Below are 57,541 nucleotides of genomic sequence, written 5' to 3' on the forward strand. Positions count from 1 at the left end.
GACACAGTAATTTACAGAAACAACAAAACCATGCTACTAACACAGCAAATACTGCTTCAGTGAAATATTTGAATTATTTTTTTTTTTTTGCCAGGAGAATGCCTGGAAAACCTGGAGAATATCTGCATGGTGGATTCCTTTCAAGTTTGAGGCTGCATTTTAGTTGGAGATTTGTGAAGATTACTGGTTTCCTCAATGCTATGAAATATAGATACTTATTTGGAAGCAGCATCAACAACGTTATGCCACATTTGAGCAAACGTAACGTGAAATTCTGTGCACAGAACGTCAACTTCACCTGCGTGCTCACTCAACTCTTCGCACAGAGTTACAAATCTGCCACAAACCAATCACAGAGCAGAACAACAAAAAAACAGCCAATCATAAATAACTTCTTCTGCTTTGTGGTTGGTTGGTTTTGTGGCACAATTTCAACAAGAGTTGTGCGAGTGTGCTTGTCAAGCTGAATGAACACAGAAGCGAGACAGTGAGCAAGGGCATGAGAGAGATCGAGATTGGAAAAAGCTGTTCTGTGTTTGTTCAACTTGTTGGAGCACCTTCAAAAAGTGTGTAGAAAGCAAATGGTGGTCACATAGCAAATACTAATCTGATTTAACTTTCTCTTCTATTCTGGTTACGGAAGCGAACTTGTAACTGAAGGGTTGTGGGCACCTCCCCGGGCACCTTTCATGGCTCCCCACTGCTCACCAAGGGTGATGGGCTAAATGCAGTAGACACATTTTGTTGTGTGCACCGTGTGCTCTGCTGTGTATTACAAATCATACCTTCACTTCACTTAACTGTGTTAATTGATGAAAATTAAATTTGAAAGTATTCTTAGCATTTTTCCACGCCTACCTAATCCACAGTGTACAACACTGGATGTCGAGCTCTCAGCGGCTTCTGTTACATGTCACGACAGTCACGACCCCTTCCTCAGCCCCTGTCCTCCCACCTCTCAGTGCCTTGTCACCCTTATTTTACATTGTTTACAATTGGACAGTGGGTGTTAATACTGTCAGCAGATGACAAATACTGCAATATATGTGTTACATGCAGAGCAAGTGGAAGTCCTGCAGTGGTGAGTGCTGCTGCCTTGAAACACAGAGACCTTGTTTTTAGTTTAATTGCTATGCCATCATTCATGTCTTTAAGTGGCATAGTCCACTCAATTCACACATGCAGGAAATTACCATTTAAGTTTAATAGCAATTTGCTACAGAGCAGTCAAACTTGGGTTGAAGCATTTGTTCCATGTGATTAATCGCACTGGTCATTTTAATTTGCTCCCAAACCTCTGTGGACGGCCACGATTTGTGCATGTTTGCAAAAGAACTAACATCAATTTAATTGGGTTTCTTACTACCTCATGAGACAATTGTCTTATTAAATCGCACACAGACATTTTGTGAAAGGAAAAAGTGTATAAAACTTTCATACGACCCCCAAAGGAATGAGATCAACATTTGTGGAGATGTCAAATCATCTTGCTTTTATAATATTTAAAAAAAGGCATTTCATTCTGTGTTTGCTGATGGACGCTGGCTACTGGCAAGTTGGTGAAATCATTTAATACTAATTAGCTATAATCCTAAGATCTCGGTCTTCACCCCACCTTAGTCTTAGCCTCCTCTGAAAAGTCTGAAATCGGCCAACATTTTCAGCTAGATGAACACAGAGCCATATACAGGAATCTGTCACCACCTGTTAGCCTTCAGCCCACACTTGTGTTTAATCTCTGTTTTTTCTCCCAATTCCATCCAAGGAGAGCTGAGACAGAGTTGTTGGTATCAGGCTATTAGCTTTGAGCGAGCATGTGTACCTCAGTATCATTAGTGTTCTGTGTTAAAGAACTGAGTTATCACCCACCTGGGACCAAATGACACCAAAATCCAACATTAGTGACTCAATCGTGGTGTCTGACCTTTCATCAATGGTAAAATGCTGGTTGGAGGGAGGAATCAGTTTTTAACCTCATCAGATTGTCTGTTTGTCCAAAAATGGTTTGTAATCGAGAGTCCAAACTGGACCAAATAAGCTTTTGTGTTTTTTGAGGACACAGAATGTAACACTGCCATCTGTGGGATGCCACCGTAACGTGAGCTAGAGAACGTCGGGGGGTTGGGGGGTGTTGGGGGCTTAGCAGGGGATTCCAGCAAAATCCTTCAGTACACTGATTATGGAAGCTTTAGCAAACAATATAGTTCCGTTTAATGGATATTTCATATCCACGTGTATTACGCATACATTTGATGATCAAGCCTTTCTCTGAATGAAATCTGTGATGAATATATAGATGCGTGAGGCCCGCTGTATATAGACCACTGCCAATTTATGAGGTTTCTTTGCTGATGGATGTAGGCGTAGTTCCTGTCAGAGGAGAAGGTCACACCAGCTCTATAAATGTATGAAAGAGCTATAGATCTGCCAGCAAAATGAATTATTTATGCTAACCTCTGGATTTTCTATAAATAGTTCAAATACGCTGACAATTACAGTAAAATATTCGGAAGCAGGTAACAAACTATCCCTTCCAGCCGGCTGCTGGTTCTTCAAACACGGGTCAGTAGTGGCCTAGCGGGGTAAGGAATTGTACCCGTAACCGGAAGGAGCACACTGCTCATGGCTGCACCAGGAGTGATTGGCTAAAAGCAGAGGACATTTCGTCGCGTCACCGTGTGCTGTGCTGCACTGTTTCACTTTCTAGTTGACAAGTGACAATCACTTCACTGTCCCCGGGGCCCTGCCATCAATGACAACAAAATGGAAGAATGTACAGAAATGGCGGCAGAAATGGCTCGCGAAGGCTCCGGGTTGCGCGTCTGCTGCAAATGACGCCAAGCCGCTCCGTAGTTTCTAAAAGAGGATCGACCAACGCCTCCTGATGATTCACGCAGCACATATCAGGCGGAGAAATCTCTGCAAAGAGATGCGGCGTATAAGCATGAGCTTATGGCTGTAAAAAGCCACACGCGTGTTCAACAGAAAATGGAGGGGGGGGGTGTGGTGGGATCTTATTAATCCAATTCCAGAAATTGTCTATTACGGAGTCGATAAGCAGCACGCCAGACAGAGGCGAGGGATTCTGTTGTCGAAATGAATCTCAAGGTTTCCCCCATGTGTTCAGTGAGAGTCATGCAGCCGCCTAACGGTCTTTTGGGCTCAGAGATCACAAAACTCATCAAATGTCTACTTATGTGTCATGTGGAGACACATTTTTCTTCTAAATAAGTGTTTGATTCCTTATTACAAGACAGTTTATACTTTTATCAAATTTGAATATGTACTTCCTCTTTTTTTGTAAACGGATGTGCATGTGCGCATGCACACACACACACACACACATACACAAATACACACACACACACACACACTAATCAGTGGGGCAGAAATGAGAGTGAGAATTGATGGAGCCCAAACAGAGCCCATCAGTGCTGCCTGATTAAAACTATCAGTCCTGACCTGATGCCGCCCGGCTCTGTCACACTTACTTACACCGACTTACTCCTGCTGAAAACAAAAATGACCACCAGCTACCTCCAGCTCACTGTACCCCACCACCCCACACACACACACACACACACACACACACATTACTGCCCCTTCAGAAAGACACACATGCTCATTATCCAACCCATACTCTTTTAGATATATGGAGAAGGGGCAGTGGCCCCGTAATCAGAAGGTTGCCGGTTCGAATCCGGTTCCGCCAAGGTGCCACTGAGGTGCCAGTGAGCAAAGCACCGTCCCCACACACTGCTCCCCGGGCGCCTGTCATGGCTGCCCACTGCTCACTCAGGGTGATGGGATAAATGCAGAGGACAAATTTCACCATGTGCTGTGCATCACATGTGACAATCACTTCACTTTATAATTTTTTTTAGCTAAAAGAACAAATACAAAACTGACAAAACAAATACAAAAATAATATAACTGTGATCAACACCACACTTCTTTTCACCCCATATGTTGAGACTCTTTCCCACAAGGTTATTTTCACCCCCCCAACCTCAAGCTGTTTTCTTGTTTGCACGATTCTCCAGGAAATCTAATCCTGGATCCAATGCTAATGCAGCTTGTTGAGGGAAATTAGCATCTGACGTTCACATCGAAAACAATATATACACACACACACACACACACACACACACACACACACACACACATACACAATATATAAATACAATTTATTTCTTCTGGTACACATTCTTCAGATAAAATTCCAAAGTAAGACATACCATACTGTGTCCCCCTACCACAGAACAGGATGTATCAGAATTACACATAAACAGCAAGAGAAATCATGGCTGGATAATTGTCAGTAATGGCCAGAATTGCTCCGCCAATGTCAGAAAACGTCGAGGGGCGTGCAGGCATGAGCTGTCACATTCCGCCTGAATTAGCACCAGCAGAGAAGTCAGTCTATTAAATTTGACGCTAATCTGGCACAGCGCTGCCGGTGTAGCGCCCTGCTGGCCTCGGTGTCAGGTGGTTGGAGAGGGGGCATGGAGGGGGCTGTAACGGATTCCTCCGGCTGCAATCTTGGCCACAGACAGCGTTTACTTACCAGCCATAAAAGTCCCACGCCCCATAAAGCCAGCCATAGGCCTTGCTTGAACCTGCTGTTCTTAGTGAGGCTTCGCTGAAGCTGACAGGCCATCTCCATACCCATTAACGCTCCTGCAAAAGGAGAACGACTTTCTGGAATTTGAGGAATTGCACAGGGTCAAGTATAAAACTTTATATCACAGGCGTATTTAATTGCACGCATTAAAAGTGCAACTTTATTCCTAACATGACCACTAACTAACATGACTACTATTAACGATTGCCCATGAAACATTTACGTTTCTTGTATTTATATTACGCAGTTTATCAGACGCCCTTATCCACGGCAACTGTCAGTAGTGACAGGAACAGTCCCCCCGGACACAACGGTAGGAAGTGGGGTTCATAGTTCCTGGATCATAGGCTAAATAAATAGACAGAGGGCCTAACGGGTAAGGAAGCAGACCTGTAATTGGAAGGTTGCCCATTCAGATCCCAAACGCCACTGAGCAAAGCACTGCTCCCCAGGAGTCTGTCATGGCTGCCCACTGCTCACCATGGGTGGTGGGTTAAATGCAAATGCATTTCAATGTGTGCACTGCGTGCTGTGCTACAGCCTTTCACAATAACATTAAATTTCTCTTTCACTTCACTTTCAGATAGATGTATTTGTGTCTTGTTTCATCACTCAAACACTTAACATATATTTGAAATGTTTTAATACAAATTGTGCATCTAAGTGAACCTGACAGCAGTGAAGGGCAGAGCATTTGTCACTTTTCCTCCAAGCTTCATGCTGCCCCTCCTTTTTTGTCAGAGTTAGAAAACTGTGGTTGAACTTGTCCAGCTAAGTGGAAAGTTATGTTTTATTGTTTTGTAAAGAAAGTGTGTCACCATGGCGACAGTGTTTTTGCCACCTCTCACTGACAGCCCTCACAACTTGTCAGCAAGGCACACGCAGCACCCAGCCACGGAAGTCGAGGCTATTTCTCTGTAGCTCACAATCGTTCCTCAGCTGTTAGGCGCTGCCTCAATGTCCTCTGGTACCCATTAACGGAACCTCCACCTTAGGACACATGGCCTCATGGTGGACTGGGAGGAAAAACGGCTGAGTGAGAAATCCAGAGAGGACTACTAAAGTGCTTTGAAGGCGCTGCCGCCCACCAAGCCTGTGCTAAACATGTTGGGGGTTCCACGATGTCCAGGAGGTTTCAGTAGGTCTTCACCGCAAGACATCAGTGCAGCAGAGTACAGTGCAATATCAATGTATATAGAGAGCAACTTACTTTGACAATTGGAGGGCTCGTTATTTCACAGCAGATGAGCAACATGGAGTAAAATCAGTAGTTACAGGGACAGTCCCCCCCTGGAGCAGCTTAGTGTTAAATGTCTTGCTCAGGGACACAATGGTAGTAAGTGGGGCTTGAACCTGTCACTCGGTGGTCTTCCCTCTATTAATAGGCGAGTGTGTTTCAGGCTAGGCTCCCATGTCCAGGACCATAGCTGGAATCCAGATACAAATACAAATACATTTACAGCATTTATCAGACGCCCTTTTCCAAAGCAACTTACAGTCAGTAGTTACAGGGACTGTCCCCCTGGGGAAATTTATGGTTAAGTGTCTTGCTCAGGGACACAATGGTAGTAAGTGGGATTTGAACCTGGGTCTTCTGGTTTATAGGCGAGTGTGTTACCCACTAGGCTACTACCACCATTCAGATGGGCAAACTACTAAACGTAGCACCAGGTAAATATGAAATTAATATTAAAAACCAAAATGTTGGTCATTTAAATAGCATATGGTAACATTTCAGCTCTCTCTGCAGAGCCTGCTTAGTCACTGTGATAAGAATAATCGGCATGTGTGACTCATTTCACAGTCGCACGCTCTCTCACACTCACACACACACACACACACACACACACACACACACACACACACACAGAAGTTAAGACCAATGTGTTTGTACTCAGACACTGCCTCTCACCCTTTTACCAAATCCGGCTTGACAGCTGACCGCTACATCAAACCACAGTTTTGCCATGCCTTCCAAATGACTTTACTGCAAAGAAAGTTCAGATTATGAATCTTTTTCAAACATTTTGAACAAAAATAGACTTACTTCAAGACTAGATCTGGACTAACTGAAGTTCTAACATGGCAAGTAGAAAAGTTTCATGAAGGGCTAGGTCCAACAGGAACTTTTCATTTAGGAGAAGATCATTGTTTTACATTTACATTTACATTTACAGCATTTATCAGACGCTCTTATCCAGAGCGACTTACAATCAGTAGTTACAGGGACAGTCCCCCTGGAGCAACTTAGGGTTAAGTGTCTTGCTCAGGGACACAATGGTAGTAAGTGGGGTTTGAACCTGTGACTCTGTAGTCTTCTGGTTCATAGGCAAGTGTGTTACCCACTAGGCTACTACCATCCCATTTTTTACCCTCGCATTGGTATAGAGTGGGTGCAAGCAGTACAAAAATGATAAGAAATTAGACTGAAAATCAATCTGAAAACCCCCTATCAACAGAAAGCAATAATGACAGCAACAGAGTTGAAAGAAACATTGCAGGAGATGAGTTCATTTGGTCACATGGTAATAAAAGGTCAATTTGTTATACCATTTTGAGATTACATACTTAAAGCATTTCAGGGTGTGTTCAAAAGTTAATTAGGGGAGCAGGATCCAACAACGACTTCAAATTAACAAATGCCGTGGTGTTAAAAAAAAAACGCAACTTCATTTACTGATCGGGGAATAATAGTGAAAAAATAACTGGCCTCACCGTGCCTCAGTTCACACGCATGGCTGTGTACAGAGAGGAAGAAACTGGCCAGGAATGTCGGAGGGACCACACAACAGAAAGTTCTGGAAATAAATAAGACCATTTTAAAAAACAGCAGCCATTATTTAAAAGAATTGACCATCATTTGGTTGAATTGACTGTTGATTTTTACTGCATCAAATATATTTCACACATTAAGTAATGTGACTTTTTTTTTTTTGCTCCGTATTCGGAGTGTTGACTGACAACTGCACCAGAGCGGTGGCATAATCCATTGTTTTTACATGGTGTGTGTTCTGCTAGGGGGGTGTTGCGGGATGGTGGTGGGATAAATACCGAAATCCACGGTGACGCGCGCACGATGTGAGCGGCCAGTGATTATTCTTTTATGGCTAACTGCGCGTGAGATGAAGAATGACGCTGAAAGATTGCTGAGGGATTACTGCAGGAAGTCTCTTCAGCCATCTGTAAGGTTTCTTTTCTTATTTTTTTAAATTAAAAGTTAATGATGCCGGTTTGAAGTTTGTTTAGTTTGTATTGAAGTTTTAATATGTCTACTTCCTATATCTTTCCTGTTTAAACTGTTTAAATTGAAGGCCCATCTGCCACATTTCTGCACCACTGTGGAAGATGAGTTTGGCTCGGATTTGCGATACGTGCAAGTTACAGAAATTTTGGGAGCAGAAGATTGAGCAGCACAGTCAAATGATGGGAAACGAAGAAGTTAGGATGAAGAATAGCGCTTTAACAAAGTGAGTACTTGTGTAATGAATAGGGTAAGGCTTGATATAAAACCTGTTTTTCCCCTCTGTTGCGAAGAAAAGCTCCTTTTCAATAGTTTTGTTTCTTGTGAAGGAGGAATTAACTGTTCACACTTATTAGAACCCACAGTGGGAGTGTAATTACGAAAGGCGGCCTTTTTTCTGCTATTAAAGCCAATATGGATTGAAAGCAGCTTTTGTTATGTTTGATCGATGTAGGCACCAGACCCAGGTTCTTCAGTGTGATGCCGAGCCTCACATCTCAGTACGAACGGAACTCTCCGAACTGCAGCCGAGGCAAACACCGCCGAGCGCAAGCGAGCAGTGAGAGGGGTTTTAATTGACGGCGGGCGACGGCACCCAGACCTCCTCTCTCACACGCCGAACGGCAGCCATCATCTAGTACCGGAGGCGCTGAGAAGGTTGCTGGGATTTTCAGGCTTATGACTTTTTTTTTTTTTTTTTGGTTTGTTTCTGAAAGCCTCCCGGAGGTCGGGTCGAGGTCAGCGGGAATGAGCACGTGCGCTTCAGATGCTCCCTCTTTGGTCCTCTTGACTAATCGGTGGCAACACGTTGCTGCGGAACAGCTGAAGATCCGTATTCCCCGAGCGTGTAATGAATATATAGATTGCTCAGACACAACACAATGCAGAGCAGCAAAGTCCTGCAGACAATGGGGATGAGGGGGGAGCTCTGCTGCCGCCTGGATCGTCTGCACATGTAAGTCTCCTGGAATGCGTTGATAGACGAGAGCGCCGAGTCCCGATCCTTGTTTTACGTTTACTTGATGTAAGAATGTGTGAAACATCGCTGGGGCTTTAGGTGTCAGGGAGCACGTTCGCCCCTGACCCCTCATTAAAATTCTCTGTGAGGCGCTGACTGATTGCGACATAAGAGGTGCGGCGTGAACGACAAGGGAGCTTGTTCACATCACAGAATATTAGGCCGAAGGCTAAAAATACAGAAGGTGATAATATTCAGTCACATTTTAGTGCTGACAGACAAGGGTTCATACTGAAACGGAGCCTTGCTGTGAAACAACTTGGTCTCTAAACAGCAAATGTATAATTTCATTACAACAAAAAATTAAAAAGGGAAATGTATAATGAGGTAACCACAACATAAAGCTGTAAAATGCATACAGTTGGATTTTGATCTAGCTATTTATTGTCTCCACAGGCTAAGGCAAGAGTGGGTCCAAATGCTGGAGAACCGGAACAGTCACCTGGAGAACAGCAGTGGCAGGCAGATGAGGGGTACACACCGGGGACAACAGACCTTGGGCACGTAGGGCCCAGTGACCTCCACCCTCACTGCTAGATTTATAAGTATAAGGAAAAGACGAAGACATTTATAGTTTTAATAGCACGTTGGCGAGTTTTAAATGTTGTGCTAGGTGGAATGCTCAGTAGGAATTACTAGGGTAAATTGCAATGAGCTTAATTGGGATTAATTCTGAAAAGTATAGGTTAATAAAAAAAAAAGTGATGGCACTTTTTGTTTTTGAATAAAATACCCTGCAGATTCTGACATTGAACTGGAACAAAATTGAATGGAAATTAGTTTGGTTCTTAATAATTCAGTCAGCAAAGCTTTAATTAATGCTAATGCCATTAGTAATTGCAGCAAGAAATACATCTGGCAGCCCGACTGTCAGATACTATTAATACACAGCTTTATTTTTAGACAGTCTTAACTTAATAAATTGGCTAGTTGTGCTCTAAATATCCACCAGTAGGTGGCGAATGAGACGCGTGGACGTTGTCTATGGCATTTGTACGTGATGCGTGTTGTAACGAAGAGAAACCATACTTTCTGTGTCCATGTAAAAGCCAACGTCAGTATTCTGCTTGATTATTTGATTCCTCATAAATAGGCTACAGTAGGAGCACTGCACTGAAATAACATCATCTTAAAACTCTCAGACGCTCAGTGGCTGGTCAGTAGCCATCTGCACCGCTCCCACCCACAAGTGAACCCAAAGGGGCAATCATGCGCAAATGTAAATGTCACTTAAACACTTATTTATCCCTATCGCCCCGGTATGGGGTAGTGTGGGAATTCCCTGGCAGACGAGTAACATTCATGGCTATTTTCTGACACAGCACCACTGGGAATTGGAGGCACCGGATTAATGAGTGGCGATTTGTCCTCATGCTGCTGGCCGTAACATTAACAAATCAGGCTGTCATGTTGGCACAACGCAGGGGAAAGCTTACAGAAAGCGAAGGCCGAATCACATTACTTGTGCGGTTAGTGTACTACAAGTGATTGGGAATTTCATCTGAATGCTTGACTGAATAGATCTTCTAAAATGTAGCTCTGAATGTAGTGCAGGGCAGTACTCTACCATTAGGGTGCATGAATAGTTCGGGGCATATGCTTCGACAGTCACTCGTAGGTTAACAGCAATTAAAAAAAAAAAAAAAAATCAATATTTCACAGGTAACAGTGTTCTAGTCCCCGGTGGTTCTCTGGCAGCTGCGAGTTGTAAATGTTGCAAGTTGCCTAGCATCCAATCTGCAGTGGAGATGGCCGGTGCATGTGCCAGTTTCTCCAGCATCACGCATGGTGATTGTCAATTTTACATGAGCAGAACGCACCGTTACAGACTTTACTTCTACGACACTGACAGTGAGATCAAACAGACTCACAGATTCAGCTTTGGGGTTCAGTAGTAATGCCTCCGTTTGCAGTTTAACAGGAGATACTCTGCCCATTTGGCTGATATACATGTATACAAACACCTCGTGGGCAACCATCAGTACTAAAGTGTGAATGCAATCTGGAGTTTCATCATCCTTGTACATGCTAATTTTATGCCATTAGTCATATGTTACAGGGTGCTTGTAAATGATGGCATGATTGATGGGTCCAACAGACCCCTTAACTAAAGCCAGTTCAATAATTTGTTTAAATGATTATTTCGGTATATAAACGACTCATAAGCTTCATGTAGAACATACTTCATATCTGGTCTTGCTGCAATTGGCCAGTCAGTTTTTTGGGAAATCTTAATGTGAGCCTATGATAAAGGCATTAAGAGCAAGGTGATATGACCACTGAGTCAATCAGTCCCTTTAATTGGAATCACAGTCACCCTGCAAAGAAACCAATGCTTTACAGTGCACACTTAGTAGATTTACTGAAAGGTGTCATTTTTAATTATGGAAACCTGGGACAACTCTAGTCCAGTAAAAGCAAAAGAATATGTATTTACACGTCATCTATTCCTGTAAAGGGATAATGAAAGTGTCTTCCAAAAGAAGGCTTGAGATGTATTTGTCTTTGCAAGAGTCATTAAATCAGGCAAAAAAGAGGAACAAACATCAGGAAACATCTTTTTTTTGAAAAGCTAAATAGCAGCCTTTATTCGGGAAAGAGGAACACACTCATGCTAATGTATGCTGTGAATTCTCATATGCCCAGACATGACCCGTGTTCCAGTTAAGTTCAAAATTAGTTCTCGGTTTCAGCGTTTGAGTTGGTAGCCATTTAAGAATAAGTAATATAATATAATTTGGTGATTGTACTAGGGGAGAAATGTATAGGAGTGTACTGCACATTAAAGTCTCATTAACAAATTATTGATTTTCACTTTCTTAGAATAAATATAAACCTGTTCCTTTATTTACTGAAACATAGGATGGTTGGTATTTATTTTGTGGAATCTCAGTGCAGATTCAAAAGAGATCATAATGCCTGGATGAATGCACTGGGCCTTTTTCCAAGATTGAAGTCTTTTAATTCTGTTTTAAGACCTGTCAAATACATTTCTTTATCATTTAAAATACGGCATGAAGTGATGCCAAATTAATGAATCAAATCTGATTCATTAATGGTTTTCAAACCTGGAAACCATGCATAACTTTGAAGAAAATAATGATATGGAACAGTATGTAAAATAAGCCACATAGGGATGGCTACACCTCTACCCCTACCAGTCCTCACAGCCCTGTGGTTATCGTGATGCCTGCAGCTCAGCACAGACTTACCGAGAAGTGCTGGGCAGATTCTCAGACTGAAGTGAAGGATTTAGCCCCCTCCACCATCAGGCAGGGCTCAGAAGCAGCATACAGAAAATGTTTTGCTGCTGTTGAGAACTCTGGTCTGGATCATGCACATTTTATGTAATTTACTGGTGTACAGTGAGTTCAGAATGTCACCATGACAATGCTTACACAATTTGTTTTAATTGTTGATATCCTTCCTCAATGTGGTTAATGCTTGAAACTGGTATATTTTTTTTTTTTTTACCAACATACTATTTTTACCATATGGATGATGCTGCTTTTATGATCTGGTAGCAACACTCTTCCGTTTCTCACTTTCACAAACTCATTTGTTTCCAAGAGGTCAGCTTTTATTCATTTTTTTTTTTTTTATTTAGCACATTATCAAATCCCATGTAGCCTGTTCGCAAAAGCAACTTATCGCAATTAGCAGTTTATCAAAAGTGGCTATTAAAACATCAACCACGGTCAGTTTTTGCCACAGATTTGCTGTGTCTCCACCTTGTGGCCGCTAGTGCTGTCCGCAAGCAGGAATTACACAAGTCACAGCATAACACTACTAATGTACAAATCAAACGCAGCAACAGCGAAAATAATATTGCAACATAAAAACTGAGGAATCAAAGTACTTGCATGCCTGGGAATGAAAATTAAAAACTGAAGCCAGCTGAGCTCTCCACATGGCATGGTTCACGACTAGATCTGTCTGGATTTAATTACTCCCTCCCAGAAACATTTTCAGCATCATTTGGGACAACTCTGCTGTAGGCCTATATGAATTGAATTTTCGAGGCTCTATGGGACCTTGGCTATAGCTGAGCCTCAGAGGGGTTGGTGGGGCATGAGGTCTGGCCTCTGGTGGTGATAGTGGAGCGTGTGACATTTTCACTGAAGGCGTTCTCAAAGATCTGTCTCAAGGACAGTTTAACCTTTTCCTTGAAGTCCTGCCCCATGAAGACATACAGTACAGGGTTCAGGCAGCTGTTGAAGTGTGCCAGGGCAACAGATAGATGGTCAAAGTCAAACATGTCAGCTTCGCTGTACTCACGAGCCACACCAACGATATGGTACGGCAACCAGCAAGCAAAAAAGGCAACGATGACTGCCACAATTATGTGAAAAACCCGGCCGGACTGGAAATTGCTTTTGCGGATCCTCAGGACAATAAGGGAATAACAAATGGAAATGACCAAGATTGGGAGCAGGAAGCCAAACACCAACCTGAAGACATGACTCACTCTGACGGCCCACGAGCTACCAACCTCCCTCTCTAAAGAATAGAAGTCCTCCTCACTGACAAACGTGCAAAACGTCGTGTTGCTGAACACATCTAAAACAGTCCCTCTCTGGACCACGCTGGGAAGGCTGAGCGAGAGAGCCAGGAGCCAGGAAACCCCGCACAGCAGCCAGGCGAGGGAAAGGCTCCGGTTGTTCTGAGCCCAGACGGGTCGGACGACCAGGACCAGTCTGTCCAGACTGATAACGGTCAGGGTAAAAACACTGGCAAACATGTTGAGCAGCACGATACTGGGGATGATCTTGCACAACGCGTTCCCGTACGGCCAGTGGGAGACCATTACTGCGTCCGCAATGGAGAACGGAACAGCGAGGCAGCAGAGCAGGTCAGCCAAGGCCAGGTTTATAAACCACACAACGTTCACCGTCCTCTTCATCTTCAGCCCTGCAATCCACAAGACAAAAGCGTTCCCAGGGATTCCGACCAGACACGTGACTGCGTAGACTATGACGGACACCACCATAGTGGCGTTGCTCTCCTCTGGTGATGCTGTGCTGTTGCTGTACAGGAAAACCTGGTCATAGTCGGAGCTGTCCTCATGCACTGCCATGCTGTCGCTGAAGATAAAAGTGTCAGAAATGAGTTTTAATTAAAATAGCTATAAGACATTCCTGCAAGAATCAAAGACTAAAAACACTGTTTTACACATGCATTATAAATAAAACCCACGTTGGATGTAAAGTTCAAGCAAACTTACTGCATAGTCTAGTGCGTCGAATGAGGCAGACTTAAAAAACACAGACCTTAAGAGGGAAACGAGAACAGCGACAGGAAACTCTTTCATCAGTTTTCAGTCGTATCTAATCCTGCGATCATAACCACTGGCAAGAATTTACTGGTGTGTTTACAGCACTAAATTATATGGAACTATTCAGGGAAAAGACAAATAGCTGGACTTTCATTTCCAACAGTATAACACCATGAACATTTTTTCTTTCTGATTTACAGTTATGAGGTCTATGTATAAAAAACGTACAACTCAAACAGGCAGATTGAAAGACACACTCCAAACACCACAATAGACAGAGGTACACCAAAAGTTAACGTTTATTATGTTGCTTTACAGTTTTGTGAATTTAAATGCTTTATGTTAAATAGCAGTCAATGTTTTGTTTCTGTTAAACTGTGGTCATTTACACACTGATTTGTGGTTAAGTAAAATACTGTCCAGGGAGTGTGAAGATGTGTTGAGGGACCAAACCAAAAAAATATTATAATAAAATAAATGTAAACCATTTCAAAAAGGAAAAGATGTGCATTGTGCCAACACAAAAACATAGTAATAATTTATTCTGAAATTAAGTCCTTCAGAGGCAGTATGAAATTAATAAAAAAAAGAACAATGTACAGCAAACAGCAGAGCAATTGAGCTAGCTACACTTTTTGATATAGTCTATGTCCATTGTAAATATCCTCATTCAAACATTACAGCAAAAGTCCTTACTCTGAAAGCACAGTAATGAAAGTGTAAAATTACACTACAGCTACCAACACACCATGTATCCATAGAAACGCTCACCTCCACTCTGGAACACACACCACCGTCAGGTCAGGTCAGGTCATGCAAAGGGGTGAAGAAGCTGATCATGTTTAGCACTGTAAAAATCTGTTACCTTTGACTTTGTACACATTGGCTTATTTAGGGAAGGAGTGGAGAGAAAAATGTAAAAAAAAAAATAAAATAAATCAGAAGTACTATTCTTGTAATCCACATAAGTGTCCAATATGCAATTTTAAGTGATTATCTGTGACAGGTCAAGCCAAAAAAAAAAAAAAAAAAAAACTTTGGAAGGGGTTTAAATTAACTATATACACAATTAAAATCTGTACAGTACAAATTCACAGAATATTGTTTGACAGTCCATTTCTCGTGTACCAGCCACAATTAGACCAACAAAGACGATGCCTTTGTAAGCGTTTCCTTGCAACTACATGTTCGGTTGTATGTTATCCAAAAACAAACCACTTCTCTAAATCAGTTTCTAGGTTGTGTCCCACTGGATGAAAATCAAATGATTGACTTGTTCACACAAGTGTCCTTCAAAAATTACACCGAGGTCACAATATAGGAGCCACTCTCAGCAGTGTCACCTTTCGAGTCTCTCTTCTTTGTTGCGCTGGTCACGGGAGTGGGAATTTGAGAAGGCCGGGGTGTGGCGCTGTCAGCGCTGCTCTTCCTGGGACTCGGCGTGTAATTGAAGGGGCTTACTCGGGCTGCCACGGCACCGCTGGGAGAACTGTGTTTGCTGGAGCCAGATGAGCTGAAGGGGGTGCGTTCAGCGACCGGACCTTCATGGGCCTCGACAGCGGCGCTGGGGTTGCTTGGGGCCGGTTTGATTTCAGTCACTTTTTTATCAAGGCTCTCGCTGCTCCTGAACAAATTGAGATTGGTTTCTGAACCCATGCGGCGCGCCGCAACATTTTCATTCGCTGCAGACTTTTGGTGACTTTCACTTGGATTACGGTCAGAAGATTGCACTTTGCAAACAGAATCGATGACGGGTGGGGTGTTTGTGGTCGGTGACTTTCCAGTCCTGGGGTTATTTATTGGACAGTCCTCAATTCTCACCCACACATCCTCAGCTTTTGACCCAGCCACTGCAGCCTCCATAGGATCTGCTGCATCTTCTGTATCCTTCATCTTCCTCCACGTTCCTTTCAAAGGAGGGTTGCCATCCTCTTTATTTTGTGAATTTCTTTGGCCAGGACTTGTGGGCTGTCGTTCATCTTCACTTCTGCCCTTTTCGCTCGACTCGGACGAAGCTGAAAGGATGGAGGATGAGCTGCCAGTACGTTTCCAGGTGCCCACTCTGGGAAGAGAAGAAGAGTGTTTGCTGTGCTCCCTTTTCCAAGTTCCTGTTCGGTTAATAGGGAGCCTAGAAGGACTTTCTGACTGGGATCGAGCAACGTCATGCTTCCTGAGAGATTTCCCATCCCCATTTTCAGAGTTTTGACTTTGGGGGGACTTTCTCCACCCACTACCCTGGTAAGGCAAAGTTAAAGACATATCTGGCAAAGATGGACTGGACACAGGAGTCTGTGACTGGGAGAGACTTGGGGACGAAGGAGAGAGGGATTCAAATGAGGCAGATTCCTCTAATTTCCTTTTTAGGGTTGGACTAGGTGCCTCCTTGATGAATGTTGACTGACGAACAAGGCCAGGCTTTTCAGATCGGTCTGACTCACTTCCGCTGGATTTTGTGGAGGACATTCTTGACAACTCGGCCTTTTTAGAATGGCCAGCTGCCCCACACTGGCTGAGACTTTTGGAAGCAGATTCACTCCTTGGGATCCCACTTGTGCTTCTTGGCAGACCACTCTGTTTCGGGGGTGTTTGCTGGCCAATTTGCCTCCCAGGGGAGGTGTACGCCATTCGGCCAGACGCCGACTTTGCTGACTGTGTTGATGGAGAAGCAGTGCGGGGTAACTGGGACAACTTACTTGAAGGGCTTAAACCGTTCCGTCCTGGTGACACAGAGGTCCGATTGGGTGACTGCATGGGTCTGGTCAAAGCCTGTGGAGGTGGTCGTGAGGGCGTAGTCTCTCTAGAGCCTGATCGAGCTGAGGTTTTACTAGCTCCTGCTTGAGGAGCTGAATGTTCTCTTGCAGGACTAGGATCTAACTTTGTTGGAGGTTTAATGCTTCTGGGAGAGTTTCCAGAGGTTGGTAGATGGGTGGGGGGTTTTGACGCCTGACCACGAGGAGTAGTTTTTTTTGGAACTGGACTGGTGCTGGGAGAACTACTCCTTACACCAGGAACATGGACCATTGTCCTTCCTCTAGACATCACAGGAGGCGGGGCCGGTTTCTGCTGAGAGTAGACGCTCTCGAGACTGGGACGTGGTTTGCCAGTTATCAGACTTCTGTAGACTTTCTTACCCCCTTTAAGGCTTTTCACTTCTTCTTCTTTCTTTTTCCCTTCCAAACTGCTCTTTTCACCTGGTTTCAATATCCGTGGACCTTTATTGGCAGTAGGCTTATCATCTTGATTCAATGGAAGGTGGAAAGGTGAACCAATAGAGATGCCAGATTTGATGGAAAGGATGGAATCAGAGTCAGAAGACCCTTGTCTAGAGAGACTAGCTGCTGCCTGGTGCAGACTGCTAACAATTGAATTAGCACCTTCTTGGATTGCTTTCCAATCAAACGACTCTGAGTCTGGGGATAAGGCTTGTTCAGACATGGGACTGTGTGTATCCGTGAGATCCAATATGAGATCAGGTTCTTCTGATAAAATGCCATCACCTAAAATATTCTTCTCCTCAATCACTTCTTGGTCCTCACCTTTATTTCTTGGGGGTTGTTTTTTCTTTTTTGGCATTGCTGAGCTGATGCACTCTTGGAGAAGGTCATCTTCTGAGTCAATACTAAGAGAACTAAGGGAACTGTTTCTGGAAAAGCAGACAGGTGTATCTTCCACATGAAAGGCTTTTGGTGCATAGCCAGAGGCTTGTGGTCTAGGGACTTCCACCTGAGTGATGTCATCCTTTTGCTGAAGTTTTTTGTTATTATTTTCTTGGTCAATGTCACTCAGTGAACTAAGAGAGGAGTTTCTTGAGAAACACACAGGTGTGTCCTCAATGGAAAATTTTTGCTTTTCATCAGGAACTGGTCCAGCATTTTCTTTGGATGCCTGTGAGAAACCTGGTGGCTTGTGCAAAGGCTTTGGTGGGGCAGCTGGAAATGCTGTAACCCTGCTTGTGTGCATGGACTGTTCATGGGTGCTTTTTGTTGGAGCTTTTCTCTGTTCTTTTTCTTTCCGGAGTTCAGCCTTTTCCTTAGAGAGGTCAAGGTCATCATCTTCGAAGTCAAGTGAACTCAATGAATCATTGCGAGAGAAGCAGTAAGGTGTTCCTTCAATTGGCGTGTAATGATGTGGAGAATCAAAAGCAAAGCCTGGCCGTGTCCTCTCTTCACTTGTAGGCTTGTCTGTAAACTCCCTGTTTGGCATTTTGTGTCCTTGTTTTAGGGTTTCCTTGTGTTTATCGGCATACGGAGTGGTTTCTGAGAAGTTACTGGATGGCTCAGGGCGCTTGAGCATTCTGGCTCGATACTCACTGCTCTGTGGCATTGGTTTGACAGGGGATGTTGGCTTCTTCTTTTCAAAGTCCTGCTGAGCCACACTAGCTGAGGCAGTTGAGGGATGATCAGTCATCTTTTGCACCCTAAAAGGCTTGTGGGTTTTGCCTTTTGGCATAGCAGAATTAATACATTCAGCCAGAATGTCTTCCCCCTCATTTTCAATGGAGGCAGCAGGAGCAGCTGGAGACATAACAGACACACCATCTTTACCCTCAGCGCTTTTACCTTCTGGAACAGTGTCTCGTCTCTGAGAGGCCAGTGGCTCATTGTGAGCAGAAGAACCTTCAGTATGAACCAGCTCATTTGGAGGTGAATCAATTGTGAGATCACTAAGTGATGTAGCAGTAGAGAAGTTAATGGGTGTCCCCTCGACACAGTAAACCCGTGGCATGTCCTCCCCATGAGCCAAGCTCATGTGTTTTGGAGGTTGTGGTCTGTTTTGTGAAGGCAGCAATTTATAAACCGGAAGCTGACTGGGCTTACGAGCTACAATTGGGGGTATTCTTGAAGAGGCAGATTTTTTATCTTTTCTGGATGACTTTGTAGGCATTGCTGAGCTTATGCAAGCTGCCAAAATCTCTCGGTCATCATCATCAGAATCATCAAGAATGCCCTTCTCTTCAACTGAAGAAACAGGTTTGTCATGGCTCTTGGGCTCTTTTGGTTCCTCGTGTTCAAGCTCTGCTTCATTTCCATGGTCATCCTCATGAACTGGAGGCATAATCTTGAGTTCAACATCCTTCTGAATGTAAGGTTCATCTAGACTTAAAGCACTGAGACTTGAGGCGCAGGAAAAACCATCCGGAGTGCTCTCTGTGGCAAAGTGCAAGAGCGTGTCATTGTCAGGAAGCACCTGGACTTTCTGAACTGCAGCATTAACGGCTGCATGCCTTGGAGGCAAATCTCTCTTGTCTGGATGAGGAGGGACTTTTATTTTGTGTTTCATTTGTGCTGGATGTGGTGGTGGTGGTGGAGGTGGTGGTGTCTTGCTTCGGCTTGGAGGCATTGTTTGTCCAGGACTGTCAGGTAGATCACTAGGGCTTATAATTCCACTGACCATCCCGCTGCATGGCTCACTCTGCACAGAGCTAGCAATGGAGTGGCTCTCAAAGCTATCAAGGGAGCTGACAGAGGTGCACCGGCTAAACATGAGAGGAGTCTCCTGAACATCATGCTCAGGAGGACTCTTGGGAGTTTGAGCACCGCTTTTAGAAGGTGATTTTGCTCCACATGAGAACTCTACCACTTTGTGATGTCTGGGACCATCTCCGTGTCCAACATGAGACTGATGTCGAGGAGGCTTCATTCTGACATACTGCACAGCTGTCTGCCCCTCAGCAGCATGCTGGTCTGGAGTTAAAGTGCTTGCAGGCTCTTTCTCTGAGATGGGCATGGTCGGGTAGTTACCAGTTGCATTTATGTTTCGTTTGCAGCTGTCCATTTCATCCTCCTCAGACGACAGAGATGACAATGAGCTGCCTCTTGAGAAGCAGATGGGTGTGTCTTCAACACAATATGTCTGTAGTGTCTCCTGATTACTAGTGGAGGTCTTGCAAGTTGTGTTCTTCTGAACAGCTCGTGCTGGTCCAGAGCGGGTCTGTGAGGAAGGGTGGGTTGGCTTTGGCCTGTTTGCACTTTTAATGGAGGTAACAGAAGATGAACTGTCATGACTTAAATGGTCTTTAATGGAGCTTTGCGTAGAAGAGGGTTTTGAATGGGGTTTCTGAATAAACACTTGCTTTTTGGAAGAACTTTCTGAATATTTTAAACTGTAATCAATCGGTTCCACATGATGATCCTCACTATATTGTATGCTGTAATTGGTTGGATGCTCATCAGACTGTTCCTCCTCTGAATACCGCTCACTGTAATTAGTTGGCTTGTCATCAACATAGTCATCAACCTGACACATGGTGGGGTTAACCTTCTTATTTAGCCCATGACTTGAGCCACCACTGCTCTTATCAGGACCCCTTGGCCGAAATCCACTAGGTAATTCCTGCTGTACAAACATAGGCTGATACTTCTTAAGCTTTTCCTCTCCCTCACTGCTGTTCTCTGTGTACATTGGGTATCCTGGGCTTTGGGTCCTGGGAGGTTTTTGATCAGACCGCTTCATCTCCTCCTCTAGGGGCTTAGGTCTTGCCCACCTCTCCGTTTGGCTGGGACTCTGACGACCAGAGTTCAGCTGCTCATCAGAATACTTCAGACTGTAGTTAATGGGCGTGTCAAGGTCTCCATCATCATCCTCCATGTGATTTGCATTGTGTATCTTATGAGCCAGGTCAGCGGGATACTTTCTGTAAACACAGCATTTGCTCTCATCATCTTCAGAATAAGAGTCTACAGAAGGCTTCATCTGGCCCCTTTTTCCATAACCATCAGTGCTGTTAACACTGTTAAGGCTATCACTGGATGCCCTGTACTCCATTTTAGATATTGGGCATGGTCTGCCTGTATGGTCTGGCTTGTAGGCATACACATTTGAATGGCCACGAACAACACAAAGAGGATCAGGGGTCAGTCCTGATGTTCGCTCATCAAGACCCAAGTGCATGCCCTTGACTTCTTCCATAACCATGGAAATATGAGCAGCAGTCTGAATCCCCATTCTCTTCGGGGCATCAGGGTCTTGGTGGTATCCTCCAGGCACTCCACGCCTGTCTCTGTCCTGGCTCCTGTCTCGCTCTGGTCTGACTATGGCCGCATTCCCTCTGTTCTCCCGAGGAGATTGGCTCGACAATACTGGGGTGTTTACGTAGGGCGAACGTATACCCACCCCATTAGGGCTGTAACTGTCAGACCTGCAATCATAGTCACTGTGCTTGTGTCTGGGTTTGCCCTTATGAGAGGCCTTGGGACTCAAATTGTCAATGTTGTCAAACGTCTCAGAGAGATGCTGAGCATCCAGTTCTTCAAACAGAGCTTTCTGCTTTCGGACATGAAGAGAGGGAAGGCTGGATCCAGGAGACATTATGTTGGCATCTTTGTACTTGGCAGGCCTGTTGGCCATCAGGTTCCTGAGAGCAGCAGCACTCCCCATCGCAATCATTTTGTGTTTGGAGTGAATGAGGTTCTTCAGCATGCTCACAGCACCCATGTCCCAGAGTGACTCTTGATCTTTGGCGTTTCGAGCTGAAAGGTTCCAAAGAGTTCCGCATGCATTGCTGACTATAGTCAGACTGTGTGATTTAAGGTGCTGAAGCAGAGTCTGTAGGCAGCTGTTTTCTCTCAAAATTTGCCTGAAAAAAGAAAAAAAAAAAAAAAAAGACAAGATTTGTTTCTATTACAACACAAAAAGCCCAAAGGTCATTTTGAAGTAACATCTTTAAATGAACTATATTCTACCTGTGGTCTTCATTTGTAGCTATAAGGCTGGAAACATTCCTCAAAATACCCCCACCACTCTCTATGATGGCCAAGGTGTTAGTTTGGCTTCGGTAGGTCAGAGTGCTAACCAGAAAGGCCAAGGCACCATCAACTGCGCAGATGTCTGCCTTGTTTTCAGTGCAGTGAGCCGAAAGGTTCCAGAGAGCACTTAGGACACTTTTAAGAGTTGATTCCTGGAGACAAAACATAAGAGTTATTCAGGATTCCTTTCAAATATAGATCGAGAGTCAATATAGCAGACAGTCCTGTTATTTTACACTGACGCAAATAAGAGCATGCAGACAGATCTTACCTTCTGAACCTCAAGGGCACACTCCATCAGAGCCCGTACACTTCCAACCTCTCTTAGAGTCTTTTTACTGTTCAAATCAGCACGCCATGACAGATTCCTTAACACACTGGCAATTACCTGCAGGGTGAAAGGTACAGCGGGTTAATGATAAATCATGAAGGACCAAGACAGCTTAAACACATGCAGAACCCCAAAAGAAAAGCATAATATAACCATTGTACATTACCTGCTGTAAGTCTTCACTTTCTGACTTAAGCTGTGCTACCATTGCTCTCATGCAGCCTTTCATCGAGCAAAGGGTAGACTGTTTTAAAAAGAAAAAATTATTTAAGGAAAAAAATAAAACAATTAAAAGGTCTTTTTCAATAGATATAAAAAGGACCTTCACCTTATTGCCCACATCTCCAAAGGTAAGGTTAGTCAGGGCCATTCCTGCATATCTTCTTAGTGTAATACTGTAGTGGTCACTAGTTAAGCCATAAATCTCACAGTCCACCTGAAGCAACTCTCCAATAGCCTGAAGACCACCTATAAACAAGTGAAACAGAACTATGTCACAGCACAACTGTATGTAACGCTTAACTTCATTATGCTGCACAGAACCTTACCAAGTTCATTCATGGCATGCCTATGCTCCTCATCAAAAGACAGCTTCATGAGGACACACACTGCAGGGCAGATCTGGTGATCCACAGGAGAGGGCACTACAATAAAAAAAAAAATTAATGGATGAAAAGATTTGTGTACTTTCTTCTCACAAGAACATTTGTTTCCTTTTTCCACGCTAACCATGTGCCAAAACCGCCTAAGGAAAGTAACAAATTGCTTTTACTCCTAAAATAAACTATGGCAGTCAGAGAAGTGCACTGGCCCAGTAGCAGTCAAAACAGGCCTCACTTGGGTTTTTATCCTGGTCCACTCCTCTCTCATGGCTCTCCTGCCATTCCCAGCAGGTCTCGCAATAGGAGCGGATCTGCTCGAGGAGGTGTAGTACACGAATCTCCCGTCGGCCACGCTTGTCGTCTGGCTGGGAGTGGATGATGTTGTGCAGAGCCGCACTGGCCCTTGCCCGGGCTTCCTTACTGCCACGTGAATTCCCAAGGAGAACAGAGTCCTTGTCGTTGCCATGGAGGAGCTGGATGAGCAGCGGCAGACAGCCAGACTGTCGCATGGCGATACAGCTGTCCTGAGAGCTGGACATGGCCAGCAGGGTACGAGACATGTCATCCTTATCATGGGTCCCCAACATGGACAAGAGTGAGTAGACCATCTCCACCTGGACACACAACCAATACAACCATGTACATCAATTCCTCTTATTTCCACCATGAAGGTCACGATTTAATTTAGCATTACAGGGTATTTGCTGCTAAATATTACCTTGGTGCCCAGGTGGCTTGTTAGCCTGCGGGGAACAGAATAACTACTCCCACAGCCGACATCACTGCCTGCTTCATGGTCCATTCGAGAGCTTGAAGCCTACGTGGTCAAACAAACAAAAAAAATGTAAAACTGAACCAGTTCCATAACAAGTCTGCATCTTGTTCATCAAAAACTGTAAATAAAAAAAAAAGAAGGTAAATAGTGATGCTATTTTTTATATTAATATTATTAAAATAGGTATACAGGGAGTGCAGAATTATTAGGCAAGTTGTATTTTTGAGGAATAATTTTATTATTGAACAACCATGTTCTCAATGAACCCAAAAAAATAATTTATATCAAAGCTGAATGTTTTTGGAAGTAGTTTTTAGTTTGTTTTTATTTTTAGCTATTTTAGGGGGATATCTGTGTGTGCAGGTGACTATTACTGTGCATAATTATTAGGCAACTTAACAAAAAACAAATATATACCCATTTCAATTATTTATTTTTTCCAGTGAAACCAATATAACATCTCCACATTCACAAATATACATTTCTGACATTCAAAAACAAAACAAAAACAAATCAGCAACCAATATAGCCACCTTTCTTTGCAAGGACACTCAAAAGCCTGCCATCCATGGATTCTGTCAGTGTTTTGATCTGTTCACCATCAACATTGCGTGCAGCAGCAAACACAGCCTCCCAGACACTGTTCAGAGAGGTGTACTGTTTTCCCTCCTTGTAAATCTCACATTTGATGATGGACCACAGGTTCTCAATGGGGTTCAGATCAGGTTAACAAGGAGGCCATGTCATTAGTTTTTCTTCTTTTATACCCTTTCTTGCCAGCCACGCTGTGGAGTACTTGGACGCGTGTGAAGGAGCATTGTCCTGCATGAAAATCATGTTTTTCTAGAAGGATGCAGGCCACTGCTTGAAGAAGATGTCTTCCAAAAACTGTCAGTAGGACTGGGAGTTGAGCTTGACTCCATCCTCAACCCAAAAAGGCCCCACAAGCTCATCTTTGATGATACCAGCCCAAACCAGTACTCCACCTCCACCTTGATGGCATCTGAGTCGGACTGGAGCTCTCTGCCCTTTACCAATACAGCCACGGGCCCATCCATCTGGCCCATCAAGACTCACTCTCATTTCATCAGTCCATAAAACCTTAGAAAAATCAGTCTTGAGATATTGGCCCAGTCTTGACGTTTCAGCTTGTGTGTCTTGTTCAGTGGTGGTCGTCTTTCAGCCTTTTCTTACCTTGGCCATGTCTCGGAGTATTGCACACCTTGTGCTTTTGGGCACTCCAGTGATGTTGCAGCTCTGAAATATGGCCAAACTGGTGGCAAGTGGCATCTTGGCAGCTGCACGCTTGACTTTTCTCAGTTCATGGGCAGTTATTTTGCACTTTGGTTTTTCCACACGCTTCTTGCGACCCTGTTGACTATTTTGAATGAGACGCTTGATTGTTCGATGATCACGCTTCAGAAGCTTTGCAATTTTAAGAGTGCTGCATCCCTCTGCACGATATCTCACTATTTTTGACTTTCCTGAGCCTGTCAAGTCCTTCTTTTGACCCATTTTGCCAAAGGAAAGGAAGTTGCCTAATAATTGTGCACACCTGATATAGGGTGTTGATGTCATTAGACCACACCCCTTCTCATTACAGAGATGCACATCACCTAATATGCTTAATTGGTAGTAGGCTTTCGAGCCCATACAGCTTGGAGTAAGACAACATGCATGAAGAGGATGATGTGGACCAAATACTAATTTGCCTAATAATTCTGCACTCCATGTATTTTTAGAACTCACAATTACTCACAAGTACTCTAAAAAATATTTTTAAATAAATAAATAAACAAATACCTTTACCTGAGAACACCCTGCCATGCTCCCAACCCCATTATCTCCAGATGCCTGAGCCCCATCACTCTGACCAACTGGCTCGTTCTTCGCTTGCTACAGGGGGTAAAATAGAGAAATTAAACCTATATTCACACCAAACGATTGCACAATGCAGCTCAGTCAGAATTTGGAGTGATTTGATTAGATATCCAAACAGTCTCACAAAACAAATATCAGAGAGCACATAAAAAAAGACATTAGGCAGGGTGTATGCACAGATGTATGATTGTAAAGACAGAATGCTGGGACAGATGCACAGTCATCAGCTTCCCTTTTTAAACTACATTATCCTCCATGGACGGCAGTGGGATTAGGTGGACTATTGGGGTGGAGGGAGTGGGTTTTCAGATGTGTTTAAGGATGAGTTCATCTCACAGGAAACGTGAATGATGCAGGTCCATAATACATGCTCAAAACAGAAATAATCAGTGCACGCTGTTTCTAATCTGATTGCACTTAATCCCCACTCTGACGTACATCTCCCCTTATGCTTCTGCGCTGGTTAAAACCAATGCAGGTCATTGGATAATGCACAGAATTTGCTACGTGGTCACAGGGGGGTGCAGAACATGGCCTACTCTTGCAAGTCACGCTTTTTGCAGGGTTGATTAATATTAAAAATTCATTTGTATTGAATTTGTAGGCCATTCTAAAAGCTTTCTGGGAAGGATTAGTGTAAAATGGGATTGTAAAGTTTTGCATTCAGAATGTTCTAATGTCCCCTTTAAGTTACATAAATTAAAAAGAAAGACAATGACAACCAACAACAAATCTAAAATGAACAAATCATGACATCTCAAAGAGTGTGCATGGCAGTTGTACAGTATTTCACAAACTTACTGGGACTGATGGCCAGCTGATTATGAACAGACATAAAACTTCAGATGTATAATTATGAATAACAATTATAAATAATGTGGTAAGATAAATGACCTCTGGCTCAGCTGGCTGAGACTGCAGGTGCTGTCGGATCCTCAGCATGTCCTTCTCTATCTGCTGAATCCGGGACACACGCACCTGTGATAATGAGAGACATGCAGTCTTGCACTCAAATTCAAAAAAATATTCAGCACCATAACATAGACGAGCATGGTGAAAACAACAAATATGTATGGCTGGTGCTCACCTGTGCCCTCTTCTCCATGTCTTGGCAGGTTCCTAGCTGCTCCTCCATGGCAGCTCTGATCTGCCGAGCTTCATACTCGAGTTGCCGGCGGCTCATGTCAGTCTGAAGTGAGAATTGCTGTAAAACACATTTTGAAAAAGACAACACATTAGGGTAAAATATTATATATACATAACCACATTAATCATGACCACAATGTGTCAGACATTATACATCTACCATATGCTCAGACCTGCACAGGGAATTACTGGCTCTAAAACCCGTTACTGAACACATGAAGACATGCAGTCTTACGTTTTCAGTCAGTGGAAGGTTATCTATTCGTTTAGTGAGGTTCTGAAGCTGAGCGTAATACCAGTCCTTCTCCTTCTCTTCCTTCTCCAACTCGGCCATTAGCAAAGACCTGAGGACAAACTATATTTATATACAAGGTCCACCATTTCCACATGTTAATATAGGCACTCAGTGAGAATGGTATCGGAATACCTCTCTTTCTCGAGTTCTTCCAGGTATCCGGCACTGTCCCTGGGTCCCGCTGCAGTCCCTCTCCTAGAGAACGAGCCCATGGGGCTCGGGCTGGGGCTGCTGTCTGCAGAGCGACCTGAACCAGAACCCTGAATTGAGGCTTTGGACCTCATCTTCACCGCAGGGAAACTGCTGGGATCCAGACTCATCTCTAGAGGAGAGAAATTATTTCAACACTTAAGACCAGTCCAGGGAACACAGACCTAGTTCACCATTTGAGTTATATTAATTGAAGATTGCGTAACATAAATTGTATTAACAACAGCAGTACCTTTGAGCCTCTCAAGAAAATCCAGCTGGCCCTGTGAGTCATTGGAGTCTTCTTCAATACTCCCCTGTAGCTGCTTCAGTACCTCCTAAAGTAGGCGGGGACAACCAATTCTGTATCAAGACACTATTTCCAGAAAAAGGTTAAAAAAAAATCTTACATTAAAGTGAACTAGTCTGTCAAGATCAGAAACTTGTTTATGAGTGCAGGTTAAAGAGGTCCAAGTAAATCACAAAGCTTTAAAAGAACGATCAAACAGAAACTGGGAAACTGAAGCATAAACTTCAGACACATACATTCCTGTCAATTCTTTAATCTTAAGGGGGCCGTGAAGCCCAAGTCCTTCACCTGCCTGTTTTAACAGCTTGATGTACAGGAAATGGCTTCATACAGCAGCCAGCACAAAAGGCATGTCCTAACACAGCAGCGTAATGGTTATGGTGATGCAGATATGTACAGAAAATAACATTTAGAACTGTTAAGTCTAATTCTATTAAAATAAAAATCTAATTCCTGCAGATTCCATGGAAAATGTAAGCTGGTTTCATTAAGCGCAGAATACTTTTTGAATTTATGCACAACCTCTACAGTGACCAAATGTGTGACTAAAAAAAAAAACTCAACAAGCAACAAGCAAGGTATGCCAAATGAAATCACAATTAACCTGACTTCCTCATTGCTCCAGCAGCTGTTGCCTAAGATGGTCATTTTAACCAGAAGGAACCCATAGCAAGAGCTGACCACAATACCATTTACCAATTTACCAAAGCTATAGCACAAACATATGCACATATGCATAGGTCCTAAACATCAGAAACGTACCTGGAATAGAGGCTACCACCAATACGCAAAATGAGGAATTAAGATGGGATATGAATCTCTGATGCCTCTGGGTCAAAATACATTTAGTCAACATCTTACGAGCAAAAAAAGCAAAACCCGGAAACAGATGACCGGAGGGATCACATTACATCCAGAGACAGCAGCAGTGCCTTTATGCCATTCTGTCTGGCTCGCTCTCTCTCTCTCTCTCTCTCACACACACACACACACACACACACACACACACACACACATACAGTGAACATACTGGAAAATCAATAGTGTAAAGACCCAGTATCTGACTGAGTGTGGGGTTTCCTGCTTACATCCCCCAGAGTGGGGGAGGAGGACTCAAATGTATTCTTGGGGAGGGTTAACCGGACAGGAAAAAGGACACAGTGGTGTCATGCTTAAACACCAGGGCAACCGATAAAGCATGGGACCTATTCTATAGGTCCTGACGCATCACATTTTATGCATCACTTTACTAATCTGTACAATACTGCTGCATATGTTCTACATTTTGGTTTGTGTCCTTGACATGGTAGTGATAACCCAGTCGACTGTGCACTGCAGCTGTGGATCTGGCAGAGGAAGCGGCAGCAGGACGGAAGTTGCATGCATTAATAGACAATGGGAGGAAGGAAACGGTGCTAAGGAAAAAAAAAAAGCCAGCGGAAAAGCTCATGAGCCTTAAACTACAACCAGCGAATGGTGAAAGCAAAAAAAAAAAAAAAAAAAAAACCCTACATGGCTGCTGTACGGATCTATTATTTAAAGTGAAACACTCAGAGCTGCTTAACCTACAAGAGGGTGCGCACGGCACATTCGTGCACAGATGTACCACCAGAATTTTAATAATTCACCCTTTCATAGGGACGGCTGGGAGAAGGAGCGAGGGGTAGAAGACGCTGGTGTGGAGGCAGACTCATTCGAATGCTGTGCTGATCTGGCCGGAATGACCGGGACATGTGCTGCAGTCCTCTTCTCTGTCAGCAGAGGGCAGCGGACGGACTCTGTATTCTGCCCAGAGACGGGCGAGAGAGGGGGGGAAATTTCCACAAAATGGTTGCTGCAGCACCAGGCAGGTGCTTTGCCAAATCCCTACACACATTACACAGCGCCGGCATCCTATGCTGAAATGGTTTATATTACACACAGCTTTGGGAAGCTGGGGGGGGAATGCCGATGGTGGACATTACAGAACACAATGGAAGAGGACGGCCCCAATGGAACCTTTTGTAAGGAGGATATGCGCAGGTTCTATTACTTGTCTACAGATTAGGGGCGGGAACCACAGAGAACCCCCTAATATGATGAAATATCAATCAGAGTAATATCACAATGCTGTCAATATTGCAATACTTGATATACTGAAGAAGAAACTGTAAAGTACTGTATAGGTATTTCAATGTTACTGCTGAAGAACAGTTCCGCACGCAGATTTAAGCGATCAATTGAAACTGCAATATAGGCATCAATCAAGTATGACCAAAGGATGCATATTAGCACCATACCATTCTCCATTCATAAGCCCTTAAAGTACAGGGGTCATGGTGTGCCATGACAGATCACTGTGGAAGGAGTAGAGATTTAAACGATTAAGGCATACCACATTAACGTACCAGCGCTCCGGACTCTGACTATTCTGACTATATTTTTATGAAACAACATGATATGCAGATTGTTCGTCACCAACTCTTCACCATGTCAAACGTTCTCTGACTAATCTGCCCGGCAACACAGACAACTCACTAGCCCCCCGACAGCACATTAGAGAACATTCACCCATTACTTCATCCGAGATGACAGCTCTGCTGCAGTGGGTTTTGCAGGGAGCTTCAAGTAAATATATCAACTAAAACACGAAGTCCCTCCATGCCAAGCCAGGGGTGAGGCTCTTACAGAGAACTCCCCCTCCCCCCGCCTACAGCCTGCCAGGCCACATTAGGTAGTGCAGGTCTAGCGGGCAGCGCGGCAGGGGCCCTGATGCGGAAGAGGCGGACCCTGCGCGGGGTACTGGGAGCACTGCGTATTGCACCTTAACAATAGTTGGCGGGTAAAACGCCACCGCTGCTTACGAAAAAAGCGGATTTTTCCAATGAAATCGTGCGCGGGGCGGGTCACTTCAAGCAGTCAGCACAGGGCTCTTACACACCGCGGGGAAGCATCAGCCGCGAGTTGCGTAGGTTACCAGTTGGCCGGTGGAGTGAGACCACCGCACGTCTCCACCGGCCTCTACATGGAGGAGCGTTTTTTGCCTGTATGTTCAGAAGTGGAAGGGTGTTATTTAAGTGTCGGAAGAGAGTTTATTTCTGTCTGATCCTGCCACCACCCCAAAGGTCTAATTTGAGAGTGGAAGACATTAAGCACCCCCCTTCCCCATCGGTCAATAATTAGGTCGGCCCCTGGTTATGCAGCAGGCTTTTGAAAATATCGTTTTTACATTTGTAAAAACATGACCAAACTGGGTCACAGCTCATGTTGCGTTCATCAAAATAGTGTGCCTTGCCACACCGTTCATTCGGCTGCTCGCACTCAACCGGTGGGTCTGTTCCACCAACCTTCATGTTGGACGCCTCCGTCTCCAGCTTGGTCAGGTGGTTGGAGTTGTCCTCGAGCTCCTGTCGCAGGTTGGAGTTCTCCATCTTCAGCGCCTCCACTTGCTTCAGCAGCTGATCATACGATGCTGCAGCCATCTTGGATTACGTCCTGACCTGCAATTTAACAAGAGAAAGGCGGGTTTTATTGTCTGGCTGCAGCTGAGAAGTAACCTGGTGGGTTTGTTCTGTCTGTTCTTTAAAACGCAAAAACTGCTAACTCAAGTGACAGAGGGGAACACACACGATCCAAGCACAGAATACCATTCCTGACAAGTTCCTGACTGTGATTTACTCAATTATCCAGCGATGCGGTCCAAGTCAGTTGCTTAATGGTCCTTTTAATCACGATGACGACGGCAAGATTTACCAGGATCAATACGTAGAGCATCGTGACTAAGCTGAAATTACAAGCGGTGAATCAGAAACTTCAACAGTCAGCCCGTTAAAGCACCTCAACGGCAGAACATCTGACACACGGGTTTGAAGACTGCACTGTGCTCATCTCGGAACGCAGCAGAGCTCATTTTTCACTGTGACCCCAATCAATACGTCCTTGTCACAGTGGCCAGCAGCACTCACCGACAGCACTGAACAGAACAAGCCACCTCAGTTATTTTAGAATTGTAATTTCACAAAAATGGCCACCAAGCACTGTAAAACCAGACCAATGTGAAGCTAGAGCGAGATGTGGGAGAAGGGCTAAACCAATCACAGCTGACTGCCACCAAAAAAAGCCCATGGCCACGTTATAGCATTAAATGGACCCAGATATTATAACAATTACCAGAAAAGCGCATGCATTTATATTGCAGTGGCCCATTCATTTGACACTTAAATCTCCATATCTCCACACACCTTTCATTAGAGCACACAGCCCATAAAAATCTGTCACGTATCACAGAGGCCGAGCATTTAAAGGCAAACGGTGTCAAACGTAAATGTAAGAACGTGAGGGCGTCTTTAGCAACAAGAGCGTGGCCCAAAAACACTCCTAACGCTTCATATCTGGCGTAACAAAAGCATCAAAATGGGAGAGGCCATTTTAAAGCGCAGAGTCAGGGCAACTGAGTTCTGTAATGACAGTATATGGTGTACTGCGTGTGCGAGCTAAAAAGCCTGCAGCGGGCGGCGGACGCCCCAGTGCCCTTCCCTGATGCCACAAAGGCACAGTGGCCAACCCCTTCCAGCCACGGCGCGGGATTAACGTTATCTCTGACAAAGACCACCGTCCCCAATCACACATCCGCCTTCTCGGAGCATTGCCAATATTTTTTTTAACAAACGGCCAATTTAAAAAGAAAGAAAGAAAGAAAGAAAGAACACTGGCACAGCCTCCATCTTAAATGCGGAGAATCGGTTCTTACGGTCTGATCGCCTGACAAACCGGTTCCTCTCTGCATCGCGCTGGACAATTTTTTCCCCCTTTCTCCCATCCTCAGCACAATGTGGCCCTCTCAGTGAAAGAGCAAAAAAAGACGGAAGACCCGTCCATCCCCCCCTCCCCCAGCAGCGTTCAAAACAAAAGGCTCGGCGCCATCGCCTTGCTATTCACTCGCGCGCACACACTCGCCATTATTTCCCCCCCGAGAGCTGCGCCTAATCCCCGTGGAGACGGGCCGACCGCCGACGCGCGTCTCGGCCCCTCGGTGATGGGACCGGCGGAGGATAAAGCAGCCTACCCCATGTCGGTACCAGTGACAGCCTCCATCCCATCTCCTCCTCAACTGTGTCAGTGGGAGAGGCACATCCAGCCAGCGCGGTCACATGGCCGAGGGATGCGGCCAATCAGACGCGCCGCCGGCCCTGAGCTGTGGTGCAGTGGCTAACGCTGGCTGGCTGGCAGCCCGGCTCACAGCTGCTTTCCCTGCCGCTCACCGCCACAGGGCGGAGCTGGGGGGGGGGGAGGCCGGTCAGGCCGTTTAGGGCAAAGAGTGTTATCCGAATATAAATGCTCAGATTAATACATTAACATTTGTTACATATGCCTTATATCGTCACACTGCCCCGGCGGGTAAGGAGGCTGACTCGTAATCAGAAGGTTGCCGGTTCGAATCCCGATCCGCCACTGAGCAAAGCACCGTCCCCCCACACTGCTCCCCGGGTGCCTGTCATGGCTGCCCACTGCTCACTCAGGGTGATGGGTTAAATGCAGAGGACACATTTCACTGTGTGCACCGTGTGCTGTTCTGCTGTGTATCACATGTGACAATCACTTCACTTTAAACTTTAAACAAAGCTCCGTCTCCCCACTGCTCACCAAGCGAGATGGTTAAAAGCAGAGGACGCATTTTCTTGTGTGCACTGGGTGGTGTGCTGGGTCACGTGTGACGACTAATCACCAAATCACTTTCACTACAATAGAACGGTCAAGGTGTCCTACTACACAGTGGCCGGGTGAGTGATACAACTTCCCTCACTGCATTAAATACGCTACACAAACTGAACATAAATCAGAGTTAAACCATGGGTGACAGTTCAGGAGTGGTCTCCTCCTTTTCTAGACTTTTCTAGTCACGTTGGAACATGCCACCAAAACTCCAAGCTTCACAGCGGGTGGAATGCTTGGATTTATGTAGGCGCCACTGTGGAAGCTAAAACACACATGCAGACAGCCAAAATGTGATCATTGATCTATTATAAAACAGCAAATGTGGATTTATAACCAAGATAAAGTGAGTTTTAAATGTCGATACGCACACAGGCAGACCTCCGTGGCAGAATCGGCAGCATGGCCTCTGTAATCTTCCCCTGGACTAAACTCAAAATGCAAAGCCGCTTGACTTTCACTCTTTACATCACGTGGATTCCATCAACTCGGGCCTGCGGGGACAGCAGCGTCACACTGCAGGGGAAAAGAAAGGCTCAGTCTTCCTACAGGTGATGCAGCCATTCGACCTGATGCCCTGCAAGTCACAAGTTCGAATCCCTCGTCTGGTAGATACAGGCGGCTCAGTGACATTTTCCCCCCAGATATTTCAATATAGCAAATTTTCATAGCCTCATGATAAAACATAGATATTTCTCTTTCCTTAACACACTGAAAAATATAAAGTACACTGAAGAACAAAAACAGGACCTTCGGCCTGGTCACGTTGGATCATAAGGAGGGAAACCCATGTGAAGGAGCGCATGCTGAGGTTATGTAATATCACCACTTAATTTCTTTCTTCTTAAGAGTACAGGGAGCTCAATAGAAGCTCTGTATCCAAGCGGCAGAAACTGGGATTCGGGTGGCGTTTTCTCATGCAAATTAAGTCCTAATTTTGTCCAAAAAAAAAAAGAAACGGACGTTGGCTGGGACCACGTCAGCCCGGTCTCAGTCTTCACAGGAACAGCTCGCTGTGAAAAACTGCAGGCGCTGGCAGCAAACAGCACCAAGAAAAGCCACCGAGGGGGCAAATCTCCTAACCCAGTTCTCCATCCAACTGTGGCAAACGTTAAAATGTTATTCCCCAGGGCCTCTTCACGCTGAACAAAACGTGCCACGCCGCATTCCAGCATCCCTCCTTTGTAACATTTGTTGAACAAAAATTACAAAAATGTTCACTGGCACCCAGGAATCTTGGATGAGGCCTGAAATAAAACACAGCTCACGGGAAACAGTAGGCTACAAGTTCAAACTTACAGGCTTAAGATTTAAATGAAATCCTATTTGAAACTGATGGCATTAGTAAGTCCCTTTTACTTAGCAGCTGTGGCAGCACCATGGCGCGGATCAGTGCTGCTCCCCTGAAAGCAGATGGCATGAGCTTTTCTTGGGTTTAACTTTTTTCCACCATATATATATATATATATAAATATAAAAACTATACAACACTATAGTATTGTATACTATCCACCCCCCCCCAAAAAAAAAGTCCATTTGAAATGAATGCATCAATGTGTAAATAAGAACCATCCAGGGTGTAATCACAGTTCACATAATAGGATATTGCTTTAGCAGTCGCAGTAAAACCTATGGGAAGATCGCAGTAGGACTCATAGCGAAAAGTTATTTCAGAACAAGCACCACTCAACTACCCGGCGGATCCTCTTCTTTTTTTTTTTTCCCCATCAGAATTCACATGACCAGACGTGGAGAATCGCTCTCTGCTTTTTGTGCTTTGCGAACAATGGTGGACTATCATGTGGTGTTTGAGCTGCAGGCTCGGGTGGACTTTGTTACCAGCGCGGCAGCAAATTCTGAAATTGTGCCACTGGTGCAGGCACGCAATGCGCGGGCGCTTTAATTATACTTCTCCGTCCTCCCGCACAGTGATCGGCGGGGTTGGACGAGCCCTGATGAGGCATAAACGGCTACAGCCATTCCTCTTCATCCGACAGGAATGATGTGGCGTCGCACAATAATTATTATTATTAGTTATTTGTGATTAACTCTGAATGACAACTGTAGCTTTGGACTGAACATGGCGTATCTGACCTAGTGACCTCACGGAGCATCTAATCTGACCTCGGCAGAAGCCGCGGCACACCTTCGGCCAGCTCGGTCGGGGATTAAAAAGGCGACGAGCTGTTCCCGATGGGTCGCTAGATCCGCTTCCAGGGGTGCAGGGAGCATCTTCGGTGTAGGTTAAAAATCAAACTGCCACCCCCCCCCAAAAAGCAAATAACAAGGTGCATGCAAAGAAAGCTAGTTTGTGCGTGTTATTAATATGGATTTGTTGCATGCATTGCTGTATTTGCAGCAGCGGCGGGGGTCTGAGGGGTACAATTCTGTACTGCTGCCACCGCAGACTGCCCATGCACTGCTCATGCAGGGGCATCAGAGCACTTCCCTCCATCCAGTGGGAGTCAACCAGCAGTGAAACAGGGCAACACGGGCGACATTACAGTCACCCAGCGCGTTTTATCCAAGGCTTTTGCAACAACAAAAAAAATCTGATGGTCCAAAGAATCAGGCACAACAGCGTTGCTGGCCTGCAAGTGTTTTGGGGAAAGAAAGAAAGTGCGTCCATGTGCATCTCCACATTCTCCGGCCGGTGGAACGCCAACACAACGCGGAGAAGTAACGTCGTGGTTTCAAAGACAAAGGCGGCCGGGACGCCGACAGCCCGAACTTCTCCTGCTCGGGGCGGGGCGGCTCGGAAGAATAGCAGGAACCGCCCGACACTCGCCTCTTCAGGCCGAAACCCGGAGAGGTACCGCGGCCCGCTGGCGAACTCTTACCTGCACAAACATTCGCCCCCCTCCGCTCGGGCGGACGCGATTCCCCCTTTTTCCTTTCCGCCCTCCCGCAGGCGAGCAGCGACCGGGCCCGAGAACTCCGCCCGGGACCCGTCAAGGCGACATCTACCGCGTGTGAGGCAGAACGCTCTCTCCGGGAGCCCAACAAAACTTTTTTCTCGCTTTTTGTGTCTCGCCGCTTCGCTGCCCTCGTACGGCGCCTAACGCTCCAGACGCGCCATGTTGGCTGGCCAGCCGCGCCGCGCGCATGCGCAGTGGGACGCGGAAGCTGCGCGGGGCGCTGCGTCCTCTTCCACCGCTGGAATGTTAACAATAAAAACAACGCTTAAAGGTTCATTTGAATAATGTTACTTTTATTTTGGGAAAATAAACACTAATGACTAAAAGGGGAGATATAACACAGATGTACCAAATCATGTTTGTATAATAAAATAAAGTCCCGAAATACTGTGCAATAGTAAAAACATATGTAATACGTCTGGGAATGAGATGAGAGTAATGCGTTTCTTGAACCAGATAAATGGTTTCTTGAACCAGATAAAAGATTGTCGTCAGAACAGCGTAGACTGGTGCTCTTAGTCGACCTTACAAGAGGATCCGAATGGAAACGACTCCTTTCTTCAACTGGCACCTGCGCTGAAGATCCCAGTGAGATGGAGACGCTGTCGTTCGTCGGCCAGCCACATGGCGGCGCTAATGCGCCGCACAACCCACAGTCTGGTTACGATTCATTCAAAAAGTACACTTAAAATCACAAATGTACGCGAATACATTTCCAGTCTGAATGTTTTCACAGACATAGGTCAGCATAGACGAAACGGAGTGGGCGGTAGTAGCCTAGTGGGGTAAGGAACCAGAAGACCCAGGTTCAAATCCACTTACCGGAGCAGGACGCTTAACCCCGAGTGTCTCCAGGGGGGGACTGTCCCTGTCACTACTGGTCGCGTCTGGTAAATGCCGTAAATGTAAATGTAAACGAAGGAGAAGCTTAATCAACGCAGGGTGTAATGCAACAGAATCGTGGTGGAAATGCGCGTCTTTCGTAGCAAAAAAATAAATAAAATAACATATTTCCACAGGCTGTCTCGAGAGAAAGAAATAAAAGAAGCAGCATCCCCGACAGGTGGCAGGGATGCAGTGTGTGTGTGTGTGTGTGTGTGTGTGAATGAAGGGGGCGGAGCCTGTGGCCCGGAGGCGTGGCTGTGTTGGGTAAGAGCTGCTTAGAAACGCGCAGTGGGCGCTATTATTCTCCTGGGCTGCAGAGCTCCCACTTTCTCCTTGTTAAGTGGCCTTTCGTTAAAAAAAAAGGCTCAGAATCCGCAAAACCTTGTTCTTGGATGATTTTTTTTCGTTGTTGTTGTTTTTTGAAACCCAGCAGCGGACTTTTTCATTGTGGATTTTCCAATGGGAATAACCTTCAGCAGCAGCGGAATTTTAATCGTTAATAAAGGGGGGATGTCCAGTGTGCGTGTGAAGGGGCAGAACCTGTAATGCACATTTTTTGTCTGGCGTCATGGCCCGTGCGCTGTGAAGTGCTGTACTACATCACGCAGCGACAGCTTCAACACCAACAAGGCCGCTCGTCGGAGAGACCGGACCGGCAGCGATGAGCTGCTTCTGCCCGGTCCAGGAGGAGTTTTACTGCGAGGTGCTCCTCCTGGACGAGACCAAGCTGGCCCTGACCCCCCGGCAGCAGGGCATTAAGGTGAGAACAATGACGGGATGGGATGGGTCGGGTCAGCATCTGGGGTGTCTCCTCCTGCAGTCCTCTAAAGACAGATCCAGTGTCACGGACGGACGGACGGACGGACACAGAGGTCTCTGCTCTCCGGGCATCAGGTTGCTCTGCTCGTTTTAATGGTTAATGAGAGGCCGTGGTCATCGGCCTCAGGCAAATGCAGTTTTTATCCCTTTTACTTTTTTCAGTTCGATTAATATGAGAATATAAAAGACAAAGGAGAAAGTTGAGCTTCAGAAGGCGTCAGGCCCGTTTCAGTATCGTTCGGTGAAACAGTAGACGACCGACTTCGGGTTAATGAACACGTAATCATAAATAATCAGCGTTATTAACGTAGATTAGGTCTTAGGTTAAGTTTCATGTCAGATGTCTTTCTTTTAAAAGATTGAGGTGGAAGGAAAGCACCTCACTGTTGACAGAGACAGAGGTTTACGCTTTAATATAAACTGGACAAACTGGACTTAGAATATGAAACGTGTCCTAAGGGGGCCGATTTTCTTTTTTCTTCGGTCGCAGGGCGAGCCGCTGCTGCCAAGGAGATGCCAGCCTGACCTTGAGGCCTTCGCTTCTCTTTAGATGTGGTGCGTGGGGATGGCCAATCGGCATTCGTGTCACCATTCAAATACCCCAACCACCTACAAAAGCTCAAAGGCTCAAATATTTCAACTCGTGCAAATAATAAAACCAACTGGGGAAAAAAAAGAAGCCCAGCAGCTCTGCCAGGGTGCACCGTTTTTTCCCTTTTAGTTTCGCCACCTCCCTTCGTTTCTCCCCTCATCCCCCTCCTGCCTCCTTCAGCCCGTACAGAGCCTCCGGGACGACTGTAGTACGCCGTGGCTGGAATTCGTATTTGTCTGGGCTGGTGTTTATTGTGGCTTTATGTGCAGCAGCGCTCCGCAAAAAAGAAGGGATTACAGAGTTTGTAATAATGGGATCCAATTAAGCAGGACACACACGCCCGCGCACACACACACACACACACACACACACACACACACAGTCCAGCGGGTTTGCCCGGCGGCCTGTGTGCGAGTTAGCGTGAGGACCAGAGGAACGCGCTCACATGTTTGCACCAGCACAAAAGGAAAGCGGCAGCCTTGGCCGGGAAGGCGGGTTTGTTTTCTCGAGGTCTGTGGTCGCCGAGCTTTCACTAATAATTAACAAAAATGCCTCTGCACTGTTTGTTCCAGTTTGTTCTCAGCTTCCCATTAGATGTGTGTGTGTGTGTGTATATATTATGGGCTATGGCGGCTAACTGCATCTTCATTTGAGGTCACACGGTGTCGTCTAATAGGCAGAACAAACACATGAAGGAATCCGTCATGAGCTGCTGTCATCCACGCATGAGATTATTAGGTCGATAATGAGTGATGTGCTGGAATATATGTCTGATCACATATTGCTGAGGCAGGAATATTTTATAGGGACACCAAATTCAATTCAGAGAAAATCCCATATATACCACCTCCTAAAAGTTTGGAAATTTATGAATCTTTTTTGCAGATTCAGAACTTTGGTTATGTAGTAAACGACTGTAAACAAAGCCAAAGATTTCGGATTTGATGCGAACCTTTGCTGTGACTCCTGGCTTCTCTCAGCCACCTTGAGTTAGACTATGAGGATGGTTTTGCAAAGAGGTCTTATTATGAAGACCTGTTGGCTGCTTTTTTATCTGCTCATGTGAACGATCGTCTCACCAAGCTGCTTGTGCTGATAAATAAATTATTATTCTGCTTTCATACTTTCTCTATATAACTGAGTTAATAACTGAGTTATGCCAACAAAGAAGATGTATCCAGAGGCAGACGTGCGCAGTATCAAAATTCATCTTCAGACAGTGTCGCGTTGCCAGCTGGTACCAGGTTCCACTCGAACAATGCGCTGCATGCGTCAGTTTTTAGCAGAAATGTGGAACTCGGATTAGTAAATTAATAGCTCTGTGCTCTGTTTCATGCTCTCATGCTCATAAATCCAAAATGTTGTCTGTTGTTCCACAGTTTATAAATGATTTGGGACCAGGGAGAATCCCTCCTTACATGAGATGAGGACGTCTGTTCTCAGAAGAGGTTTTCTACAAGCATGATGCCAAACAGAGCTGCAAAGAACGGACAAAATGTGTTTAAAAGTCACCCAGCCGTCTTCTGTGGTGTTGTGGCAGTCGTTGTGCAGTGTAATATAACATAGACTCAGCTGGAAAGTGAAGGATAAACTCTGTTGAGCTCCCCGTGTCCCTGGACCAGATAACAGGAGTCAGTGTGTGTGTGTGTGTGGGTGTGTGTGTGTGGGTGGGTGTGATGAGTTGGAATGAATGAGCCGTGACTGCCTTTTAAACAGGTCCATGGAACCGTTACGTTATCCGTGTGCTAAATAATTTTCCTCTGATTATTATTTTGACATACAATTTGTATGGGTGGTAGTAGCCTAGTGAAGTGATTGTCACTTGCGATACACAGCAGCACAGCACACAGTGCACACTAGTGGGTAACACACTCGCCTATGAACCAGAAGACCCGGGTTCGAATCCCACTTACTACCATTGTGTCCCTGAGCAAGACACTTAACCCTGAGTTGCTCCAGGGGGAGACTGTCCCTGTAACTACTGATTGTAAGTCCCTCTGGATAAGGGCGTCTAATAAATGCTGTAAATGTAAATGTACTCGATCGAATTTCAGAATCCATTCAGCAAAACCACTTTCTAATTAATGTGATCATGTGACAGGACAGAACGATGATGATGGAACCTGAAAACTCTAGCAGTAAAGTACTGGTCTCGCCAGCACAGGTCAGTGGCCACACCATTTTAACGAAAGGCCCGTATGATAATAAATCACGTTGTGTTCATTATCACCTATTTCAGTTTAAGGCACATTATGTTGCCCCTCACATTTGGCTTTTGCCTGCGATGGGTGAAGGAATTTCAAACGAGTCTAACACGCACACACACTCACACACACACACACACACACACACACTCACAAAAAATACATAAAAAATCGTCTAGCACTTAACAATTCCCTAGCATGTTCTATTCTTGACAACTTAGGCCTTATCAGGGCTCTTAGTTTTGTAACTCAATATCTATGGAAACCGAATGGGAATTGCTGGCGTCTCCTCCTTGTAAGTCGCCTTGGACAAAAGCGTCTGCCAAGTAAAGTACAGTAAAGTAAAGTAAAGTAAAGTAAAGTAAAGTAAAGTACAGTAAAGTAAAGTAAAGTAAAAGTAAAAAGTGTTCGCTAGATCACAGAGCATTTTGGACGTTGATTAAGCGTTGGACACGATTCAACTTTAGTGTGACTGTTTCTAAACAGGTTTCGGCGTGACGCCTGCCTGTAATTTACAAGGGAACCTGCCTCTTACGCTGCAGCCTCTCGCATTTTCTGCCAGCAGCTCTGCGGCGTGATTTACGACGGGCTCGCGTTAAAAACACGCCGGGTCGCACAGTTCAGCGGTGGGTCTGAGAGGGCTCTCATACCGACGCTGTTGTACCCTGTTGTCACCTAGTGAGGGTCACAGGGGGCGAATCTGCGACCTGCAGTGAAGGGGAGTACCGGGGTCAGCATTCCGAGAACTGTTCTGTGTGTGTGTGTGTGTGTGTGTGTGTGTAGAGAGAGAGAGAGAGAGAGAGAGAGAGAGCTGAACCTGTTGGAGACAGGCACAGGCATCTCCCAGGCCTGCCCTCCACCAGATCACAGGAGGCGGCTGGTCCCCTGTAACCACCGTGTGTCAGTGCACCGCGTAAACAAACACAACAACTGCACCCAAGAGATCAGCGGAGTTATTCGAACTCGCGGTTCAACTTTAAAAATGGATTCTGAAGAGATGCACGTTACGTCAGTTTCCATGCTGGACCCAATCAGAGTATCAGATGACGTATTCCAAGCTTCTTGCTTTTTCTAGGTTACAGGATAAGAGCAAAATTTGTCATTGTCATGATGGCTTACAGTAATCTTTTTCTCTAAACCCTCAAGTATTAGATTCCATTTAGACTCCGCAACATTTGGCCAGTCGGCCGATTCCAGAGAATCGCTGTATTGCCGCAACGTTGATGCCGGGCAAGCGGAGAGGAGCACCGTGGGCCGCGGCCGTAGCTGAACGCGGGGAGCTGTGGGCGGCGGGGGAGGTGAACAGGACCGGGATCCCTGCCTGTCCCTGGTCCCGCCAAGGAATGCAGTCGCTCCCATTCAGAGGCGGGAATTAACTCTGATTACACCGTTCTTGCACACGCGCCTTCCCCAGCCCGGCACGCATGACGAGACGAGACCGTAATAAATTCCAGACTCGTGGTACAAACGGCCCGTGCTCGCACATGTCTACTGGCCAGTGGATGGGTTGGTTGTAAAGATGTTTTCCTGCCTGTGTCATTTTTTTTTTATTATTATTGCCAGTTATTTCTCTTCATTTGCTCCTCTTAAAACCATTTCAAGATCTCGTTCATCCGTAAACCATTCAGAGAACAGAGCAGCCCAACTGGGCACAGTTTTTGTTCATTATTAGAGGGCAAACCTGTTATGACCGTGACAGTTTTGAACATTTTTTGTTAGCAGTTGGGCTACTTAGCTGTTAGTCATTTTTGTTATGGCGTGCGTGTAACTTGGATTTAACCTATGTGGTAACCGTGACGATTGCTGGAAAAATATCTTTATTTAAATATATTTGCAGACCTTTTAAAGGTCTGTTTCTGGACTCACTCTCTCTTTAGGCTTTGGATAATGTGTTGTGCTGTTGTGGGAGTGTGTGTGTGTGTGTGTGTGTGTGTGTGTCTGTGTGTCTGTGTAAGTGCTGTCTTTGTACACACCCTGGCCATTCTGAGGACCTTTATTCAAAGTGCCCCCTTTTGACAGGGCTGTCATTCTTCTTTTATTTTTGGTCCCACAACAGAATTCCTCTCGCCTGGACATCACAATGTCTTCTGTCTGTCCCGCTCAGTACTTTAACTTCAGCGTTGCCTATATATTTTAAATGACTCTTCATCCTTACTAAGTAAGTTATATAAGCAGATACAATGCTCACTGCTATTTGGTGTTCATTTAATAATCCAGATGCTCATGGCTGGACCATGGTGCGGATATCTATGTTTGCATCGTTAGAGTGAGTTTTATGGAATTTAGACGAGGAGGCTCTAACCTCTGCTTGCCCACACTGCACATTTGCAACCTTGTAACTATGGAAACTAGACCCATCAATGACTGTGTAATACCAGACCTCTACAGATGTAGACAGACATCTATAGAAACTGAGAAAGAGACAAATGAAGAAAATGAAAGTAACAAGCAGGTGTGTCACTTCATTCACATGTTTAATGGATGACCCACCCGGAACAGGCAGCAGATGGTCAGCTCTCTTCACGCCATGACCCCCGTTGCCATGGGGATATAGTGGGTGTGTCTGGAGCTTGCCGGATGTTACAGAGAAAATTGTACCCCCCCCTCCCCAAGACATTCAGACCGAGACTGTTGACATCAAACCTGTCCTAGAAACAAAAGTTACTGAGCTATTTGGAACCGGGCACAGTGTCATGTTGTATTGAACTGAATGGAGCTTATTGTTTGTACAATAACTCAATGCATGTAGCTGCACATTATGAAACAGAATTACATATTTGCATCACACTTGTGTGAAGCCGATTTGTGCACCTGAGGATTTTCACAAGTACTAGACCCCTGCTGAACCGCTGTGGCTTGGAGCAGAGTACAATTCACTTCAAATCCTAACTATAGGATTATAGTTATAAAAGTAACAGGCTCTCATATGTTTGTGGAAAATTTCGCTCAAGCCTCCTTATATCAGAGGAATGGGGAGTATGCACCATCAGACCCTGGGTCTAAACTCAGCACACCAAGATTATTCAAAATCAACATATTTTTTTTTTGGAGAGAACATGGACGGGCATCATCACAGGCAGCATGCAGCACTGTCACTGGGGTTCTGCTGACTGAGAATAGACCCTGGCCATAAATTATGAACACTACAGAGCCCCTTTAAATCTCAAAAAGTGCTGTCTGGGTCAGTTCTTCAGAGGCCTGGCATATGATTGCATGTTTATGCATGTATGCAAATGACCCTTTCTGACATCTGCTGAGGTCCTGGCTGTGTTCAGAGCTCTGTGATTTGCTTGTTTTGTGTGTTCATGAGGTTATGTGATCTTGGTGGGTGTCTTTCTGTCGATGCAGAGGTTAAATAGCAGGAATGGGGCCAAAGTTTGGTTTTTGCAAAGGTTTCTTGTTGCTGCTGCACACAAACGTGGCTCTCGAAAGGCCTGTATGTGTTCTCAATATGTATACACATTCAGCACGGCATGGTATAAGACATGTCACAAAGCTCAGTGCTGAAAAATGTGAACTAAAATACAGGAAAAATATCTTAATCTGTATTTTTACATGCTTAAGTGTAAAAATAAAAGTATATCAGTATATCTAAAGAATATCTAGAATATAACATTTAAAATCTAATGGCATATGGCTTTTTGGATTTGTAGTTTTCAGACAAACACTTTATGAATATTGTAAGATATGCAACAAAAGTTATCAGTAATTGTGTTGTAATTGTGCCGTAATTATGTGAAGTTGAGGTGTGCATTGCTGCATTAGTCACTGAAGTCTGATGCCTGGATTTACTTCTCTCTCCCACAGAAATCCAGCAAGGGCTCAGTTGTCCTGGACTACGTGTTCAGTCATGTGAACCTCGCTGAAACAGACTACTTTGGTCTGCGCTACTGCGACCGCAGCCATCAGACGGTCAGTTCCATTCTGTCAGAGATTCCCCTTCACTTTTACAGGAGCACTACAGGTTCACTTGTACAGGTTCACTATGCAGCTATGGTTCAAAAATCTAACCTTGGTACAGAGCAATTAAACAAGCAAACATAAATCGCACGCTTCTTAAATAAAGGCAGAGTACCAGCTTCAGGCAAGATGAATGAGGCTTTATAGTTTGAAAGTTTTTTATTTTTTCTAATTGGGGTGTAATCACTCATCTTATGGGTGGCTCTGAGCTTCACAAAGGAGTTCAAAAGTAGGTTGAGTTCAGCAGGAAAAGTGTTCCAGGCACTGCAGCCATGTCTTTTACCGCCTGTTCGCGCCAGTGTCACTGATGAAAATGTGCTTAAATAAAAACCACAGTGCTCCCATGATGCTCTTTATCCAGTGTGAGATGGCCATGTACTAAAGTCACCGATATGGTGACCTGGTTCATGTTTAAAAACAGAATCCCACTTTTAGTTTCATGTTTTCAGGTTCTCTACACTTAAATTTAAATGAGCCATGTGAGCTTCATCTCTACAAGTCAGTCATGAAATGGAAAAGTTTTTCTCAGTTATGAATCAAATATCCATGTTAAACTGTTTCTAAAATCATTCAAATCTAGATGATCCCACAATTTTAGAAAATTTTAGAATGAGAGGAATGCAACATCTAAAACATATTTATATATGTGTGTGTGTGTGTGTGTCCCACTGCTGCTGAACACTTCATTTCCAGCCACAAAACCGGGAAGAATCAGGGAAGTTTTCTATCCCATTCCTGGCCACTTGCTTTGACCTGCTGAAACTGCAATTTTTATTGACATTGAGTTTAAGCACAGAAATGTTTTATATGATCTACTTTTTAAGATCGTGTTTAATGAGCTTCTATGTCATGGTACCACCTGCGAGATTGAACTTCTGAAGCCTTGAGTGGGTTTAGAGAAGAACTTTTGGAACAAAGACATATCTATTCAGCGTCCAGTGCTGTTTTTTCTTTTTATGTACCTAACAATATGATCCTTTATGTTTCTTAATGTAATAAAGGCTTCATTATTTATTCATTTTTCAGTATTGGCTGGATTCTTCTAAAACACTTGCTGAGCACAAGGATTTAATTACTAGTAAGTATTATGTCATGGAATTTATTGTATTACTCTTCTAAAAATGAATGACCATTATGCACAGTTATGCTTGATAATATCCTAGGATTTTGTATGGAAAAAATCAGATGTGTTCATGGATTGATTTGTGACAGATTCTTATATATACACAGGTACAAATAAATGATAGAAATAAATAAATGAAAATCATGATTATTCTTTCTGCACTGTAGTGTGTGCATCCAAATGACTTCAGCGCTGTTAACATTCCCCTCCCACAGCAGGGCCTCCATACACGCTCTACTTTGGTGTCAAATTTTATGCTGAAGATCCCTGTAAGCTAAAGGAAGAAATCACAAGGTGTGTGTTTTACTCTGTTCACTGGAGGGCACTGGGGAGGGGGGGTGGGGTTAAAACACAGCATGATAAATTCAGAACAGTGTTTGGACCACTGCCACTGTGAACATGTAGACATTGAGAATAATGCAATCTTCTGTTCCACACCTCTGCCGCAACAATTACCATCCTCTGTGTGCTTCCCAGTTTTACCCAGTATGGCCGGAGCATTAATTCAACGCGATTCAATCAAACGTCTGTCCACGACATCACTGAATCCATGGTCATCCCTTAAAATCCGTCCTGCTTAGACACGATGACGCTGTGACAGTTTTACTTTTAGAATGGCTGATGGTGTGTGCCTCCCGTCAGGTACCAGTTCTTCCTGCAGGTGAAGCAGGACGTTCTGCAGGGTCGTCTGCCTGCCCCCTTTGACATCAGTGTCCAGCTGGCAGCCCTTGTCATTCAGTGTGAGTATGAGGCTGTGCCCCTTCCACCCAGGTCTCGAGTTGCACGCATTCACGGGTTTCCTGTTCCAATCTGACCTTCATGTTGTGAACATGTAAAGACATCAAGAGATTGGCATCTGAACTGGTACCGAATTCCTTTCTTTCAGCATTTTGTGTCCTTTACTCTGTTCTGTCTTTTCTTCCACACAGCCGAACTGGGAGATTACGATCCGTATAAACACCTGCCCGGATACGTGTCAGAATATCGCTTTGTTCCAGACCAGAAGAAAGAGCTGGAGGACGCTGTTGAGCAGATCCACAAATCTCTAACGTACGAAAGATCACAATCCCCCATTCTGCTTGCCTCTACTAGCCCATCAATTTCCTAATCCCTAATCCTATTCCGAACAGATTGAAGATTTTGACTGCATTGTACATAAATGCATGTAAAAGCTGTCACATGCTTGTCACATCCTGTCATCATTCTAGTCTTACACATATACTGATGACATGTCCCACCACTGCCGAACACCTCATTTCTCGACATATCCAGTGGTTGTGGGAGGATGGGAGCCCCTGGCTGTGGTGACGGATCCACCATAGAATTCCTAGTTGAGATAATGAGAATTCCTCCCTCTGGCCACGGCCCACACCTGTGTAATGGGAGCTGTGAGTGGAACGTTCCTCCATGTTCCTGACAGACAATTCAAGCTTGGACCTCGGCTGCCTCATTCACCTGTCTGGCCCATGGCTGAGCATCATGGGGAGGGTAGATCTGTCAGATGTCACTGAGACGAGCAGTGAATGAATGGTCTTGTGTTTCCTGTGGTTGGTTTTGCTCCTTGAGAATTCCTCAGTCCCTCTTTCTGTCATTTCAGGAAATCCAAGATCTTGTTTGTGCAAATGGCGACAAACAGGAATTTCTTCCTTTTGTATCGCAATATTCCAAAAGCGTCTTAATACTTAATACTGCAATTAACCTTCATTTGAACAGATTTTACTTAATTATTCTTTAATAGGAAATGAAAAAAACACTTTTAATGTTTAGCCGTGGGGGGGATTTCGTTCGCTCCATATAGGAAAAGACATCTGGAACAGAACCAGCACCTCTTCATGGCTCAGATGGCATGAAAAAATCTGGCAACACCTCCCTCCATTCCCATGAATACATCTTTTGTGCAACAGGAAATGTGTAAAAGCTCGGATGCCAAGATTTTTTAATCCATGACCCATCAGGACTATGTAAATGTCTTGCCTAATTTATTGTATTTTTTTAGTCTGATTAACATTTGGCATTGAGTGGGCTAACTTGCTGCCAAAAGCTTCACCCCTAAAACATCAGTACCATTAATTGGGGTGCGCAAAAAAGCATTATTACTAACCAGCATCTGCATCTTGAGTTGATCTGTACAAATTCCTGTTAGAATGAACTGTCTGTGCTCCAAAAATGAAACAATGGCAATCCGTATCTCAAGGCCACGAGCTTTGGTTGAATGTCTCCAGAGAAGGAATTTTAGGAATTTTCCTTGGGGAAACGAGACTGAATAGGTTCTCAGGTTAATGGTTAAACCATGAGTTCAGTTTGCGTAGTCCGAGTTGTGTGTGAGAATGCAGTAATGCGTTATCATTATCATTAATAAAGGTGAACTGGCAACGTGACGAAGGGCCAGGCCATTGTTAAATAATAACACTGCCTCCTCGTTTTCAGGGGACAGGTTCCTTCCGAGGCCGAGCTCAATTATTTAGGAATTGCTAAGGCCCTGGAGATGTATGGGATAGACCTCCATCCTGTTTATGTGAGTAAGAACAAAATGCAGTTTGGGGTGTTTGTAAGGCGCTGTCAAGTACTCTCATGGTTAAGAAGAAAAAACGTTTTATTCATCCAGGGTGAGAATCAGTCTGAGTACTTCCTGGGGTTGACGCCAGTAGGAGTGGTCGTTTACAAGAACAAGACCCAAGTTGGGAAGTATTTCTGGTAGGTAAGCAGATCTGAACTGCATGTACGCCTGCATGCCAGGTAAATCCTGGGATTTTGTAATGGACTGGTGTTGAACCCACTGGGGTTGACTGGAGTTGATGGGTGAGAATGTTCTTGTTTTCACATTCCCAGCAGCCAAATGACTCGAGTGTTTCTTCACATTGCAGGCCCAGAATAACAAAAGTTTACTTCAAGGAAACACAGTTTGAGCTTCGCGTCATTGGAAAAGATGTGAGTTTCTCTCATTTGAAACTTTTCACAAAGAAAACTGAAAGATGCTTCAGCCCTGAACTGTCTGGAGGAGCAGTAGGAAAATGTCAGCCATGTCATGTCTGAATAAAGAATGAATAACTCATTAGAGTTTTGAAGTGTCATCTTTTAAAAATACTCCTGTTCAATAATTTATTAATCCCATGTTTGAGTGTCAGTAGGAAGGGTGGAATTAAATGATTTATAGCACATTTATAGACACGCTCTAGAGGGAGATGTGCTGAAAATGTGCTACAAAAACACACTACCAGTTTCACTGCACCTACTCTGTGCTGGTTATGGAGACTAAGATGGAAGCCAAGATTGTGAATTTCTGTCATCACAGCAAAGCTCCCTGCTGTGGAGAGTCTATTGTTCATTAAATAACCTCACGTGTGTTATTTCATAGCCTGTGCCTACAGCTTTGTTCTATAATGTAGAGATATAATGCGAGAGCCATATATGAGTAAGTGCTTCCAGACTTTTTCGCTGGTAGTGTACATCTGATGTTAAACTAAATGTGTACCTGAACCTCAACAGTTAGGCCTTACATCAAGTTTGTCGTCTGGCTGGCTGGACGATGTTGGAATATGAACTGTGCACTCTCTGATTTATTGGCCAAGTCTCATTTAGACTTTGTTTGCCTTGTCAGTGCAGTGAGACATCCTTCTTCTTCAAGGCCCACAGTAAAGCGGCCTGTAAGAACATGTGGAAGTGCTGTGTGGAGCATCACACCTTCTTCAGGTAAGAAGACCTACTTTAATGAAAAACTATTTTACTGTGCTTTATACAGTACATAAGGTAAACTATTTCACCTGGTCTATAAAAATCTATATAAGGATAGTAAGGGTTGGGCCATTTGAAACCACTGATGTGGTCCCTTCATGTTTGTTTAATGTCCCCCATTGAACTGCTCGCTGTTTGTCTGAGTCCACATCACGGCGGCAGATTCCTTGAGAGTTTCCATGGGGTTTATTTAACCAGAAGGCACTCATGCTCTCCCCTAAAGAGTCTTAAAACCACAGGAGGCAAGTGCGGCTGGACTTAGCTCTAATCCTCGTGTGAACTTGGGCGTCGGAGTGTCTTCTCCACAGATTGTTGAGTGTGGACAGGAAGCCAGGACAGGGTGGACTGGGAAATGGAGAGCTACACCCTCAGTTCAGAATTCCCTTTGTCTCACTGGGGAAAGTTTCTGAGGATGCTTCCTGTGTGTGTTCTCAGACTATTTCAGATGTTTATATTGTATGTGAATCATTTAATGTGCGTGTGAGCAAATAGCTTCACCGGAGATGTCAGCATCAAAGCTGGAGGCATCATAGACCGGTCTCTGAATGCTGAGTACTGTCTAGTGGAACAGAAACATTAATTTTATTAAAAGAAAATCACATTTCGGCAGAATGCCTGAAAATGATGCCAACAGTCTGAGCAGAAAGCTGTCCAAGCTGGGCTCCCTGGGCTCGAAGCACAGATACAGGTAAGTTCTGCCGCACAAGCCGGTTCTGTAGACCATAAGACGAACCGACGGACACAAGCTGTTAATCTCTCGCTGTTGTTTTTTGTAGTGGAAAGACCGCCCTGCAAATGGGGAGAGACGAGTATACAAATTTGCCACGCACAGACCTGCAGGTCATCAGGACCCGGAGCAAAACGTACCCAAAGAGACCCCAACAGGCCGCTGGTGAGAAGGTCCCGTTTTGTTTTGAAGCTTTGCTGGTCCCCTGTGCAGGAGTTGTCCTTGCATGAATACATATTTTGCTGGGATCGATCTGACCTGGGTTAGTGGGTAGGATGGATGGATGGATAGAAAGTTATAGGATTCAGCTGCTCTGATGTTCTGATGAGTTGGATCCCCGTGTTGACCTGTGCAGCTATTCTGGATTCATCTGTTTCCTGTGCACAATTAAACAGGTCAAATGTTTCACATTTTCACATTCATGCGCTCTTCAAACAGCAGCGTCCTCTCAGGAACATCTGATAAAAGGGATCACTGGTTCAGCTCTGGGACAGTCTGCACAAGAATTCCTCTTACCGAACCTGACCCTGCCACCTGTGCCATCCTTCAATTGTTCTGTCCTGATGGGTTCTCCTCTTAGTCATGGAAACAAGTCTCAAAATGACGAGCGGGTCCTGAAATCGGAAAAGGAAGATGTCCTTCATCTCAGCGCTCTGCATTATCAGTGCATTATTGCTGTTTTTGCCGAGATTGCAGCATGCTCCACTAAAGACATGTTTTTGTTGGTTTCATTCCCAAGAGCTGAACAATGGGACCCAACCAACCCCAAAACAGGAAAGAACCGAAATATCAAAAACTGCAACTTCATCTCCTCTCAGAAGGTACTGGACTTCTTCAAGTTACATGCAAGTGTATCTGATGGGTGGGACGAAGTTGCACTCTGGGCTTTTCTAATGAGTGTTTTCTACCTAGTGGCAGATTAATCAAGAACGAAGAGCCGAATGAAAAGTCCACTGCTCCCTGGGAAGAGAATGCTCCGCAAAGGTATTGTGATTATGAGGATACACCCAGCTAATGAATCCTGTCCGCGAGTGCTCTCGTGTGCTGTGGGGAGACCAGCGGGGAGTATAACTGGGCAGAGCTGGAAAACATTGTCTATGTTAAGTAAAAATAATTTAATATTGTGATAATTTACTCTTGACAACAAACACTTTTCATCAGTGGGCTGTATAACGTCGCTACAGAGAGAAACAAGTCTCCAAAATTCCCCAACGCCCGCAGGCGCACCCCCTCTGGAGGCAGCGAGAACGAGACGTGCCCAGCCAGACGCAGGTCTGTTCCCCTGCCCCGGTGCCCCCCCCCCCTTATTTAACACGGCTCAGGCTACTCGCAGTGCGTGCCACATCAACCACACTGCAGTGGTTTTCCCGAAACCCCCGTAGGATGCTGCCCTCTGGTGGAAAGGAAAAGGCATGATCCTTTAGCGCTTCACGGCTCTGCTTCTGATTGTGCTTCATCAGACAGCAGTGCAAACAAGCGGACCAGATGCAGACACAGATCCATTTGGAGAATTTCACCGGAACTGCAAAACCAACGTTTTGGCCCCAGTCACAAACCAGCAGAAACTGGGACTTTACTGTAGTAATTAGGTCAGGTTCATTACTCGCCTTTTAAATCGTACTGGAAGATGGGAAGCTCACTGGGCGTCTGGGTTTTTTTTTTTTTTGGTGCGATACCCTCCACCCCTCCCCCTGTGTCTGTGTCTGATGAAAGAGCTCATGTGAATAAATCCATACTGATGAGTGCTGAGAGATGCAGAGGAGAGGCTCCTGTGTAGGCCTGAGTATGTAGAGACGGCGAGACATTTTATATACAAATGCCAAAAAAATCTATTCATTTACCCCTACCATGTCGTTGTTTTAATGTTTCATTTACGTTGCTTTTACAGAAGAGGCCAAAGTGGCGAAGATCCGGAGAATAAACAACACAGGAGACGGTAGCAGTTCCATTCAAGCTTTTTCACCTGAACTCCCCCACAAAACTGCAGCCTCTTTTCATTATTTATTCATTTCTAAATTACTTCACCAGTGAATTTTTTTAGACACAGGTTTATGGTCACCTTTTAACCCCTCCTTTCCCGCCAGGTCACGTTCCCGTGGCAACACCAGCAGTGGCAGCGAATCAGAGAATTCCAGCAGAGACAAGCGCAACAAGAGGAACTGGTGAGGACACTACTCTCCTTACCGACTGATTTTCCGATGTTGCAACGCATACCTAATTCGCTGTGAAAATTTCTCTAAAGGCATTGTGACTGCAATATTCGACTTTTTAAAAAATGTGAATCAAAACATCATCTGTGCCATGTGATATGATCCGTGTGCATAGATCAGGGGTCGGCAACCTTTAACACCAGCCATCTGGACCCATTTTCCACAAAGACAAGGAACCGGGAGCCACAAATTCTTTTTGACATGTAAAAATAAAGTTAACACTGTATGTATTATTTTTTTACTTTTACGCTACACATAAAGGAACTAGGCTAGTGTGTTTTTTTTATTTTTTTTATTTTATATTTGCAAAGAATATAGTTGCGGGGATGAAGGGCGGATGGTTTGTGAAGATTCCACGTGTGAGGGGGGCATGAACACCATTTTCCACTAGCACGGATATGCACGTAGAAGCCGATGGACAAGTCTAAAAACCCGGACAGACATGTTTGGGGAGAAGAGGAGATCTTGTCACTTTGACTTAGTGGCGCTGTGCTAACTCTACCCAACTTAAGCGGGGCCGTGGTGGCCTAGCGGTTAAGGAAGCGGCCCCGTAATCAGAAGGACCCGCCAAGGTGCCACTGAGGTGCCACTGAGCAAAGCACCGTCCCCACACACTGCTCCCCGGGCGCCTGTCATGGTTAAAACAGGGGACACATTACGTGTGCTGTGCTGCAGTGTTTCAGAATGACAATCACTTCACTTTCACTTAAAGTCAACATATGCAAATCATGAAACATTAAATATTGCAAACAACTGTTTACTCACCCCAAGAGCTTTCAGGTTTTGAAACGCTACTCTAATCGACAAAAACTGAATAATAGCTATGCTGGCAACCCCTGTGAACACGCCCCCAGCTTAGCCTACCTGGCGTCGAAAAGCTCGATAAATAAATGCCATTTTTGACACATATTTTGAGCAACAAAACATTTACCACATTTCATTTTAATGTCAGAAGATCGCAATAATCTTCAATCTGCAATAAAAACAATGAAAAAAAAAATGAAATACACTTCCAAAGCCTCAGGGTGCCATAGTGTGAGGATGAAAGAGCTGCACGTGGCTCCAGAGCCACAGGTTGCCGACCCCTGGCATAGATAGTGTGCCTGCTTTGTGTGTGTGTGTGTGTGTGTGTGTGTGTGTGTGTGTGTGTGTGTGTTTGTGTGGGCCTGGCGCTAAGCATGATGTTGAGGGCATGCCCCACCACCTTCATTGGCAGAAATATAGCTGGTAGACTCTCCCGAGGGGGCACAATGTATGTGTGTGGACAGTTGTCTTGTTTATCTAATGGTTGTGCATTTGTGTGTGTGTGTGTGTGTGTGTGTGTGTGTGTGTGTGTGTGTGAGGTCGCGTCAGGAGAATGAGATGGTGGACTCCAGTCAACAGTGGGAGGCTGTTCTCCGCAGGCAGAAGGAAAGATCTCAAGACGAGTCGAACCATCGGCGCTCGCGCCACCGCTCACGATCGTAAAATCTCCGTTTTTTTTCTCTTTTTCCACATTGAACCTTTTCAGTACTGTGTTGTGGATAGAAAGCCCTCTGTGTTGTTTTTTAAATGATTTTTCAGGAGGAGTCCTGATGTACAAGCAAAAGAGCAGCTCTGGAAGCACATTCAGTACGTTCAGTATGTTACATCCAGCGGTGTGCTGGTTTACAATGAAGAGGAACTAGTTCAAAGTTCAGATTATACAGATGAAAATGGACTAATTCACATTTGTGGTTCATTAATGTAAAATTTTAACTAAGCTTGCAGCTCCAAAATGGAATTAGTTTACATTCATTAATTCATGTTTTTATACGTGAACTACTGTTCTTCTCATCTGAGTCTGCACTCATAAAACTGATTCAAATGCTTCAAAAAACTGGCAGATGCATCTGTACCACCAGTACCAACCATGTATGTGCATGCACTAAATCCCAAATGTCGGGGTCACATGGTGCCCCATACTTGGTTATATCTTATGGTAGATGCTAGCCAACAAAAATACAATAAAGGTCACTATAAAGGGCCAGAGCGTGGATTTTATGTGTATTAGCTGCCCACGTGTGACTTCACACTCTGCTCCATTAAAAGCGTCTGTGTGATGAAAAAACGTGGTTTTTTTCCGCTTTAGGAAGGAGCTGGTGGACCCCTCAGGCCTGACGGACGAGCAGCTGAAGGAGATTCCTTATAAGAAAGTGGAGTGAGTGAGACTGTTTGCTTTTCTGTTTTGCCCCATAGTTGTTAGCTGAATCAAGTTTGTACTGGATGTCAGGATGTTATGATTAGGAAATCATGTTTTGTATATTCTTGTGTAACATACAGTGTATTAATAATTTAGTATTGTGAAGTTACATCTAAAAATACATTTATGACCTTGGTAATACTCGCATTTAGTGCACAATCATGCACACCCTGACATGAAGGACTCTACATGAAGGACTTAGTTTGCTGTACTTGGATGTGGACCGTTATTTCCACTAGGAGGCATATTTGATCTGACAAATCTTTTTTGGATGGTGCAAGTGAAATTTGACACAGGACATGGTTATAGTTTACCAGAGAACTTTATTCATAATTGTACCAAACAATTAGAATTTGTGCGAATGGTTCATTTCAATTTTGCGCCACACAGACGAGTCCCACACTTGGGATTTCTATAAGAATTGGTAATCCATCATATACCTTGTGTGCAGGCATTACCAAATACTACTTAACTCCTCAGTGGTCTTAGCAAAGATGTAGCTACAATTTTATTATTACATTTTTTTAAAGAAACATTCATGTGGACTGTGTCCACGTGGCAGGAATATTGATTTCGAAAAATATGCAAAAACCAATGCACTTCTGTTGTAAATATCAGGCAACCATATTGCACTCGCACCTATTTAATTAAAGGAATGGATAACCAGGCCTTGCATGTACACTTTATAATATTTTAATACAGCATATACATAGGCCTATTTCAATGATTGAGATAGTTAAGGATTAGCAGAAGTATGTGGCAAAGCGGTTCAGAAAACGTTTGCTGCTATTTGAAAAGACCTTGCAGACAAAGTAGAAGCTGTATTCCTTTTGCTACTTCACCAGACAAAGGTGTTCATGCACCACATTAATAATTTACAGTCCTGCAACTACAGAGAGGCCCTTGATGGGTTTAATGTAAATCTACACTTTAGGCCTTGAGGTGCTGAAAATGCTTTAGCTCTCTAAAGATCAGATGAGATCAGATTTATAATGAGGTTAGCATGCCGTCCCCAGGGGTGAATAACCTGTATGTATTCTGGTACAGAACTCAAGGTGATCCGATTCGAGTCAGACACTCGCACTCCCCCCGAAGCTTCCGGCAGTACCGCCAGTCTCAGTGTTCTGATGGGGAGAGGTCTGTGCTCTCTGAGGTCAAGTAAGTCTATATAACCCAAATCCTAGTTTATGCTGTATATGTATACATACACACTTACTGTTGTGCAAGATACATTTTTTGTGACACATCTCACCAGAAACAGTGTGTGTATATATGTATATTTTAAATATAGAATTTTTTTATATAAACCTGATGTGTAATATCATTATTTGTTGATTTGCACTTGCGGTACTTCTGGCTGGTAAATTTGTCAGACATTTTTTTAATGTCAGCACAAACATGAATTAAAAAATCCCAACCATGCTGAGACACTAATGGTGCTCTGAATGCATTTCTTGAAATACCACACCACCGTGCTAACAGTGGTATAATCACAAGAGTAGTTGTGCCATACTGTGAAAGATTGAGAATGGTGGGATCCTCCACAGCCTTCTGTCTTTTGTGCCCTGTTATTGGACCCTCACTCACTCACTCTCCACAACAGCTTAATCCTACTCAGTTCTGCACTTAGTCCATCCCAGGACACTCGCACAGGGCAGGGTGTCTGATAAATGCTGTAAATGTAAATGTAATGAAAATGTTTTGTCTCTCCACTGTAAAGCTCACGTACAGATCTCGTTCCCCCACTTCCTGTCACCCGAGCAGCAGATGTGCCAGCGTCCAGCTCCACCCTTTCTCAGGTCAGTCTACACTGTCCAAACCACCCTTTATCTTTATCTTTCATTAAATGCATCTCTGCTATCAGGTTTGAACTTTCTTATTCTCTGCTGCTGTTCTCCAGAAAAAGGATGGATCTGAAGACTCTGTGTTGGAAAGCAAAGATCCAGAGGATAAAAACAACAGCAAATCAGTGAAGATAGTCCACATGCCAAGGAACAAGACGCAAAAGAAACGTGATCAAGCACATGAGAAAACCAATGTAACATGAGAGTTGCGAAAAATATATATTTCAGGAACATCTTCTGCCAGGTGAATCTGGTGTCTCTTTCTGAGTGAGTTGGAGAAAAGCCGGGTCTTCTCCCTGCAGGACGGCCTGGGTGAATACAGAAACACACACCTCAGTCTGGTCATGAGCAGCGTCTGATGAGTGTTACATCAGAGCCAGGACAAAACACACAACTGGAGGTTGGTGCTACCTTTGACCCCTAACCCCCACTAAAACTAGGCAACCACCAATCACTTGTCGAATGGGCACGAGGCAAAAAAAAAAAAATCCACAGCCATCTGTAAAAATAACATTTACAACGATCTCAGCAGGGAACTGGACACCGAACTACGTCTCACAAATATGAATTACCTAGTTAATATGTCTACCTGCTGTTATGCCTTAATGCCAGTTGACTTTATTCACTTGTAAATATTTGAAGGATGCCTCTCTTGTCTTTTCTGCACACGGCACGTGGAACCTCCTGAGAGACTCGACCCACAATTTATTCAGTATTAAAGATTTTAAAACTGATGCATGTAAATGTGTGTTTCACGTGGTCAGGTGGTAGATTCATCCTTCGGCTGTAGGAAAATTTGCTGCTGATTTCTTCTTCTGTAAAAAGTGTTTTGCACATTGATGACTTTGCCTGCTGTTAAAAATCGTCTCTAGTGTTCACAGCAGATGAGATATAGTACTGCTGCGCATCAATAAATAAAATCCACATAAAAAGCTATGCAATGAGTGTTTGAATGGTTATATACAGGGAGAATACCGGCAAACCTGAATCACATCTTTCCTGTTTTTAAGTAAGTGTAAAATAAGTTCATTTAAAGCATAAATTGTGACCTTAATGACTGGGTAATATGGTGTGTTGTGAATGGCTTGAAGAGGAGAACAGATGGATAACATATGATGACCAAGAATCAGCGTCTCTGAGGGCCACTGGTGCAGCTGAGGTAGCATTTCACACAAACAGCTGT

At 44.5% G+C, this 57,541-nt stretch overlaps 3 protein-coding genes across 8 annotated transcripts; 1 reads left to right on the forward strand and 2 right to left on the reverse strand.

Moving 5' to 3' along the window:
• Positions 1 to 12,485: 12,485 nt before the first annotated feature.
• Positions 12,486 to 14,389, reverse strand: c3ar1 (C3a anaphylatoxin chemotactic receptor). The gene is made up of 2 exons (XM_028981398.1): positions 14,108 to 14,389; positions 12,486 to 13,967 (listed from the first exon to the last, which is right to left on the reverse strand). Exons 1-2 carry the CDS (start codon positions 14,110 to 14,112, stop codon positions 12,923 to 12,925), a joined length of 1,050 nt encoding a protein of 349 aa, XP_028837231.1. The 5' UTR covers positions 14,113 to 14,389; the 3' UTR covers positions 12,486 to 12,922.
• A 295-nt stretch (positions 14,390 to 14,684) lies between these two features.
• apc (APC regulator of WNT signaling pathway) lies at positions 14,685 to 36,213 on the reverse strand. 2 transcript variants are annotated; one of them, XM_028980393.1, is made up of 16 exons: positions 35,964 to 36,213; positions 30,759 to 30,911; positions 27,376 to 27,460; positions 27,066 to 27,255; positions 26,874 to 26,982; positions 26,580 to 26,696; positions 26,387 to 26,470; positions 25,421 to 25,507; positions 23,555 to 23,653; positions 23,072 to 23,450; positions 22,783 to 22,878; positions 22,563 to 22,702; positions 22,401 to 22,478; positions 22,175 to 22,291; positions 21,841 to 22,055; positions 14,685 to 21,734 (listed from the first exon to the last, which is right to left on the reverse strand). In XM_028980393.1, exons 2-16 carry the CDS (start codon positions 30,891 to 30,893, stop codon positions 15,458 to 15,460), a joined length of 8,208 nt encoding a protein of 2,735 aa, XP_028836226.1. In that variant the 5' UTR covers positions 30,894 to 30,911; positions 35,964 to 36,213; the 3' UTR covers positions 14,685 to 15,457. The 2 variants fall into 2 exon arrangements, with proteins under 2 accessions (XP_028836226.1, XP_028836225.1); XM_028980392.1 differs by lacking the exon at positions 35,964 to 36,213 and adding an exon at positions 32,477 to 32,668.
• A 970-nt stretch (positions 36,214 to 37,183) lies between these two features.
• Positions 37,184 to 57,294, forward strand: epb41l4a (erythrocyte membrane protein band 4.1 like 4A). Of its 5 annotated transcripts, none has more exons than XM_028981686.1 (23): positions 37,195 to 37,686; positions 44,349 to 44,453; positions 45,528 to 45,579; positions 45,843 to 45,918; positions 46,267 to 46,364; positions 46,554 to 46,674; positions 48,052 to 48,139; positions 48,230 to 48,318; positions 48,489 to 48,552; positions 49,223 to 49,314; positions 49,967 to 50,044; positions 50,133 to 50,248; positions 50,823 to 50,904; positions 50,996 to 51,067; positions 51,245 to 51,355; positions 51,972 to 52,019; positions 52,168 to 52,245; positions 53,637 to 53,756; positions 53,857 to 53,904; positions 54,404 to 54,472; positions 55,562 to 55,672; positions 56,235 to 56,313; positions 56,415 to 57,294. In XM_028981686.1, the coding sequence occupies exons 1-23, from the start codon at positions 37,588 to 37,590 to the stop codon at positions 56,559 to 56,561; spliced, it is 2,043 nt and encodes a 680-aa protein (XP_028837519.1). In that variant the 5' UTR covers positions 37,195 to 37,587; the 3' UTR covers positions 56,562 to 57,294. The 5 variants fall into 5 exon arrangements, 2 of the variants coding, with proteins under 2 accessions (XP_028837519.1, XP_028837518.1); XM_028981685.1 differs by having other exon boundaries at positions 37,196 to 37,686; positions 45,840 to 45,918; XR_003749914.1 differs by lacking the exons at positions 50,133 to 50,248; positions 50,823 to 50,904; positions 50,996 to 51,067; ... (7 more) ...; positions 56,235 to 56,313; positions 56,415 to 57,294 and having other exon boundaries at positions 37,184 to 37,686; positions 45,840 to 45,918; positions 49,228 to 49,314; positions 49,967 to 50,004.
• The last annotated feature ends 247 nt before the right edge of the window (positions 57,295 to 57,541 follow it).

This window comes from Denticeps clupeoides, chromosome 5 (assembly GCF_900700375.1).
Source record: "Denticeps clupeoides chromosome 5, fDenClu1.1, whole genome shotgun sequence".
Lineage (NCBI taxonomy): Eukaryota > Metazoa > Chordata > Actinopteri > Clupeiformes > Denticipitidae > Denticeps > Denticeps clupeoides.

What these genes read in the sequence shown, in the direction of transcription:
- apc (XM_028980393.1), bottom strand. Translation starts at nt 30,893, where the DNA reads ATGGCTGCAGCATCGTATGATCAGCTGCTGAAGCAAGTGGAGGCGCTG. An exon ending in TTTTCTTGAGAGGCTCAAAG is followed by an intron (nt 27,256 to 27,375) that starts GTACTGCTGTTG and finishes TCTCTCCTCTAG; the next exon opens with AGATGAGTCTGGATCCCAGC. An exon ending in CAAGCCACCTGGGCACCAAG is followed by an intron (nt 23,451 to 23,554) that starts GTAATATTTAGC and finishes TTGTGTGTCCAG; the next exon opens with GTGGAGATGGTCTACTCACT.
- epb41l4a (XM_028981685.1), top strand. Translation starts at nt 37,588, where the DNA reads ATGAGCTGCTTCTGCCCGGTCCAGGAGGAGTTTTACTGCGAGGTGCTC. An exon ending in ATTCCTTATAAGAAAGTGGA is followed by an intron (nt 54,473 to 55,561) that starts GTGAGTGAGACT and finishes ATTCTGGTACAG; the next exon opens with AACTCAAGGTGATCCGATTC. An exon ending in CCAGCTCCACCCTTTCTCAG is followed by an intron (nt 56,314 to 56,414) that starts GTCAGTCTACAC and finishes GCTGTTCTCCAG; the next exon opens with AAAAAGGATGGATCTGAAGA.